This window comes from Sceloporus occidentalis, unplaced genomic scaffold (genome assembly GCF_023333645.1).
Source record: "Sceloporus occidentalis isolate IW3139 unplaced genomic scaffold, rSceOcc1.0.p SCAF_34, whole genome shotgun sequence".
Classification (NCBI taxonomy): domain Eukaryota; kingdom Metazoa; phylum Chordata; class Lepidosauria; order Squamata; family Phrynosomatidae; genus Sceloporus; species Sceloporus occidentalis.
In genome coordinates this window covers 765511-837599 of record NW_028317014.1, presented here as the reverse complement: position 1 = coordinate 837599, position 72089 = coordinate 765511, and the positions used below count along the sequence as shown (strand labels likewise).

The 72089-nt window shown below is 38.3% G+C and overlaps 1 protein-coding gene across 1 annotated transcript; it reads right to left on the bottom strand.

Annotated features, from left to right (window-relative positions):
• Window positions 1-14518: 14518 nt before the first annotated feature.
• LOC149298110 (chordin-like protein 1) lies at window positions 14519-36673 on the bottom strand. The gene is made up of 9 exons (XM_089487617.1): window positions 36598-36673; window positions 30192-30304; window positions 29167-29260; window positions 26149-26216; window positions 24711-24882; window positions 23927-24121; window positions 16551-16718; window positions 16335-16424; window positions 14519-14649 (listed from the first exon to the last, which is right to left on the bottom strand). The coding sequence occupies exons 1-9, from the start codon at window positions 36671-36673 to the stop codon at window positions 14519-14521; spliced, it is 1107 nt and encodes a 368-aa protein (XP_089343743.1).
• Window positions 36674-72089: the final 35416 nt, after the last annotated feature.

Sequence of the window (72089 nt, the reverse complement as noted above, 5' to 3'; positions counted from 1 at the left end):
AGGGCTCCCTGATGCCACAGCAACTAACGTGGCATCAAGCAGGTTGACCAACAGAGAAAAGAACATTGCAAAGGAGGAAACTCAAATACTCTAAGAAGAGGAAGTTCCTCTCCTACCACTTTGTTCTGTATGGTCTTTTCCCAGGAATGTCTTGAAGAAGCTTGGCGCTTAATATGTTACGTATGCTTTATAGTTTGCTAGGAACTGCCTATCCTGAGTAGGTAAAAGATCACTGTTCAAGACTCTCGCAGGTTGATCATCAACTTACTTAAAGAGTACTCCATCATTGATAGTCTCAAAGAGAAAGACTAACCTACACAGCACCTCTCATCTGATTTAATTTAGTATCACATTATTTTTGCACCTCTGGAACTGTTTCCCTTTTTTTTATTTTTTTACGACTTTCTTAACTGCTGCACAAATACAGAAAGTGTACACGTTCAGATATCGGTGTGCTACTGAAATGACCAACATGTACACACAACAAAGCAAGAGATCAGCGCTCACCCAGCAAATACTTTATAATATTTTAAAGACTAATATGTAAATGATTGTTGGAGTACTTACAAGTGTATGAAGTAAAAGACGTTGATTGGATTGTTCAAATGGTATGCCTTTGTATACATGGTAAAGCTGTCAATATTTGACAGCAAGCACTACTTAACCCCTTAAGGACCAGGCTGTTTTTTATTTTTTGTACCCTTTGTGACCAAGGCTGTTTTAAAACTTTTGCAGTGCTCGTGTTAAGCTGTAATTTACTCCTCTCCCATTTAGTGTACTCACACAAGTTATATTTTGTTTTTGATCATATCATCTAATTAACTATAATAATATATGATGAAAAATTGAAACCCCCAACTTTTTCTCAATTTCATTGGAAAAATCTTTCACTGATCTAAAAAGCTAATAAAAAAACTTGCTAAATAGATTCTACGATTTGTCCTGAGTTTAGAAACACCCCAATTTTGTTTAAATGTATTTATTATAGTGGTAAACTGAAACACTTTTGCTGACTCTGCTCTTCCTGGAGCATCTCTGCATTCTGGTGTCTTACCCTTATGAATATGCATCGCAGGCTCAGCTCAGCCTTATCTAGTAACAGTGACTTTGGTGTATTTCGTTAAATTCTTAAGTGCAAATATCCGTCACAGAAATTTGCACATTATACATACAGTACGTTCCAAATATTTTACCACATGTCACCTTTTAGTTCATATTAGGAAGTGAAGGACCTTGTTTTTTGTTCAAACCGTTCAAGTCTATAAATTTGGCATCTCAAATCAAAACAATATAAAATACAGGTATTATTATGTGAGTAATTTCAACTTCCTTTTGGAGACTAGAAATCATGTAATATAACTATGGTAATGTCCAGATCACTACATTAGTAAAATAGGGGCTTTTAATGTAACAATTATTCAACCCCTTCAAAATATCAACCCTTAGTCAGCTTCAACAAATCCACAAGATGATTCACACAAGGGAACCATATAATATCAGGCCTGGTCCAAAAGAAACATCCACCTAATTAACCTATGTTCAAATTATGCCATACTAGAAACTTAGAAAAAATGAATTGTGTTTTTAGCTGAAATATTATGATATTATTCAACTCCATACTGTGACATTATGTTGGGACTTATGGTCAACCCATTAAAATGCCCAGGTATGCAAAGTGAAGTGGTATACCCAGTTTCACACTTTACATACCTGGGTGCTTTAATGGTCTGACCTATATCTAGGTACAGTAATACATTAAAAATCCCCCACTGGTCACCTCTGCTTTAATGTTTCTGAATTGTTTTTCAGTCTCTACCACTATTAACTGTGAGGATTGCAATTCAAAACTCTTTGTGGAAAATGCAATGAGAGCCTACAGCTAGACTCTACGCAATCATATATTTCTTAGACAACCACCGTGACCATACAGAATCACTTATTAGACAATCAAATCCCTTAAGAAGTGTTGATTTGGGCCATCAGTTACACTAATCTGAGTATGACCCCTCTTGTTAAGCAATAAACATAAAAAATTACATAAGAAAGTAAAAAGGTGGATGCACTATAACCACATATTTGTATAAGCACACTACCCCTTGTGTCGCGTGTCTTCTTACAGAGTCCAGAATATAACTTTGCAAATCTAATCTCAGCATATTTTTCTAGGCAGAGTACCAGAGATTTAAAACATTGACTGGAAGAAAAATGTTGTGTGTCTGGATATCTCAAAACCAGTCCTATATGTGTGGTCCAATTTGATTAGTATCCTTTATGCGTTCAATGACATGTCAAAGTCACTGGACAAATCTTTCGACTTCATTAATATTCAGAACAGAGCATCTTTTAGGAGCATTACTGGTGGGGTGGCTTTCCAGAGATCTCCTTCAAGTTTTTATTGAAAGGATTCTTTCACTTCCTCCGCAATCTGGAACACAGACAAAATGAACACAAGGGAATTATTATGATTTTTTTTCTAAGAGAAGTCTTTGGAGTGAACATTAGGTAGCTTGTTTGACTCGATTCCCCAGGGTACCTACAAATACCACAGCAGGGATTGCAGAGGGATAATGAAACCTCTTACGTTGCAAGTTTGGAAAGGCAGTGAAAAATAAGTAGAATCTTTGAACTAGTAATCTAATGAAGTGTTGATGGATACTATCAACTAAGCAGTCTTTAATTGAATTAGTTCAGTTAAATAGGCTCACTTAGTAACACAGAAGAGAATATTTTATTGTTATTAATGCTTATTTACAAAGGTACTTGCTTATTTCATCTTACAAAGCTGGGATAAAGTAAGTAAAGGAAAATAGCATTGGACAAGTGCAAGTCTTACAAAGCAAGGTCAAAAACACACCCATATAAAGTGAGGATGTCCCATGTCCCTATATATTTAACTGATAAATTTGATCTTGTACTTATGACAGGTGATTAATATTTAAGGCATGGCTTAATTTCCTGCACATGTAGAACCATCATAAAATTCAGGACAAGCTAATATGGCATGGTAATGTGATTTACGGTGAAAAAGGAGGTGCCAGAAAGCAACCCAACTTGCTATAGCGGTCTGTCACTTAGGGATTATATAAGGAAACATTCATGAAATGTATTACAATTGGGCGCCAGCGTTCCCGTTTCTTTTCGTTTTCGGGGGGGAAAAATTTCCGTCGCCATCTTTGTATTTACTGAAATTTGTTCAACATTTGTGTTTTCGAAATCCCATTCCTCCATGTGGGTTGCGATGGAAACAAGAAATAAAACGGCGGTCACATCGACAAACTAATGAATGAAAAGAAGATTTTCGTACTGCACACGTTCGTTTTCTGTTTACGGTATATGGATGAATGGATGAAACAGCAAAATTCGGCACGGAAACGGATCGGTATGAAACCAAATGCAGAAGTCTGAAATGTATTAAACCTCTGCCGCCTCATATGTGTTTTGCAGTATTTCTACGTGAAACCACTCCGCAGAGCACCTTAGACCTTTCTCCTTCCATGATTCAGGACACTAGCCTGTCTACCTGGCCAGAGTTTAGAATGTGTCCCTATTGACTGTGCATGGACGCAAAACTTTGTAATCCTGGTGGTGCTGCCTTAAGAAAAGAAGAAAAAACTATTTTTTCTAAGATTTTCCCTAAAAGAAGGGCAACAGTAAAGCAAATATCACTGCCACTTTTAGTAAAATGAAAAATAAGACATTTTGAAACGTGTATTTACACCAGTTTGAAACTAAATATATTCTTTCACTTTGCAGACACCATGTTAAAAGCAACATGAACTTGGTATATTTAATATTCTATCACAGCTCCATTACCTAAAGCAGTAACATTTTCCAATTATACATGACCTGCATTTTCTGGCCTCAAGCATTCAAATAATATTCTGTCACATTTCTGACTTCTTTAACTTAACACTTCTGGTATATAACTAAAACAAAAAAATGTCCCACAGGGACAGGCATAAAAAAATAATATTTAATTAATGACACAATTCAATGCTGTGTACAGTTCAATGTATTGTGCAGGCCCAGGGGTACAAGTGAAGAACATGGCTGGAGGCAAAATAATGGTTGCGTCCTAAAGCTAATGATAGCAAAACTGCCAAAATAAGTCTGCACCACCTACACCCAAAGGGTTAAATGCTATTATGAGCTGTCATTGCTAATGGAGTGAGATACCATCAAATTGGATTTGAGGCAAAAGTGCATAACTGCATAAGAAGAATGTATTTTCATATAAATATGAAATTGTATATACAAACAACATCAGGTAACAAAAAAAACAAAAAATCCAGTTTGTAATTATTTGGACACAACCACAAATTTGTGAAGAGGTCAACTGTCTATTACTATTATTATATATATATTTTTTATCACACCATCGTATTCCACAGCAATATACAGTAGGAAAACATAATATAATATGTAGTATATCACACAATATTATGGAATTCATTGAATTTGAAATTAACTGACTTGAATTATGCTGATTCAGCTCTTTGGTTAGCAATATAGCCATGTAAAATTAGATAAGATTCACCAAACTTTGACATAGGGGCGGGCTAAGCAATATATGGCTATAAAGTGTGACGGAATTCCCAATATTGATACCTGGGATAGGTGCTTTTTAGATAGTATTTTCTAGGTGTGCTCTAATCTTTCTTTCTAAAATCAAAAAGACAAAATAAATAAATGAACCAGATGAGGGTTCCCAGGGTTGCCTATTAACCATGTGTGTATGGGGGATAGTGACAATTGTCAGTGGAGGGGGTTAATAAAATAACCTTGGCTTAAGTATCACAGGTCGCTGGAAAGTGAAAGGAGGCGACTGTCAGGCCTGCCTTGGTTAATAGTAGATCTTGGAAACCCCTGTTGGTTATTTGTTTTAACAAATATTTCACACTAACACAGGCTCTTGTACTAACACACAGACTCTAACACACACTTACACACTCATGCTATCACACACACTTAAACATACACATTCATGTTATTACACACTCCCTCTAACACATGCTGACACATACACACTCATGCTAACACTTAAACACTCATATACATACATACATACTCACTGGCTCCCTAACTCCCTTACCGTCTCACTCTATTACTCCCTTCCTCAACCCCTTATCCCCTTACCTTGCCTGGAGTCTTCTTTCTAGCACACATGGTATGCGAGCAGCTTTGTATTTACCGTGGGGGTGACATAATATTGTGTTATGTAACCCAGCTGCATTTCCTCCTCCACAAGTCAGACTGGACCATTTTGAAGAATTTTGGACACGCCTGGGGGGCAGTTGCAATGTGGGGGCTACTGGGCCCCATTTACACCAGTGAATAAATCCATTGTCAGCAGATCTCCCCATTTCATCTAGGGCTAAACTACATAGAATACAAGGAGTTATATGTGGGCTGAACAGGCTATTTACAGTATGAGAGACCTAAATTGCAATTTGGTGTTTGAGGTCATTTCTTCTTTGATATGTTTTAAATTTTGTTTCATGAACCACGCGACTTCTCATAAAAAGAATGAAACAATAAGCTCAGTTTAATAGCCTGAGCTTTCGTAAACTTAGTGTTTTCTTTAACTCTGATCTTGCAATAGGATCCTGGGTTTATGCTAGTAACGATCAAGGTCCCTTACACTAGAAGTTTGATAGGGCTGATTCAGAAAGAGCAAACACATTCTTTCCTAAAACTGAGCAAATATGCAGCAACCTGATATTTCTGTATTTTATTACGAAAGGCCCCTGTTTTTGATGAGGCATTAAAGACTGTTTTCAGTAGCAGCGCCCACAACACATAACAGATTTGCATTTTGGGATAACCCTTGTACACTGTACCATTTTGAAACATTATATATATATATATATATATATATATATATATATATATATATGCATCACAGCACTAAATTGTTGAATTAGATATTTCCTCTCATAGTAAAAATAAAATTGTTAGTAATGCCACCGCTAGTCATGACGGATAACGCGACCCTTCATTAGACCTTTATAGTGTTAAAGAGACAGTCATAGCTTTGTAATTCATTGGACAAACTGCCTTTCCTGCAAATTTCTCCATATGTGCCCAGGAATCGATGCCTCTATATAATATTAACATTTAGGACATTTCTATTAAAAGATAAATTCTTGTGCAAAGCTTTAAAAATGATGTTAGCAACCAATACAATTTTTCTCCTGACTGGACCGTTCCATTTTTGTAATGGTGATAGGACCGCTTTTAAAACTTTCCATCAGGATTTCTTGTTTTCAATTATAAACTTAAAATACCTTATACTGTATAATATGCATTCTTTAGTGGAGTGTCAGGGACTGCCCCTTTAATGACATCAGAAAATCATAACTAGTGCTTCTTTAAGCTTTTATCACAGATAAACAAACTGCTTGAATATTTGAAGGTTTTAAAAATGGACAAGATGACTGGGAAGCAGAATGTACTGTGTGTAAACCTGGAACTTTTGTTTCTGTGGCAAACAAAGATATTGCTGATTTAAGATCTTAAGTAAAAACTGAGAAGCACAAGGGAGCAATTTGAAGACTGTTCTTCACAAAAAATTCAAATTACTTCGTAAGAGTAGGTAGTAAATCTGACAAAAAGTTCCTATAGCTGAAGATATTTTTGCTTCCTGCACTATAAAGCATCACGATAGTTATAAATTAATGGATTGTACACCCGTTTTGTTGTATTGTTAATTTTGTATTGTTGTTTGTATTTTGGGAATACATTCCCTGACTCTAAAGAAGATCAAAATTTTCCAGTACTAGAACAAAAGCAAGAACCGATTGTTAATTCTGTACTTGCACCTCATTCTGTCGAAGCTAGTTCAAAGCAACTTGACAAAACTTATATTGCTTACTTCGGAGTTGCTACAGATGGAAGCAATCATGGGGCACAAAAAATATTTCCAATAATAATTCAACATTTCGACAGAAGAATGGTGGAATGCAGCCAAAGTTAATCAAAGTATGAAACATGTTGGATGACACAGCAGACATGATTTTGTCATATTTAAAAGAAACTGTTTAAATGGGTTTGATTAAGTGTATTCCAACTTCAACACCCTGAAAAGGAAACCAACTCTGTCTTAGTTCTGAATAATTTGATTTCCATCAAAAATAATTTAACTGAACGTTTGACTGAAATCTTTTTGCCTCTGAAGGCTAAGGAACTACTAACTCAAAAACACAATGCAGGACTTGATCCAGAGTGTAATAACTTCTCTGCAGAAATGAAAAGCCTGTACAGTAGTTGTTTACAATATTTGGATAAGTGGTGGAAGCCCCTGCTGAGCTTCTCTTCTTTTACGTGGACGACCCTCGATGCGGTACTGAATTGTTGAAAATTGCTTCTTTGCAATCTCTCTTCACAATGGAAATCTTGAGCGACTTTTCTCCCTTATGCAGAAGAATGGACAAAGGAGAAAAGCAAGTTAACTGATCTGCGAGTGGTCTTCTATTTGTGCAAAATAATCTCAGACATGTCAACATTTTCATAGTTATTTAAAAGTAATAAAACATTGCTAAAATTCAATTGCAAAATTGAATCTTCTAAGAAGTATAGGTGGGCGGAAGAAGAGAAATATTTAGAACTATATATATTTTTTTTTACATAGATGTGCATTTGTTAAATCAGCTATTAAAATGGTGAATTCGAAAGAAGCCTTTACTACGCCAATGCCACAAAAAAGCCGGGTTGCAAAATGCCTGACAACACGTTAACATGCCTCACAGCTTCTGGCACACTGTAATTTAGAGTGATGAGACCAAAATAGAGCTTTATGGTCACATCCATAAGCACTATGTTTGAAGAGAGGTCAACAAGGCATATAGTGAAAAGAATACTATCCCCACTGTAAAGAATGGTGGTGGCTCACTGATGATTTGGAGGTGTGTGAGCTCTTAAGGCACAGGGAATCCTGTGAACATTGATGCCAAGATGAATGCAGTACAGTATCAGAAAATACTTGCAGTCAATTTGCATTCTTCTACACGAAAGCTGCGCAAGGAATGCTCTTGGACTTTTCAGCATAACAATGATCCTAAGTACAAGGCCATGTACACCATCCAGTGGTTACAGCAGAAAAAGGTGAAGGTTCCGGAGCGGCCATCGCAGTCTCCTGATCTTATAGTCATTGAGCCACTCTGGGGAGATCTCAAGAGTGCGGTTCATGCAAGACGACCAAAGACTTTGCATGACCTGGAGGCATTTTGCCACAACGAATGGGCAGCTATACCACCTGCATGAATTTGGGGCCTCATAGACTACTATTACAAAAGATTGTGTGCTGTCATTGGTGCTAAAGGGGACAATGCACAATTTTTAAAGGTATGCAGACTTTTGAACAGGGGTCAATTCATTTTTTCATTTGTTGCCATGTCTTGTTTTATGATTGTGCCATTCTGGTATTACCTACCGTTAAATATGAATCCCATAAGAAACAAAAGAAATATGTTTTGCCTGCTCACTCATGTTTTCTTTAGAAATAGTACATATATTACCAATTCTCCAAGGGTATGCAAACTTTTGATCACAGCTGTATGTATGTATGTATGTAAATACATTCTGTGATCAACTAAAATGAAACAACAGTCTGGATTTTGCAAAGGCATTTATATTATTGAACTGAAATACTTGGAACTGCAAGAACGGACCTAAAACGTAATAAATGATTTCCGGCATAAAGTGATTTTAACAGCTTGACATTCCATAAAAAAGTAAATAATAAAACTTTAAAAGTGCTTAGTCATATGCTTTGAACTGAAGTTTTAATGTCAAACTTGCTTTATACTACCCCAAATGTAACTCAAAACAAAAACCTTGGTTTTAGACTCCACACAACCAAAAAAAACTGCCATCATAGCTATGTTTGAAGGTACTTCAAAGATAGGGTTCTTATGCAACATCTTGTTTCTAAATCTCATTTACACATCTAACACATCCAATGCAGCCTCCATCAGAAGGGCTGTGAAGTGGACACAAGTAAGCAATGACCACCGCGCTTTCCAGCCAAGAGCTCATTAGGAATCGTATCTAAACCTTCACACATGACATCCATGACTCACTTCAAATTAGCAACCCTCTTTTGTTGTGCTCTGCTGACGCTTTCAGCTAGAAACTTCCAAACTTACTCAAAGGGCCAGCTGTCAGATAAAGGGATCGGGTTTAAAAAGCTCTCATGGGCTGTAAAGCCTTAATGACTGAGCCTCTTCTTCCTCTGGCAGCATTTTTGGAAACTCAGCCAGTTTACAACTTTGCAAATAATTTCAACAGAAGGGTTATTGTTTATGTTACCACCTGTGATAATTAAACCAAAGATACTTTATTTACTATATAAATCATTAACATGTAAAGGTACAATTAAAAGGGTGGCCCTGGTATAGGCCTGGGCTAAGTACATCATTATTATGGCAAGATTTTTTTTACCCTGAACCACAGCAATTTTATTAACCTGCATTTGAATAAATGCCAAAACGTGATTTATTAAAAAAAAGTATTACTCAAAGATATTAAGTAACTTTGCAACAATAGTAACACATTTCAATAAACAGAATTCCCAAATTACATCATGTTACAATAAACTCTTACATAATGAATGTGGTGACCCTTGTCTTGTTCTTTGGTGCTGTGACCCGCCAAATACCCCAGGCTGCGACTATACACAAAAAAAGCATTTGGTGGGGATTACTTCTCATTACCTCATCCCAATGGTAATTGTGCATGGTACTATGAACCAACTCCTCCTACTTACATCAAGGATGCCCCCACCTTAGGCGGGCTAACTTGTTCCCCAAAATAACCTTTTCTAACACAAAAGTTTTCCAGGGCACAGTTATAGAATCTTCAATCAACCAATGGCATTATAACATAGTAAATGTAATTCCTCCCCAAACATCCATAAATCCTCTTTCTTTTCTGCTCCCAGATAAGATGTGTTATTTTTATTGTCTATTTGTACTTATTTTTCCATGTTTGTATAGGGATAATATATGTTTATTCACCTATGGTTGGGTAATGTTTTACCTTGCTGTGCGTGTTTTTTTCCTTACTGTGTTCACTTCTTTTTCGGGCCCGCTGTGCTTTCATTTACGCTTCTTAGGAGCTTGTTCTGGTTTTAGGCTGGCTGCTGCTGCTGCAGGTTTCTTCGTCAGTTGCGGTCACCATTTTGTTTTATTATTGTTTTACCCTTAATGGACATGTAAAGCCGGTTCACAAGTTTTATACATGTGCTTTACCTCATCTAGTGCTTTGCTGTTTGTGACTGAGATACTGCGTTTGACTACTTGTCAGAGCAGTTATTTTTATGAACAACAACTGTATTGTTGTAGTGGTTACTTTGTCGTATTTCTTCTCCTATCAGGTCATATTTATTTCATTGCCATTCATTCAATTACTTTAAAAACAATTTAAAAATCAACTTATAAATTATTAAATTATTATAGATAATTAAATTTAGTTTAATTATTAAATTATTATCAAATGTATTATTCTATTACTCTGCTTATATGGATTCCCTGAGATTTAATTTCAATTATATGGCTGCGTACCCCATCTCTCCTAAAAGAGAGAATGAGGCTAATTTTTTTCTGGCTTACAGTTCAAAGCCTTTATGGAGAATTCAGTGTCCAACTCAAAAGCTTTTCAGTTGGCCATGCTGGCCATGCCTGATACCATTGCTAAATCCATATCTATGGCTCCAACAAATTCTGGGAATTCCAAAACAAGGAACATGTTAATCAAGGAATTAAATCAGGCCAATCAGAAAAGGAGAAATTTTTCCTCGAAGGACGGACCTACTTTTTCGTCCGTTCAGTGTCATATACCCCAGAATTAAGGTAGAGGCTCCAGAAACTACTCGCAACCAGAGAGACAGACCCATTTTCTTCCCATCTAAAGTAAGTTATTGGAGGTCCACAGGAGGCAGGCGATACTTGAGATCGAGATCATCTTCAAGTAAGTTCTCAAACTTTTCTTTTTTCACAGGAAAAAGTGGGTAGCAGACATCAATGGTAGACAATTTCCACAGACTCTTAGATTTTATTGCCATTTTTCTTAGATAAATCTACATCTTCTGATTTATTTTTAGTCCTCAGAAGTTAAGACAATAGATTAAGAGATAAAATACATTTTGGGTGATTGTTTGGGTTCTATTTTCTTCCCCAGGATTTGTCAGCAACTTTTCTAGTAAAAAAGAAGAATTCAGGTTACCGGCCAGTGATAAATTTAAAAGAACTAAACAAATGGGTCTTACGATCATCTTACCATCAAAATGGTAGGAATACACAATCCAAGACATCTAATCGTTCCAGGTGACTGGATGCCAAAGATAGATCTCAAAGATGCCTATCTGACAGTATATAAATGTTTTTTACATCAGAAATTCCTCAATTGGAAAAAGTTGAAGTTTTTAGGGTTTACCATAAATTCCATAGACCCTTCATTGAGCCTACCAAACTCCAAACTCAAGCTCATCAGAAAGGAGATTCAGTCCATCCAATGGAAGACACATTTCTTTAAGGAATATTGCCAGAATAATTAGGGTGCTTTCAGCATTGATCCAAGCTATATTTCCTGGCCACTCTTCTTTACAGAGTACTTCAGAGAGCTCAATATTTAAGGGAAGATCTCCAATATATGGATCTGGTCCCTATATCTTTAGGAGCAAAGAAGAACTTCTTTGGTGGCTAATATTGTAATATTAGTTCTATGACCATACCTGGGAACTCTCCAGGTTTGACCCGGAGATCGCCAGGTGAAGCACAGATTCTCCGGGTCAACACCCAAATCCTCCGGGTCGGGGGGGGGGGCAAGGTCTTGACACACCCCGCTCCCAGCCCATTTCCCCTTTAAATGGGGGTGTTTCCACTGACATCAGCGGGACCGCCCACAAACACCAACAGGACCAAGCACGACGTCAACGGACCGCCTACAGACGTCAATGGGACCGTCCGATGACGCCAGTGGGCAGTCGTGGCCGCGTCCTGCAAGGTAGGTCTCTGATTAACTGGAGCTAAGAAGCTCCCAGGTATGTCTGTGACCTACACAATGAAGTTTTATTTAAAGTAAATGTTTTACCTAGAAGCCAGTGTTTGTAAAGTATAAAACAAATAAATACGTCATCCACCCTTTTCATAAGGCATACTTTACAAAATGAATTTGGCAGGAAAATAAACTTATTTTTATTCCATGGTTTTGGTTATATGGTACAATATATGGACAAAAGTATTAGGACCTCTGAGCATTACACCAACAGAGACTTTTACGACATTGCATTCCAAATACATAGACATTAATATGCAGTTGGTCCCCCTTTGCAGCTATAACAGCTTCCACTCTTCTGGGCAAGAGGTGAGTGTCAGAAAGGTAGTTCTGGCCCTGATGCTAATGTATTGAATCCCGTAGGTTGATTTTTACATTAAATACCCTCATATAATACAGCTCCTTCATAACTCTATGCTACATCCTAGGATATACCTGTTTTGCATGAAAAATAGGATGTCTAGTCTAGTCTTATTGCATACTTTAAATTCAGGCTACATTTTGACTACCTGGTGGTAACTAATTGGGAAAGTTAGTGAATTGAAAGCTCTTTTTGGCTTTGGGGTAATAATGACAGAAACAACTGGCTCTAGAGTGCTTGTATTGTAGTACAATTGGAAACTAGAGCTGTAACCATGGAGTTTTACATTATTTAAACATGGTGGAGTAGTCTGGTGCATGAAAACACTTTAGAATGTTTTATGTGCTTTAATGTTGTATATACATTTTCATACATAATAATCCTCATGTCAACAGTTATTTCATTTGTCATATGTATCCCGCTACAGTGACCAATGTTCATATTGGCCTACTTTATTACTTAGCAAGCATCGCATTTGTTCTTCATGCAGAAGTCATTCATGAAGTAGCAATTTAATTGTAAATAAAATCTAGTAATTGTTCAACAGCTTAATTTACCTACCACATTTGTGCTCTTATTCATCTTCCCTTTGCTGCCAAATTGGATATAACATTTGAAATAAAGGTGATTAACCATTTTAGCCAGGACACCAGATTAAACATGGACATAGGATTCCTGTCACATTACCAGAACTTTGTATGATATTTCCGTGATTGTATTCTAATTTTATTCAAGTTTTTGCATTCTCTTCATGTAACAGGCTTTATTTTATTTGTGTACAGAAATATGTTTAACAATTACATTACCACTTTCGTTCCTTCTACCCCTCCAAATTCTTCTCACAGTGGCTAAACTAATTTACAACCATCTCAAACTGCTGTGACCTGTACCTTATAAGTCTTTATTATTCTCTTTAACCTCTTATACTGCTTTTGACTTGATAAAGGGAGGTTGACACTCCCAAAAGCTTGTCTTAAAAACAATATATATACATATATTGTGTCTGCTGCAAGGTTATTACCATAGCAACCATCGAGAATGGAATGATTCATTCAGCAGGAAGGTTCCATCAGTTGCTATGGTGACCACTTTCCTAACATTACACTGGAACCACTATATATATATATATATATATATATATATATATATATATATATATATATATATATATATATACCTATATATATATCCCACAATATCCCAGAGTAAGGTATCACCGGCTTAGGCCCTCACTTTCCCAATAGCACTAGGCAGCAGCATGGCTGATTCTGAAATGTATCTTGAATACTGTTACCATCACGATAGCTCCGACAACAATATATTACAACCACACATTGTCAGTGAGACTTACAAAATAAACTACACTTTCATACACTTATCACACCTAACCTCCCCTGAACTTTAGCAGTAATTGTGTTACTACCTGCAGCCATTTCTTGGAATTATCAGTGAATCAAATGATTTATATTTAGGAAATTCGGTACACTTGATGCAATACACATATGGTAAAGGTTCTATATGGGAAGTACCACAGCACAATGAGATCTACAAGGTAAACTTATTTTCATATTTTGCCCTACAATATGAATGTAGTATGATCGGGGTAGTGAATAGTTACCTGCCTTGATTTAATATAAAAATGTGGAAATCTCAGGTTTTAACAAAAATATGTGCAAATTTGCATATCGCTTTATTTGCAATGCGTGTCAAAATGCAGCTACATACACAAGGCACTGATGCACACATATTCGTACGCGCACATTATGTATTTTGTACATCTTGGCCATTCTGTTCTTCACCTAAGTTATGCTTATTCCATTAATATTAACTTTCCAAATAAACATTTTTCTCATAAAGAAGTAACCTGTGTTTTTTCAGAGCTGATGCCAGCCCTCTAAGGCATAAGAGGAAGCATTTAACTGCTCACAGACTCCTACATACTTGGATCTGCCAATTACTTTCTGCAACACATCATGTTTAATAGTCCTTGCATTCTGGGTTTGGCGACAATGTTGACTTAAGCAGAATCACCCTGCAATCCGGCACGCAATCCAATGTCTTCAGTCGGCTTCCGGGTTTCTCTTCTTTTTAGGACTCTGGCTCTCAACAATGACCCTTTTCAGGCTTGTCTAGGTACAGAACCTTCACCAAGTCTTCCAATTCTGTCCGGCAAACTCGCGTTTCACACATATGGCTGATCTGTGCTTCTCCCTCACTGAAGATTTTCCACTGGCCTTAAAAAAAAAAAAGAAATTGGTGATTTTTATGTGTTTATTTTTGGTTTTGCTACACATTAATCCGATGACCATAGATAATGTTGCATTAGATAAAATGTAGTGGTCCCTTTAAAATGGCCAATATCTATAAAGTAAAATGCAGAGTAACATACATGTTATGCACAACATTGGCTCATCACAACCACATACCTGACTGATAAGACATCATTAAGAGAAATTTTTATATATATTATGGCAGCAGAGATAAAAAACATATTTTCTTGAGTTGCTGGTTTGCATAACATAGACAGTCACTCATGGGGGATATTCTACTTACTGATATCACTATGCATTTTCAAGGGTAAAACCCAGTGAGCTTCGCTGCAAGAAGAACTGGGTTGGCTCTATATTATTCAGAGATTATGGATTATACCTAAAGAAAGTTTTAAGATATCTCTCACATTTTCATTTCATTATACAGAGTCACCTCTGACTTTTTTGCAGGATATGTTGAAGTTCTCCTCTCCTGTAGAGTCCCTCTTTAGTGATCTTAAGGCAAAATGTCTAAACATATACGCAGAGATGCATTCACAAATAAACATCCCAACATACGCAATCATGTGTGAGTCCCACTGACTCCCATACACATGGATCCAAGCTCTTACCTGCACTAAGGTACTGGTTGTAACATATGACTACAAGGCTGGGGCTTCCCTGGGACCCAGGTCAACACCTCAGGCACCCCTTACCTCTCTGCTACTCTCCCCTAAGCCAAATGTCCTTATTTTCATCTTTAGCTTTACATAATTTTAGCTATTTCATGTTACATAAAACTGTGTCTTCAAACTATTTATAACATAGTACTATTGTGATAATATGGCACAACAGTTATATTTATATGCATTGCAAGTACACAGTCCTTTAAAATGTGTCTAGTACATGGTATTTACAAAAGGCTCTTGGTGACAATTCAGTCAAATTGCTCAGGCAAATCAAATGATTTGGCTGAAAATGAGCAGCTCATCTATTCACTAAGGTGAACGCTAATGCCAACTTGAGCATAGTTCATGTTGACTTGACTCATATCAACTGCTAACGCTTTGAAAGCACAGAACTTGTCTATTCACAGAAATTTCACTTGTACTCAAAACTATCAATTTAAATCCTCAAAAGAATGTGGGTTGACCCAGAACTGCATTAATTGAACAGAACTTCAAAATTTGTCAATTTGGCTTCTGACTCAACTGAGAAGCTTTACTGCTGACAACGGCAACTGAGTTAAACCGAAAGGAAAACTGACAGCACTCAACAGCACATGGACTTTTATGCATAGATGGGTTGCTGCTTGCATTGGTTTAATTCTTAGAGCTCTGCCAAGTTAGTCAGCTTGCCCCCATAAGTACACTGAGAACTCAAACTTACTGAACAGAGCAATATGTACATGCCGTACATTAAACAATAAAACCAGTGTTTCTACAGTCAAAATGCAGCATATTTTTTGAAAATGTGTGGTTACGTTTTCTGGCACTGTTTGCAATGTAATAGATCGTGTGACCATGCTTGTGGCTACATATACCAAGTCATATACCACGTCAACCATAAGTGCATACGTTACCATAACCCTTTCACTACCAAATTTGGGCTTCCGGATAGCTTTGCAATGGCACTGAATAGGTTTAAACGGCTTCTTTTTAATAACTCACTTGGTGTAGTTCTTGTTATCTGTTTGAATTCCTGCTGTTCTTCAAATTCTTTCCTAGACATTTTTTCTGTGTAAAACTGGCTCAGGACACCTATAAAGAACAAAAGCGCATTGTATTAAGATGAAAGGCAGAATGCGTTTGATTATGACCATGTCAAGCACAGATTAGTGCTAGAAGTCCATGCTCCAGCCCGATAACACCCAAATATCTTATTACCTTTCTGTATTGTCCACACATGAATTTCTGCTAAAGGAGGGTCCTCCGTGACCACTGCTATTTTCCTGACCGTCTCCCCTTCCTCTAGTAATACAGACTCGAACACAGGGAGCGTCTCGTCACCACACGGATAGTCTTTATCTCCAGAATGAGGGTCAGAAATCTCCTCTGTTTAAAAACATTTAGGAGAAATATGATGGGGGTTTTTTTTTTCTAGGAAACAAAATTATTCTGTTTTTAAGAGTTTGTAGTCAAGGCAAACATGTTTAACAGTTGCTGCTTGAACAAATTATTCAGATAAATACGTGGTCCACTTTCCAAGTCATGAGCTTCTTACATTTTTACATGTTTACGTATGGACCAAATGACCGTTAAACCCAACAAACTAAAACAAATATTATGCACACATGTATTATTAAAATATTATTATCTGTTTCAGTTAATGATTATACAAGCTTTTGACAGCAAGTTCATTTTAAATTAGGTGCTGTTGGAGAAGCAAAATATGGAATTATACACCGATCAGCCTTAACATTGATAATGTTGTTATCGTGGCACCTGTCAGTGGGTGAGATATATTAGGAAGCAAGTGAACGTTTCGTCCTCAAAGATTTTTTAGAAGCAGGAAAAATGGGCAAGCGTAAGGATCTGAGGGACTTTGACAAGGGCCAAGTTGTGATGGCTAGATGACTGGGTCAGTGCATGTCCAAAGCTGCAGCTCTTTGTCGGGATCCCCAGCCGAGACCCTGAGCCTGGCTATGTTACTGGACTTCGCTGTATTTAGTGAATCAGACCCTGCCTACACCTCCTGTGCTGGGTATATGCTGCATACTGGACTCCTCATCTGCACTCCTTAAACTCTTGTAGGGTGTTCCTGGTTTGCACTGGTTAGTATCTATCAAAAGTGGTCCAAGTAAGGAAAAGCGGTGACCTGGTGAACGGGTCATGGGCAGCCAAGGCACGTGTGGAGGGTGAAGGCTGGGTCAGAACACACAGTGCATCACATTTTGTTGCGTATGGGGTTGCATAGACCAGTCAGGCGAAAGTGCCTACAATTGGAACATGAGCATAAGAACTGGACCACAGAGCAATGGAAGAAGGTGGCCTGGTCTAATGAATCACATTTTCTTTTATATCACGTGCATGGCCAGGTCCATGTGTGTAGCTTACCTGGAGAACACATGGCATGCCGGCAGAGCCAGTGTGATACTTTGGACAATGTTCTGCTGGCAACCTTGGGGCCTGCCATCATGTGGATGTTACTTTTACACGTGCCATCTACCTAAGCATTGTTGCAGACCATGTACACAATTTCATGGACACAAGTTTTCCTTATGGCTTTGGCCTCTTTCAGCAGGATAATGAACCCTGCCACGATTCAAACGTGGTTCAGGAATGGTTTGAGCAACACAACGAGTTGAAGGTGTTGTCTTGGCCTCCAAATTCCCCAGATCTCAATCCAATCAAGCATCTGTGGGATATGCTGGACAAACAAGTCTGATCCATGTAGGCCTCACCTTGCAACTTACAGGACCTAAAGGATCTGTTGCTAACGTCATGATGCCAGATACCACATCACACCTTTAGAGGTCTAGTGGAGTCCATGCCTCGGCGGGTCAGGGCTGTTTTGGCAATAAAAGGGAGACCTACATAATATTAGGCAGGTGGTCATAATGTTATGGCTGATCTGTGTGTAACAGGAGGTGCAAATAATTTAACCCAAGTACTCTGCCCATTGGTCATTATCCATAGCTCCTGGTGTAATACTTTGGTTATGGTTATACCTTGGTTTATGGTTTTTCATTTTAGTATGTAATTTCTTGTGAAATATAATTCCTCTGGTACTATATTAATCCCATATTTATTTCGTTTTTTTAACCTCTCTGCCTCTTGTCTTCTCCGAGCTTTACATGCCGATATCCTTTATTGGTTGCAGATAATTCTTATCCTGTTAACCACACATTTGTTACAGCTAGGAATTAGGAATCTGTGGAAAATTCAACTAAAAACATATATATTCAGAAGTATCCTTCCTTCTCCTCACCCCAACATATCCCTGACCAAAGACTTGCCACAAAAGGTGATAAAGTGGAATAATTATGCAAATCCTAAGAGCAAGACGTTAAGATGGACTCTCCCACTATATACACACAAGGTGAGTTTCTATACATATATATTTCAAATACAATCAGAAACAACATACAGTAGCCACAGATGGGCATTATCACCTACAAGCTCCTTTTCTATCTCCTCCACTGACTATAACTTACTAGATTTAGAAGCACCATCCCTTTTTTTAATTTGAAGCACCAGACCCTGCCTAAAACATTAATATAACTGTGCAACATTCAAATTTCCAAGTTAATGCATAAAGCCAGGCTATTTCTAGTATAGCAACCAAAACCTTATTTAATGTTTTGGTATACTGGTAAAATAAAACGGTTGTATTTCAAGCATTTATATATACCTTTGTCACTGCCCTAGGCCTGACCAAGAGAAGGGCCCCCAGCAGCCCCCTCAGTGGCCACCTTCTTCACTACAGGGGGGCAGGATATGATGTCATATCCCGACACTCTGTGTTTTTAATGCATAGCTGCCATACTCTAAATGGGACAGTCTCCTCCTAGTGAGCAGCAGGACACCAGGGAGCCTGATCACCAAGAAGGCAATCTGCCCCACCCCCAGGTGCACAGCTACCCCCTGGTCAGCCTAGGGGATCGTGAAAAGATAAAATTTGACTATGAGATTAAACACGTGAATAAGTGATTAAAACAAGTAAACAAAGTTGTACAGAAAAAGAAAAATTCCCCGCTCTTGCGCTCTTACATTCTCCTTTTCAGGTTTTATCTTTGTGTCCTTTTTATTAAAGAATATGGATGGCCCTTGAGTTTCAGGCATCCTAAGCATCTGATTTAAGTTACCATTATTTATTTATAAATTATTTCATAAAGCAGGACAATGTAAAACAATACATTCTTGAGTCTAATGACTCAAGTACAAGTTTATGCACAATAATACAAAATTAGCGAAGGTCATGCTTGTGAGATCTTGCAATCTAGATATACAAGTTTCCAAATTCTAGCTAGCATTACATCAGATGGCTTGGTATGAGTATATAAACACACTGTTAATGGTATTCCTGGAATAATCTATCTCAGTATTTTCCATGACTCTCGTTACAGAATAGGGTAGTATTAGAATTATGTGGTTGCTATGTACATTCTATTGATCTGTATTTCCATTCCTGGAAAAAGCAGGCTTTAATTACAAAGGGGATAAGAACATCACCTACTCATGGGAGTGTATACTTATATATCTAACTTATACAGTGCTACGTGTTAAGGACAGGTTTTCAAAAAACATAAAGGTGAAAAATAGACCATAAACTGACACATAATAAAAATTCACACCATACATAAATGTTGGTAACTCCCTTTATACCTTCTAAATAAGCCAAGCTACCTTAGTTGTGTCTACTAGACTTGTGCATTCGCATTCGGGTGAACATGAAAACGAACACCCAGGGTGTGTTTTCGTTGTGCAGCCCGAATACCGAACATACGAACATGGCGCCGGCAAAACATATACAAAGATGAAGACACACAACACAAAGAATCTTCGTGTTCGTCTTCATTTACTAATCTCCCTGGTCCCTTCCCCATCTAGCCTACCTTATCTAAACAGCATTGCAGGGGTTAACGGGAGTGGAAATCCGTAGGTTCGCGTCAGTAGTTAAAGGGCCGTGCGAACAACTCTATTGGTCTCCCCGCTTCAAAAAGGTCTTTAACTCCTGACGGCAAACCTACGGATTTCCACTCCCACGAAACTGCGTAGATAACGGGGGCAGAAATATGTAGGTTTGCTGTCAGGAGTTAAAGACCTTTAACTCTTGAAGCGGGGAGACCATGGAGTTAAAGGTCCATCCGAGCGACTCTATTCGTCGTTCGTACGGACCTTTAACTCTTGGAGCCAAGTTGCGGCACCAGGATTTTAAAAGTCTATTGGTCGCCCCTGCAAGCTCACTCGCACGTCCCTTTAATTCCTGACGGCTCAACTTGGCCTGGGGTCCACATTCCAAGAGTTAATGGTCCGTACAAGTGACTCTATTGGTCGTTCGTAAGGACCTTTAACTCTTGGAGCCAAGTTGTGGCACCAGGATTTTAAAAGTCTTTACGAGCAACTCTATTGGTCGCTGGCAGGGGGCTTGTCTGCCATCAACCAATGGCAGAGGAGCTCCCTGCCGGCGACCAATAGAGTCGCTTGAACAGGTCTTTAACTCTTGAAGCAGGGAGACCAATGGTTTCTTATGGCCCTTAAATCCTGACGGCGAACCTACGGATTTCCGCTCCTGCGATGCTGCGTAGCTAACAGGAGCGGAAATCCGTAGGTTCGCCGTCAGGAGTTAAAGGGCCGTGCAATCGCCTGTAGGGGCCTACTCTGGCATCAACCAACCCTGCAGGTCGAATAGAGTCACTCACACGGCCCTTTAACTCCTGACGGTGCAACTTGGCCTAAAGAGAACGCTCCAAGAGTTAAAGGTCCGTACAAGCGACTCTATAGGTCGTTCGTACAGACGTTTAACTCTTGGAGCGGGGAGACCAGTGGTCTCTCCCGGAAAAGTTGCGGCACCAGGATTTTAAAAGTCTGTACCAGCGACTCTATTGGTTGCCAGCAGGGGGCTCATCTGCCAACAACCAATGAAGTACAGGTGCACTTCATTGGTTGATGGCAGAGGAGGCCCCTACCGACGACCAATAGTGTTGCTCGTACGGACATTTAAAATCCTGGCGCCAAAGCTGCTGCTTAATGCGTACCACGTTAACCCTGTATTAACCCCTTTTACCAAAAACGGCAAAAAACAAAGAAAAAAAGCGAACACGAAAAATGTACACAAATATTCGTGGAATACAAAGATTTTTTCTCCCACGAAGATGAACACGAAGACGAACACGAAGAGTTAGCAGGCACCATACTAAATGTGGTGTTTAGGAGGGAGAGGTCACTCAAAATATCACATGACTGACAATAATGGTAGCTTCCATGTCTGAAGATAAAAGGAGGTTATCGATTACCATTTTTTTGCCAGTGCTAACATACATAACTGTATACAGCTCTGTATTTTATGCTCAATGAGAACAATATTTGTTTCCCTTTTCTCCTTATAAAGCAAGATTACAAAGAAAGAACAAAATCACAACTAAAAACGTATGCCCCTGATCTTTATTATAAAATGGAGACATGGCATGCTGTGCTTGCTTTAGAATTCTCAGCAGTTTAATTTCGTTTTGGCCACATTTATCATAATAATGCAGTCTTTCCTGGCTTTGATAAAATGACATACAGTTGTTTATAAGCCCACCTTCTCTTCCCTGCTGTTCTTCTTTTAAGAGTGACTTAGAAGCACACTGTTGGGTCAGTCTTATACTTTGGTTTGTGCATTCAACTAAAACATGTAGGATCAGTGAGGTGCCCATAGACTGAAAGAGCCTCATTGTTTTTATCGAAGGCCTCATTGTATTTTCTTGGAATACCTCCATGTATATCAGGAAAATTAAGACCATTGATAGTGTTCTACAAGCTCACACATACCACTGCCTTGGAAAGAGCTAAAATGCACATAAAAGTAATTTACCAAGTTCACCTCACAAGGGGACAGCCATTCATGCAAAACTAAATTACATTTTAATGGTAGATACATCATAACAATACAAACCATCCTCTACCAGCCCATCTAACTATCTTCCCAAGCTCTGGTCTGGAAGCTATGGTCCTCCTTCCATGACAGACTCAAACATTCATGACACATGAGAAGAGTAGAAATGTCAAAAGCAAATACCGTACATATTTGTAAAGGGAGAAAACCACCAAATTTAAAAGAGATGCCAACAGGACTGGAGAAGAGCACATTTATAGAACATCCTTCTTTTTCAATATGGTTTGTAAATACTGGGCCATTCATGTTGCTTATGATACCTTTACAAAAAACATGGCCACTTTTAAAATGCACATGGCTTTGGTATTTAACTTGTGCAGTCTGAAATATCTGATTTAGTTATTAAAAGTCTTGTTTATGCCAAAAGTTGAATCTGTGATATGGACCAGTGGAGTTAATAGCATAGACATGATTGTTTTATCTATGAACTGGAGCTGGGCACGGTCTATCCTTAGTTGACCTGTGGGAAAGCCATCAAGAATTTGACATTCTCAGTAGCCAAGGAAAGCTGTTATTTATCCAAACATTCAACCAGAATCTACAACATTTCTCAATTTAACCTTGTTTCTGCCAGAAGGATCTGTAACACACTGCGTAATAAAGCGGTTATATTTAGATTGACTATCTATTGATTAATAAATCATTGAAGGCTTATCGAGAGCTTTCATATCTGCTCAACTGGCCATATATGTTGTGGTCAGTGGTTTGCTACTCAAGCTTTATTTGTACCCTGACTGATAAATGATTTTTCCACATTTTAAAAAAAGTATCTTTAAAGGTTATAACAGATACACAAGATCATGTGGGGCTATTTTGAAAGGGCTTTGGCAGACATAAGTGAAACTAAAAATGAACTCATGGCTTTGCACCTCTAAAATGGCGCAGTAGGTTGATGACTTAAGTGAAAGCTACCTCTACCTACCAGGGACAAAGGGGCAAATTGGTTGACATACACTACAGTATTATGCGTGAAGGGGGGTGTTGCTGGAACTTTCCATGTTTTTCAAAGAAAACCATTAAGAAAACTCAATCAGCAACATTCTTTACCCAACTGAATTACATTTTACATTTTCATATTCCACAAGTTTTTTGTAGCTAACCATCAAAATGTTTATCCCCTGGAATATGATGTATGTGACAACACTCCAAACAAGTTTACAGTATATTACGGATTCAAAAAAATCACATTCCATATTCGAATTGTTATTTATTTTGACATAAAGAGCAAATAGTATTTGTTATATCAGAGACAAAGCTAACTTTGAAGGTGCCTCCCCAACAAAAATCTTTTTTCTTCAGGGTGATTTCTTGATCAGAGATACTTCACCATGACAGCTGGTCCATATGTACGGTTTTAATGATATATTCACCAAGACATTAATTGATTGGAATTTTTTATAACATAAAGTCCACTGTCAAGGTCATGGCTGTAATTTACTTCACATATGAAGAGTAGGCATGGAAACGTTTAGCAGCAACTTACGGAATCAATTTCTTAATTAGCTTACTCATAGAATGCGGAACAGATAGACAAGAAAACAAATTGGCTTTATCAGAGATATATGGAACTGAAAAGCCTTGAAACTTACATTTTACCTACATTTAAAATCTAGTGAAGATTCAAGAAGTTAAGTTGCAAAATCCATACAAGCTGAGAACTTACCTGGGCAAATTTTACAACATTTCCCATCTATTTTCTGAGGATTTTTACACGTGTATTGCTCTGGGCAGCTGATTTTCTTGCATTCCTGCTTGGTGAAGTTGCAGGTACAGAGAACACATTCTACCACTCCGAACACTCTCAAGGTCGGGTGCCAAGACTCTCCGTGGGAGTAGGTTTTCCCGTTTGAGACACATACTGCATTGTAAACATTTTAAAGTCAACGTGATTTAAGCACAGAATGCACTTTTACTTATTTGAATCTAGATTGCAGAACAAAAAAACAACCAGATGTATACATAAAATAAAGACTAGGGGCAATCTTTATAATGTGGGACAATAAGAAAATACACAACACTGATAATCAAGGTCAGTCAGCAAACTTGTTATACACAAAGAAACTATAAATTGTAGTTTATGGACACATAAAAACACAAGGGACCGAGTTATAGCTCCCACCAGGGATATCCTACAGTTTTAAGTTTGTTTTTATGAAACACTCTACTGAACAAAAAGATTTGTAAAATTTGTATAATTCTGCAGAAACAATTGGTAATTCTTTCCTACCTTTTCAAAAAAGTGACTGTTTTCTATAATAACTTAGTACGTGGTAGCAGATTTATAAAGCTGAGCTACAATTCTGCACAATTTGAATAACTAACAGATTGAAATGCATTATGGTTATTATCAGAAGAAAATACTCGACTAATAACTAGTCTTGTCTCTGTTGCTGTTTGGTTTCCAGTTATAAATCATATATATAATTACAAGCTTGTGTGATATGTACCTCGTCCGTGTTTGTGGCTGTTGTTGATGACTATCTGCACGATGGTTCCCGAAGCTTGCTGTGGATCTGAGAGGACACCACGGTTACTTCTTGTGCTGGGATATCTGGGCAAGCTCTGTCTGCCGGAGCTCGAGCCTGATGTGTAGTCATGAGAGCGATGATAAGAATGTCTCTACATAAGAACATCGAGAGGGAAAATTCACATATTGTCGGTAGCCAGAAAGAATAATGCACAGTATGCGTTTCAGTATGCATATGAAACCATTACAACTTGTCAGCTACAACAGTTTCTCCATATTCCATATATTGTCTCTTTTTAACATTAACATACCGTATATGTGTAAAGCTACTAGGAAATTAGTATTAGTAAGAGAAAATATCTATATCATTTTACATTTTCTGTAAATCAAGACTGGTACAGGTTTGGTTTCTGTTATTTCTTCAATTGTTTATTATTTTCTCCTCTTGTATGAGTTTCATTTGCTTAACATGGAGTTTACAGAGTTTCACCTCCATAATGCCACTATGTCTTTCTAAGCGGAAGCCACAGTGGTTTCTGCTGAGAAAAATCCTAGTTAAATCGGAAAATTTACTAAGGAAATCATCCCACACTATATATTCAATATGCATTCAATTCTATCAAGCCGAAGCTCTGTAGTTTTTCATTTCTAGATAACGTGTTCTATTTTGGGGATTTTGTTCTGGAACAATCAGTCATGAAATTAAAAGAATGTTTCTGATGACTGCCTAGTATTTAGCACTTTCCACTGCAATAGCTCAGCTAAAATATGGTCTATTGTGCTTCATAATATCATATAAATTGTGCAACTGGTCATATTATTACCAGATATGGAAATATCCATGCTACGTGTACCCTTTGTTGAGTCTACCCTTACAATATCAAATGATGGGTATGGTCTAGAATTTTTTTTTGTTATTAAATATTTTATTCATTTTATAATTATATGTTTTTCTTTGCTTTGATCCTATTGTAACTAGTGATTTTTATATGTAATCATGGGGTATTTTTATGTAAGCCTTTATAGTGTGTGAATAAAATCCAGTTTAGTTATATGCAGTTATGAAGATTTTATTTAATTTTCTTATTATTATATGTAGGCTAAAAGATATTTTTTTTACTGATCACATTCCACTGGGAAGGAAAAGTAATGATCATTGTAGGTGAAAATTAATATCACTCCTTCCACTGGCACACAATAAGTGGAATTCTAATATGTATATATTTTTATTTTAATCAGTACCATTGTAGTACAATAAAATATTAACTGAAGAATTTGGGAACATGACAGAAAGTCCAGAGCATGCCAAACTCTTTCTAAGAGAGTCCAGAGGATGTCAAACTCTCCGGCTTATAATCAATGAATTTGACTCATTATCTGTGATGTGATTTGAAATAAAATGAGACCTATGCACTCACTGCTTCTCTATTTGCTGGTTGACGAAATGTTTCTGGTTCATGATGTTCCCAGGACACCATGCCATCTCCTAAAAGAGAAATACATTTTCTAAACAAAGGTCCAAAAGATATGAAACAAAAAGACATATACAGTATCTAGGAAAGCAATACAACATAAGTGGGTCTTCTTAGTCTCGTTTATCTCTATGTCTATCTGATTGAGTGCAGAGTGCAGCGTTGGGTAATATTAGTCCATTGTGCTAGACTTTCCTTTTCTTAGACCTGTTTTCTAAATTTACAGGGTTAAATATTGATTAGACAAAAACCCTATGATAAGATAAAGGGTTCCCTTTCTATTTCCTTTTGATGTGTCACTGTTGGAAAGATTGCAGTCTCCAGAAATGTATATAGCTGTGCCATCCTTTGGTCACATAAGACAAAACTGGTAAGTGGGAGACAAGTAAGAGGAGAGAGGGAGAAGAAGATAAAAAAATAGAAAAAAAGAAGATGAAAGTCAAAGAGAAAGGAGAGACAAGAGATAGAAGAAATGGGAAAAAAGGAAGAGAAAAGGAGAGGGGGAAGAGTAGAGAAGAATGAGAGAAGGGTGGTATTAGAGAAAAGAAGAGACAGAATAGAGAAAAACTGAGAGGTGATGAAAGAAGGGTAAGACAAACTTAGACACACACACTAACTCTAACACAGATATTCGCACACACAGATACAGACACTAACACATACACATGAACGCACATGCACTCACACCAACACACACAGACATACCCAGACATACAAACACTAACATAACTAACATATCCAGACACTCATACTAACACACACACACACACACACACACACATACAGATAGTCATTGTAACACACACACACACACATAAACTCACGCTAACATACCCAAATACACACACACCAGCAGACTCACACACACTAACACACCCACACACACTAAGGCACACATTAACACACACGCTAACATAACCAGACACTTACAGTAACACGCCAGACACTTATACTAGCATAGACAGACTACTAACTTACACTAACAAACACACCCACCCACATACATACAGACGCTTACACTAAAAACACAATCATTAACAAACCCAGACTCAAACTAATATACTCAGATACACATACTAACATACAGACACAAATGCACTAAAATAACCAAACACTCAAACTAATACACAGGCACACACACACTAACATAGCCCAGACATAGGCATACCCAGACACACTCACTAACATATCCAACACACACACTAACATACCCAGAAACACATACACTAAAATACCCAGACCCACGCACTAACATTCCCAGACACACACTAACATACCCAGACACTGACATAACCAGACACACACCCAGACACTCACAAACACCAACATAACCAGACATACCAACATAACCAGACACTTACACACTCACGCAACTCACGTACCCTTCTTGAAGCCCCAGCCCATCTACTCCGCTACTACTGCAGGGGCACATAATTCAATGTTACCTTACCCCTTTGAAACTTGTCTACGCCACCATCCCAGAGGTCTCCGGGACCAGAAGTACGTAAGGGACCTGGGGCTTCTTTATTCCAGGACTGTTCCAATGAAACTGGGACTGGTGACAGCCCGAATTGCAAAACGGATTGCAAGACAGGCCTTCTCGTCCAAAATGCTCTTTTGGCTGAATGGGCGTAAATTACCACCGACTTAGACCAACATTTTTTGGAAAGCCCTCCCAGAAGAATGGTGGCTGTTATGGGGGGGGGGGAGACCATTTTTCAATAGGATGTCCAACAAGCTCATGTAAATGTGATGGTCACGTGTCTGCATACATTTGGCCATTCAGTAGATGTGATATCTTTGCCCATGTACTCTGGCATTCAAATGTATATTTTATTTATTTAGCACCAAACCAGATCCTTGAATATGTACTTTTGACTGCCCATTCTCTTCATGAATCTATTACCCGTTCTCCAAAATAACACACATCTGATCTGACACAAATGAAACCTAAATATTAAAATAATTCTTAAAAAAATATAAAATAGTAAGTATATAAGTCTTCTCCTTCTTTTTCTTATGGTTAGTATTATTGTTATTATTATTATTATTCTATACTACATGATGTATCTAGTTTAATTGCTCAGTTGCTATGATTGCATGGAACTACAATATTACTCATTATATCAATGATTGGTCTCTGTGGGTGATTTTTACTGCTAAACTAAACTCTACCTTTGCTTAACATTGGATGTCTTTTCAAGTCCTGATTTATTTTTTTCCTAAAACACCAGCTATTCATTTGGCTGATGGCCCAGATTTCTCACAGCTTGGTCAGGTTATAATTGCTGGATTTTAATTTAGTGTGATTTCTGGAAATCACAGCTAGCTTGCTACTCTCCATATAAAGTAAAACTGTTTGCCACTTGACAGAGGTCAAACTAAATATAGAAACACAGCAGAGGAGACAAAAAGGTGCCTCTGCAGAAAGAAACAACGAGATTCCTTAACATTCTGAATGCCAATGCATCTCTTGGCACACTACGGATTAAACATCCAGAGATGGTCATGTAACAAATGGGATTTCTGTTTCAAATTTATAAAGAACAACCGTCATACACTCTGCATAATGTCATACACACTGAGTTATACCTAAAATGTGCCTGTAAAGTATTGTGTTTTATGGGAGTCTGCATCCAACTCATAATGAGAGCTACAAATCTGACTGTGTCTGTTAAACTGATGTAGGCGATCAGGCGTTAAAGGAAAAATCTAATTAAATAAACTTTTTTAATTAATATGAAAATTCATCACCATCTTACTTTCTAGGCATCATAATGAAATAATAGATCTTTTTTGGTCACAGTAGTTTCAGATAGCCAGTAATGTTCATATTCTTAAATATGTAGAATCCTGGTATACGTCTCACATGTTCAAGGGGCCCAGGGTACTTAAAGTGCTTCCTGGAAAATGTCTCAGATCAATACAGTCTTACGTGAAGATATGAGACGATTGGAATCTTACCTGGGCATCGTGGACAGCACAGCTGTGGGACATACACTGGATTGGCACAGTGAAGACTTGGGCATCTCACTCTGCTGCACAGAACATTCCCACCCTGCAAAGTGAACAGACATATTTACTAAATAGTGAATAGTAATCAGTTCCAAAGTTTTAGATTTTATTTTCATTTTTACATAATTACATTTGGGCCACTACCATGTGGACATAAATATAATAATTTTACAGTATAGTAATTCATAACTTAAAGTCAAAAATAAATATGCTATTAAGCGATATCTTCTTTCTAGGAAATGGGAAGAATCAGTAAGCTGTATTATATATTAGTATATATAACATAATAATATGAAGGGTTTTTGGGATTTCTGGTACATAATATGTCACCTCTGGAAGAAACAGCAGTCTGGTACTAAAGAGAGCTCTGGTTTGTGGTGCTCCTGATGGCATCACATTCAGTGCACAGAACACCGTGGCCTATGTTAAAGTCCTTCTCCCATCACTTTTTTGTTCTGCACTTTGGTACATATAGAAAAGTCTGTATAGAAAAGTATGCTCAAACCTTGCTTATGAAATAACTTTTTGGACAGACTGGATAGGCTAGAAGATTCTTATTGGCCATCAAGTTCTATGATTCTAAGATTGCCAACTCTTATTACAGCATTGTTAACCAATACATCTATTTCGGTTATAACACTGGTCCTTTGTGTTGGTGTGGAACATTTTATGCGTATGTACAGATTCTGTTTTTTCCTACTTTTGTTTTAAGAGATACTAATCCCCCACCACGTATATCTGTCCACTAAGGCCAATGGGTTTGGGCCTTTTGTGTGTAAATGAGTCATTCTAGAATTGTAGTGTTTGATGGAAACTGGTATTTCCTGCACAATTACACTGATTAAGCTAACTTTTTGATTGCCACATGGGTTTAGTTCACAGATGGAGTGAAATCTGTTATCTTCTATTTATGTCAATTTTTAACCTGGCTTCACCATTTAATCAGGAAAACAAAATATAAACCAGAAAATTACCTCTCGACACAGGCAGTTGACACAATATACAAGTCCGTATGGCTCCAGGTAAGGATGCCATCTCTCTCCAAGGTGGTATTTTCTGTCTTGGAATACACAGTATGTCTCTGGGTCTACAATAATAACAGATACTGCATTCATTCACCTATTCATTGCAATGGTTAAGAGGTGGTTTGAAGGAAATAGAATCCCTTAGTATGGCTGTTTTCACTATCCTTAACCAAATGCATACAAACTGAATAAAATGCATGTTTGGGATCTCTAGAAAAGTGGCTTTTGGCATTCAAGTTTTCTTTCTAATGTTGTTGGTCTCAAGCGTCTAAACAAACCTCATGGAACAGTGTTGTTGTCAGTGACATTGGAGGGTACACCAAAGCTGTCAGCACCTTTTACTGTGAAGCCTACCAAGGAGGCAAACACTTCAGCTGAAAGAAAACCTTTCACAATTTGGCACCTTCTACCTCGGTCCAAAGCCAAGGAAGGCAAAAGCAGCCGAGAGGCATAGCTGTACACTTATTATTACAGCTCTGAAAACCAGGAAATAATATTATGGCTTGCAAATAAAATTCTAAGACTACATAAAATACAAGCGGAAGAAGGTGTATAAACAGTAAACGGAATCATAACATCAATATTGTCTTTCGCTTTCAGAAAACTGTCAGGAAACATTACATTTGTGCTTTTTTTTTAAAGTTGTCATCTACCATAATATTCTTACTCTTGTAAAATAACAATATCATTGTTTACTTAAAAGTGTATTCAGCAAACTCTTACTTGGTTTACCTAGAATGTGAAAATTCTCTGTTTTAAACCTCATCTAAAATATATTTCGAAAAATCTCTTAGTCCATTGAATCCTGCTGCGGTGCATTGTGTTTTTCCCTTAAATTATGATCCTGAGCCACGTTCCTGGGGCTCAGTTTAAGGGAATTGAGTTAAAGTCACTGCTGCTCAGCGAAAAATTTATTCACCAAGCACTTGAGCTGCACTACTGATAAACTCGCTAAAATGTATAGGCAAACATTTCCATGACTGGTGTACCAAGTACTATTTATTTTTTATGTAATATTATTTTTCCACTTTATATTTCTACCGGCGAAAAGGAAGGTGCAGAAAGGCTTCTCTTTCTCTGTGAATCGGTCTGCACTTTTCTGGCCTATTCCTGAGTACTCCCACAAAAGGCTGGGGCCACAACGTGCCCCATGGTGACAGCATCTCCTCCCTTCCACCAATATGGGGGCCTGGGTGTGTGTAGAGAATTTGCCCTTTTGATGAAGTGCTCCTGGAGGCCTGGTTAACGGAGCTGATACCGGGACGAAGAAAGAGGAAAGAAGACACGATGAGGCAAGAGAGCAAGTGGAGCTGGGTAAAAAGGAGACAGGCACATGGAAATGGTTGGCAGACATTGAGAGGTAGAGTGAGAGAGTGAATTGAGAGTTTGATGAAGTGAGTAAGAGTCAGAGAATGGAAGTGTGAGAAAGCAAGTGTGGGAGAGCAAGTGTTAGAGAGAGTGAGCGTAAGAGTAAAAGTAAAAACGCAACAAAATACAAATGAAAATTCAGAGCAGTCTGCTTGGTTTTATTTGTTTGGTTCATCCTTGTTTTGGGAGATTTGTAGGCATTAACAAAATTGGCAAATTTTGTTAAAATTAACATAAGTACAGCTCTAAATGCACAGGTCTAATTTGGACTTAAAAATACCCCATGTATTTCAAACCGTTTGAAAATCAGTACTCCAAGCCATACTCCTTTTGCCTAGTTTGAAACCTGGCAGTGAATATGTAGTAATGTAGGTTTGGGAATACTGAATCCCCTTAGTTATTTTTGGAATACAACTTCTATCTTTCTCATCGGTTGGCTCAGTATGATGGAGGTTGGCCAATGTTGCTCAAACTGGTGCCTGGCAGTATGAAAACATTTATCTAAGGCACATCTGTGCAGAATGAATATTTCAAGTCTTGATTGACTAGTGTCTTAATAAAAATATTTGTTTCTACTAAGTATAAAAGTAGGGGTTAGATTTGGTCTCATATGTTCTTTTTTCACAGGGTGGAAGTATCTGTTTACTGAGTCACCTTCTTAATTCACAAATAACTGTTTAGGAAACAGGTAATTAAAAATGTAAGTGGAAAGGTGAACCAAAAATGTCAAGGGTTAACTAAGAAGATATTCACCATCTTCCATAATGCCACTCAAAAGCAGACGGCACCTCTTCTAGCAGCAACTACGGAGTGCATAATGTCAGTATATGATATTAGGTGTCAAGCCCTTTTGAAGCTAAATGTGCAATCATAAAATGAGTAATTGAAGCCTTGTGACCTAATGTCTACAATCACAGTTCTTGATTAGCTTTACCAAAGTAGCACATGGGAATCGCTGACTGGAAGTGCATAGACATATTCACAGCTAATAAGCATTTGTAAAATTTAACAACCTTGCAGTGCTCTGAAAGAGCTAGGGCTTGATTAAATGACCCATCTTAACCTTAATTGGTTTTAACGGTGGTTGAAAACACATGGTTTGAGATTCAACAACCACAAACAGCAATTGTGGATTCTTGGCCACGAAAAAAAACACTTTAAAGGAGTAAAAAACAACTGGTACTTTGAGACTCAATAAGGTATACAGAATATTAGCGCTTCTTTAATGGATACATTTTTATACATTTGGACCATAAAAAGTTCTCTGGAATACTCCAGTCACGTCTAAAGAAATTTAATGCACTGCAGAAAGTTGAAAGAAACACCTTGCAATTAACTCTTTCAATGCAAACAGGTAGCATATAAATGGAACCACTAAACTGCACTTAATTATATGCCACTGAGCATTGTAGGAGATTATATTGAATGCTCAACAAATGTGGATAGATTCAATCCAGTAGTTACTTAAACATTATGAGTATATGGCAGTATTAGAACCACTTGTGCCACTGTCACTACAAAGGTCAAATGTGACCTTATGCCACCAGGAGTAGACAGAAAAATTCTATGCTCTTCAGATTAAGAAACACACCTATGATTTACCATGGTGCATGACAACTATAGGGCAAACAAAATATACTTACATAAAATAACAGTATTGTATGCCACAAAGTCACCTCTTTCAGATTGATGTCATACAAATCCATATACAATTTACAATCTATGAGAAATTTAAATTTTTTATCGGCGGTCACAGAGAAATAGATAGGTGGCACTGTACCATTGCAATTTAGGTTGACAAAAGACAAGTGAAGAACCCCCACATTTCACTTTTCAATAATATATCAGTTAGCCAATAAATTGTATCAATTTAACTATATTTTTCTCCAATAATATATCAGTAACACAGAGTTTAAGTTGGAATTGTCATGTAAAATATTTTTTTTCTCCTTAAGCATAAAATACAGCATTCAGCAATCTAGGGTATCACTGACCAAAAAACCTGTTTTATCTCATTTTGTTCCAATAAAATTTCTTTATCTACAGACCTAAAGGCTGCCATTGTTTTTTGTCATGTGGGATTTTGGGTGGTTGTCCTGGCTCAAACTAAGTTTATCCTTTATGGCAATTCTAATGAAGCCTGTTACTTCATAGACTTTCATTAGTCAGAGTGTCCAAATTAGGGTTAGGACTGAGCCATTGTATTATTCACGACAGACATAATCTAGCTGCCTGTAAACATATAATACAACTGGTTTAAAAAAAAGAAAATACTTCAATATCTCTAAAAACATATTTTAATGTGATACTACCAATAAATATAACAGCGGGAGTTCCCCTTTAAGTAACAAAACTTTACCATATCCACATATCTGCATTTTGTTCCAATATTGCTAATACAGTTGCAGTAAAAAATGTCCCTCAGAAAATTCTGGTCATCTAATTCTAAGCCCTACTCTGACCATTGTATTTAATATATTTATGATAGTGGTTCTTTTACCTCCCAAGGGGAGGTGTACAAAGCTCGATGGACATATTGAAGCTAAAGAAGTATTTCAAAAAGTTCTGTATCCTCAGCCTCCGGCTGACTCATTGTCTTAAGTCTCTAGGAAGGAAACAAGATCAGATGTGAAGTGATTCATGAACCGGCCTGCTAGGAAGAGGAGGAAGCATAAACTTTCCGGAGCCTCTTATAATCCTACCGTTAATGACGTTGACCTTTGCAAGTGCCATATTTTGGTTCTTGGAGCTGTAAGTGAAACGTTCTTCTCCTAATAAATTAGGCAGGCGCTCAGTGAGCCAATTCTGCCCTTTAGAAAATCCTAGCACACTTTATGTTACAGTAACTAAAATTAGGGTATGTACTGCCGCTCAATATTGTAAGTAAAACATGAGAGATGCTAAGAATATTTCAGGTCAACACAGGTAAACTCACAACGATAGCTATCATGTTATAAAGGTTTAATATGAAATAAAATGAGCAACCAGCATAATAAACTAATGAGTTGCAACCGGGTTAATAATATTTAATATTTTATTAAGAAAATGAGACATTCGGTAGAAACGCATAAAGGAAATATTTTAGAAGCCATGCTGACTATCACTAAAGTTTTCCCCTGTCTCACACTCAACCACGCCATAAGAAAATGAATTTATTGACAAACGAACAATACCATTACATAAGTGGGTAAAGGTGATGGAAAAACCCTTTCACTTAAAATTAAGGGGGTAGTAGAAGCATTAGGTGATCATTGTTGACCGTATTTGCATGCGCCTACGCAGAATCCCTTGTGGTTGTGGCAGCACCATGAGATTTCTGAGGGAAAAACAAGCCTTCTGGCTTGTCTGGTGTCTGTAGATGTGTGTTTAATAATACTTCTACTACCCCCTTGACAAACGAACCAAATTCAAATCTAAAGTTACCATGGTGTGTAAATCTATTCTGCATGTCCTCCTCAGTCCTCTCCAAATCTATGTCTGGCATTATCCAGAAGAATAGGTATCATTTCGCCTGTTCCTTTCCACAGACTTTCTACAGGCCTGTGTGTACAAACACTCAGAGACAGACGTAGATGAGCAGATGTAGATGAGCAGACAGACTGCAAATGAAAAGTCATTTTTTAACTTTGCACCAGAGTAATTTTATTTTTTTATAGTTTTTATGTTTTACACATAGCTGCCAATCTATGTAAAAAGCCCTGTTCAAGCGTTACCCTCATGGGCATCCATAATGTCTGTGACAACACCTTTTTTGTCATATAATTTCTTAACTTTCCTTTTGCCCGTGTCAGAAAACAGGTTGTCCATATCACAGATATACAATGCATTGACATTATTTTCAAAAGTCTCTTGAAGGACCATTAAGTCAAATTCTCTTTATCATGAATCACACTTACATTTGCATAATGGTAAGCTGGACAAAAATATAACAAAGAAACAAAACAATGCTATGTTAAGGTTAGGCTTCCATACTAGATATTGGCCATCAAACAAATCCTTTGAATAAACGTGTTGAAAGTGCCGAATAAATAGCTTACATTTTTGGTCTGTTTCCACAAATTACTTAACCTTGCAATTATTTGTTTTTCCTGGACCACAGTTTTCTTATCGAAGTTAACTTTTCAATAAATCCAGAGAAAGATTCTGGGTATATTTGTATGATTAGTTCCAGGTTTTTATTTCCAGGGGAATTGGAAATGCTGAGTAGCAGATCAACTAATGAAATCACAAAAAGAGTACAGAAGAGTACTAGAACCCATTTCTAGCATGTGAAGTCAGGCAGAGAAAATAGCTCCAATATTAGAATGGAGGTGGGAGGTATGGTTACTTGGAGAAGATGTAAAGTATAATTGGCATATGATATATAGAAGGGTACTGATATTGGGTGGAGAAGAAAAACATAGACCTCACATTTTTAAAAGACTGTGAGACTCGGATCAGTGTTTAGGCTGGGGATTGTTCTAGGCATGACCAAGGGAAGCATCCCAGTCACCCAATTTTGTAGGAAAAGAAGATTTAACTGTGAAGGAAACATTGGCGAATAAGGTGATAACCAAAACAGTGTCAGTTGAGGTGAAGTTACAAATATTATCTAAACAATTTATCTATGGAATTTGAGTGGTCACCCCAGGCAGATTTCTCCTGAAACAACAACCAATCATATCCCATGATAGATAGGTAACTCTTTCAATAAATCTTGCCAATTAAACTTTACATTATGTCGGCCAAATTGGGCCTTCTTGGGCCTTCTTGTAGGACAAAGAGGATTGGACTTTCATAATGTTTGGTTAAGTTAATGAATTGAAATACACTGTGTTTAAACTCCATTGAATTAAATATCGGCAGTACACTGTTTATGGAAATACATATAAGTTTTGTTTTCAGACGTGGAGTTCTCTAAAACATTTCAAGAGGCTCAGCATGCAATATGTCAAATTATTTCCACATAAACCCTACAGAAATGCAAAAAAAGTAATGATTGACAAACTTTTTATATGTTCTAATCGGCATCCATCCATCAGGAGAAGAAACAGTAGGCAAGAGTAGGCAAAGCTTCTCCTCATTCTTGTGCGTTATGGTGATGTTAACTGAAAAGGCTTGTGGAAGATCTGTTTTAAGTAAGACAAAACACAGATTTATCAGTAAATTAGCATTTGCATCAACTCTTGTCTTCTACACTGCAGTCAGTCATGGGATTTTCAAATTAATTTAGCCGAAGTATGCATATTTTTATCTGTTACTTTGAGATTTATGGCCCATTCCATTTATCTTCAGAGCTTAAATATATACAATGCCACTCGGAAATATGAGCTTTAATCTGTACTGTAAATGCCATCTTGTTTTTTGAGCCTAATTGCCCGATTATTAAATACAATGTAGCCACTTCCACTTGCCATTTCATACTAATGTACATTGAAACGGTGAAGCTCAACAGCCCATATTACACATCGATGGCCAATGATGGGGAGAGAAATATGATGTGTGATAGGTGTGATGAGAATGCTGTGTGATAGGTGTGATTGTGTGAGGTCCCACTCAATTACAAGACCTTAAAGCAAACTGTGTTCTGTGATGTCTGAGATGATCTAAGCAGTGCGGACAAAGGGGATCAAGAAGTTTCTTCAACAAGAGAATACAACAAAACGTTATATTATTTCAGGAATGGAAACATAGTGGTACATAATAATATAATAATCCAGGAAAGTTGGGAAAAAAACTGTCCATGTACAACACCACATTTAAATATTGGGGTAAATATATACAGAGGGATTCAATAATGGTGTAAGTAGACAATGTATTATCTGTGCCGTCACAATTTAAGACAAATATATCACATTTGTACTCATATGTAAAAACCAATTCAAACACAGTTATACATATTAAGAACTGAGGCAAAACTCTAAAGGCATACCCTGTAGTGTCTGCACATTTGGGGAATAGGTTGCTCATTAACCTATACATCTCACATCTACAGGTGGAGATTCAGTCAATGCTAAACATAAAATTTTTTTAGTACTTCTGGAAGACAAAATTGAAAAAAAAAAGTTTTGTTTGGCCCGCAAAGTAGATTTCCACCTAAAGTGAACATCCGTCAACAGTTCCTGTGGCGAAATCCATTCACAACACAAGTAACTTGGGTAGTTGAGAGAGAAGATTAAAAAAAAACAAGGTAGTAAATTAGAGCCAGAGCCAAACTTCCTATGAGAAAATCTCTACCAAAAAGTCTTTGGAAATGACAGAATAACAGAAAAAGTAAATGATTTCAAAAACAACACAAATATAATTTTTGGATTTATGTAAATCTCCCCTGTTCTGTCCAAAGTTTCTAGAGAACTGGTTTGTAATACACTTTCTCAGATATAGCCAGAATGGTTTGGAGCATGTCCTTGTTGAGGGCATACTGTCTACCTTGACATTGATACCTATTTTACCAGTGCAAAGAGTAATATATTTTTATAGCATCCTTACAGATGATTCTGTTCCCCAGATACTCCTGCAGCAGGACATCAAATTGTACTCATCAACAGTTCTTGATGATAGAAATGATCTCATTATAGCATATGATAAAATATTGTATCTACATTATTTACAACATGACTACTTACTGTGTGGGGTGGGTTTTACCGCTCCTAAAAAGTGTTATCAGTGGTGGGTTCTTAATATCTTTTTCTGGTTATTAAATTATCTAGCAGCAAATAAATCATTGAATGGTTCCCTAAGCGTTATGTACAGAGCCAATGAGTGGTTAGGTAGCTTTCTGCAACATGCATCATTTTATCTTACCATATTTTTTTCCCATTTCAGTCTAACCCCTTACTGTAGTAAGCTAATGTTCAGTTAATAAAACCATATGTCTAATCTAAATTCATTATTTGGACATTACACACAGACAGATATGTGTGCATGTAAGGTTGTTTTGTCTAAATATGGTTCATTCCTCATTTTACAAAGTCAGTGAATCTTGTGTAATTTTGTCATAATCTGATCATTTTGCTATCCTGCTTGATACCAGTGATCCAGATGTGGCTCTCTGTGGTTGTCATTATTTGTCTCCTTGCCTGAGGGTTGTGATATTCAGCTTTAGAGGAGAAAATCCACTTGAAGTGGTTCAACAATATAGTCATCATAAATCCAAATTAGAGGGTCAAAGTAAATTGTGAAAGATCAGTATCACTGGAATATTGAAAACTATCTAGTCTACCTAAAAAAAATGCAAATTTTTAGACTATGCTTTTAAACTATGCTAAAAGGAATCATAATGTTCTCCAAATGAACTATTAAGCATTCATCTAAATAGCTTAAGTAATAGGATGGGACACATCAAAAGAATTACGATTTCAACCCAGGTGACCTCTCGTGGATCTTTTTGCATAAAACCTTTGCCAAGATTCATTGGACCTTTCATATGTATATTGATCAAAGTACAAATGTCTGACATGGGATTTAGGAAACTCCACTAAATGATACAAGAAATGTAAAAAAAATAATCTAAAAATATGATCTGTGACGTAAAAGAATGCGAAAGAATTCTGTTGAAAATGACTTTTTAGAAAAATGTTTTTCCTACACAAAGTGTACCTGGATGCACTGGGGTACTTTGAAATGACTACTAACAGCCATTCTCTGTAAGGTCTAGATTTGTACAGCACCGATGCGATTGGTTTTGAGTAACAAATTATACTTCTGATAGACTTGATGAACAGCCGATGGATGCCTACCATGCAGTATCATGCCGACCTTGACAGGAAGTTACTGCAAACTCTCAAAGATCCCCACTGAATTTAACTGAAAGGAAGTTGATATAAAAAAGTGATTCTGGTTTCAAAGTCTAAAGTACAATAAAATGATACTCATAGTACTTAATAAAATGTTCCTGCTGATAGGCCAATTCATTTTACGCAATGTTTATAAGGATTTTTTTTTTTAAAAAAACTTTACACCAAATTCTGTAGCCCCTGTACTGTTTTGTTTAGTAAAGGGCTACTATTTTCTGCATAAAACAGATTATCTAAGGGACTCCCAGCAAACATATTTGTGGCTAAAAATTACATAAAATATAAATACATATAAAAAAATACATATATATATATACAGTGAAGTTTTTTCCTTCACTGTATATATGTAATTTATATACGTATTTATATTTTATGTAATTTTTATATTTTATGATTTGATCCTCTGCTGATTTTGTATCAGTTTTCCCACTGATAAAGACATGATGAGTCTATAATTTATCTGAACAGTGAGAGACAGAAAAACGACCAAAAATGCAGAATAAAGCATTTCATAGTTATTAATAGATTTACATTTTACTCAGAGAAATAAGTATTTGATCCCCTATGATTCAGCAAGATGTCTGGCTCCCAGGTATCTTTTATACAGGTAATGAGCTGAGATTAGGAGCACTGGTGAGAAGGTGACAACAGTTGGTGCGATCATTCGCAAATAGAAGAAACACAAAATAACTGTCAATCTACCTCGGTCTGGGGCTCCATGCAAGATCTCACCTCATGGAGTTTCAATGATCATGAGAACGGTTAGGAATCAGCCTAGAACTACACAGGAGGATCTTGTCAATGATCTCAAGGCAGCTGGGACCCTAGTCACCAAGAAAACAATTGGTAACACACTATGCCATGAAGGACTGAAATCCTACCGCGCCCGCAAGGTCCCTCTGCTCTGAAGTTTGCCAATGATTCAGAGGAGAACTGGGTGAAAGTGTTGTTGTCAGATGAGACCAAAATCAAGCTATTTGGCAGCAACTCAACTCGCCGTATTTGGAGGAGGAGGAATGCCGCCTATGACCCCAAGAACACCATCCCTACCGTCAAACATGGAGGTGGAAACATTATGCTTTGGGGGTGTTTTTATGCTAAGGGGACAGGACAACTTCACCGCATCAAAGGGACGATGGATGGGGCCATGTACAATCAAATCTTGGGTGTGACTCTCCCTCCCTCAGCCTGGGCAGAGAGCAGACATACAAACTCAGCAGGGGGTAAAATATTTTTTTCCTTCACTGTAGGTCTTCAAAATTGCTTTTTTGTGAGACATGGTTCACATCAGCAGATGCTCCTTGAGAATAGAAAACTCAAATCTGGATTTCAGTATGGCATAGGTTCGATGTTAAAATAGTTGAATGGATAAGGCAATTTTTGGTGGCAGGAGCCAGAAGGTTGGTGTTAATGGTGTATAATCAGAGGTCTTGTTACTAAAGGGATACCCCAGGGATCAATATTGGGGCCTCTACTTTTTAATGTTTATTAGCAATATTACAAAATATCTTAATGGTAAAGTACGTCTTTTGGCAGAGGATACAAAAGTCTACAACAGGGTAGACGTTCCTGGTGGAACAAGCCAACTGACAAGTGATTTAAGTACATTAGAAGAATGGTAAATGTGAAAGAATGCACGTAGCAGATTATAGCGTTGGGGACACTGTTCAGTCATTGACAACAGAACACAGGGAAGAGGGAGAGATTATTTCTGAGGACTTAAAGGTAAGCAGACATTGCAATAAAGTGTCACAAAAAAACAATCAGGGTGCTTGGCAGGAAGAAGGAGGTGGTTCTGTCACTGTACAGATCATTGGCAGACTGTGTACAGTTCCGGAGACCCCCTTCTTCAGTAGGATATTGACTCTTTGGGGAGAGTTCAGCGGAGGGTTACCAAATGGCAAAGGTTCGCAGGATAAAACGTCTTCCATTCTCATGCTCACCACTTGTGCATTATGACAGTGCAGTCTCTCCTCCTACAGCAAAACCCCCTTGTTGGATGCACTGTTTAAATGCTGACACCATAGGAAACATCAGTGTAAAAGAGAACCTACAGGGTCTGTATAGACCCCATCTTCTCAAGGTGAATTCTGGAAAGAACATCCTTTAGCATGCAGTGAGAAGGAGCTGAAACAAGAAACTTCTCCCTCTATGAATAAATAACTTAAAAGATAGTAACTAATAAAACCTAAATAAAAAAATATACCCCCATGATGTCACTGGGACATCCCTAGGGGTACCTCCTAGTGACAAGAGAGATCTCTGGGGCCTACAAAGACCCCAGGAGAATGTCTAGTCATGCCGCACTTCTGCACTTCTAAAAACGAAAACATGGACAAAAAAACTAATAAAACATAAAAAAATCATTGATCTTCTGTACCATTCTTAGAATAACTTAAAAATTATTTTAAAAAATGCTGTGTGTAAGAGGTCTTTCAAAAAATGAATAAAACAGTGCATGTCAGATATTGCTGTACTTGGTGGATGTTGTTTAACATTTTATTTTTTATTTAGCAATGACACCTATCTTTTGAAAGCAATCCTAAACTAAATTAAGATTTTTTTAAAATATTTTAATCATCTTTTATATATTAGTTCTATAAAATATTGCTTTATATGTATGAATATTACAAATAAGTGAGAGGGAAATCACAGTTGACATAGCAAAGTGCAAAAAAAGGCTCTGATCTGTAAAGGTAAAGTAAAATATAAAAAAGCCTTGGCACTTAAGGGGTTAAATAGTGTTTTTACTGCAGTACACACTTTTCAGCATAAAATATTCAGCGTTTTATTCTAAACCATGTTCTTTCTGTTAGTCAGTAAACAGTGAAACCAGAATGCAGAATAGAAATGGAATTTTTAATTAAGAAATATAAAATTCAGGCAGTAGATCATATAACACAATTCTCCAAATAAAAATCACTTTGAAATTTCAGAAAACATCATGCCCTCATTTGGAATAAATTAATATTTTCAAATTCAATATCGGAATGTCTATTATTATTTTCTGTTTGATACAAAATTAAGTTTCAGCGAAAGCTTGCAAGCTGGGACCTCTTTACCTAATGTATCAGTTTGTCTTAGTCTGTCAATTCTACTTTTGTCAATAACCCTTGAATATATATTTATTGTAACAAGCACTTCGTAAATTGTTAGTGCTACATGAATAATAATAATCATCATCACCATGCAATACCCTCAGGTTTTTATATTTTATACATCCACATATGTAGACTAAAATCTCATGTATTACATTTCCCTGAAAAATTAATTCTAAATTAAACATACTTATTGTACATGTGTGCATATTATACACAAAATATTATAGGTATGTATATGTTTTATTAGCAGTAATATATGTGTTTAGATGTTTTAGAGCCCCCCAAAACTATCCTGTATATTTTCTTTCTTTATCTGCCACCCCATAAAAAAGTAATTTCTCTGTTTTCAAGTCACACTGAACCTTTAGTAGAAAGAGGTTCCATTCCATGGTTGCAAATGTAAATATCTGACAACTCACCTTGATGATCTGCAGCAGTGTTTGGTGTGTGTGTCAGTGCCAGCAGACTGTGTCATTAATAATCCAGTGTCTTGTTAGCAGTAAAGCTCTCTGTAGCTTTGTGCAGATCAGAGCTCTGGAGCACTCTGTGTGTCCCCAGGGAAGTGAGTTTGCAAGTGGTGAGTGCAAAGAGAGGCAGAGCTTGTATCTGACTGATTGATTGCCAAAGCAAGGGTACCTGCCTCCCTCCCTCTCCCCTCTCTGCTCCCTTCTAGTTGGAGCTCCTGGACACCTGCCACTTGTCTGGATTTGAAGCATAGATGTTAAGCCACCCAGGAACCAGAGTGATGGGATCTTGCTATGGAAAATTGTATCATTCTCCTAGTGGTGGGTCAAAGAAGGTCCAACATAAAAATTATGATTGATCTGCAAGATGTAACTCAGTATTGCAGCTAAGAAGCTCAAGTCAGCTTTGCTTTCTGTTACCCTTCTTGTGATTAGCATTCAGTGTCACTCTGAACTTTGAAATGTATGCTAGAAATCCACAATGCAACCTACAATGGTGTATCAAAGATCTCTCTGTTGGAAAATATCATTAGTGTATGGATGGCTGCAGTCATTCTTACAGGGCCTGGGTTTATAAATTTAAATCATGGGTCATGTGAGTCAACAATTAGGAAACATAGATGGTCAAGCTTACAGTATTTCTATTAATGTGTATTATATGTGTACGTTGTGTCTATACCATGTGTTAATGGTGTACATATTTATTCTGGGGGTTAAAAGTATATATGAGATATGAATAGGTGTATTTGGGCCTCCACCTTTACTTGTAAACGCAGTAGGTGGAATTCTTGTTATTGACCAGTTACTGGAAGTTTAATGAGTAGCTGGGGTTCTGCTTACTGTTGATCATGATGTCATAACCCAGAGCTCCCTGAGTACCTAGCAATGTGTTGGTCATGCATGGATCAGGAGTACATGTGGCAACACAGCTACTGATGTCAGTGCTCCCCAATACCTCAGTATCGTGAATAGGGGTTCCAGGAGTTTAAATGCGACAGGCATCATTGGGTGAGATTCCTGCTAAAGCACCAGAGATTTACCTGCGGATCATTCCATAAAGAAACGCCGTGAACCTGTACAAATAACAAATATAGGCAGAGGTCCCTAAAAATGGCAGCCGTGATAATCATCTACCACCATTATAACTCCGTCTGCAAGTCACATTATATTGTGCTATGGGGCTGATACAAGGGTTCCAATCTGTTTTCTTATGAGTCATATTTTATATCTGCTATACTATGTTAATTAGTACACGTAACAAGTTGCATCATTTTTGTAATAGTAAATGATGATATCAGATGATTTCAAGACATGTTGAGCATTATGGGAACCGTAGTTCACAACAGCTGGATCCCAAGTGTTGGCTAAGCATCATGGGAACATAGTCTAAAACAGCTGGAGTGTAAAAGTTAGCTATCGACGGGTAGAATATTGTGCTGAGGTACAAGCAGCTGTGGAGAGAAATATTCTATTTTTGTAAGTTTTGAGTTTAAAGCTAACATTTTTAAGTCTCCTTGGAAGTTGGGTGGAACAAATTCACAATTATATCCAAGGGCTAATGGTCTCAGTGGGCTTCTTTTAGCTGTTTTGTTTCCCATGTAAGCAATATGTGGATCAGTAACCTGAGAGAATGGGAGAGACTTTACCTCTAGAGGAGTAACACAGTAAGCTTGACGGAAAGATTAGTCAGGCCTGCCTTTGAAAGGAGATCATTTCTGTTCTGATGGTCTTGTAATAAAAAGGGAATCTTACATTACAGTTAGCTCCCAATAACAAAGGTATATAGGAGCTGTAATAAAGTAAAAGCACTCAAGCATGATACCCTCAACAACTAAGGTTTTAATGCCTGTCATAAGTCGAGGTATTTTTAACATCCTTTTAAAGTTAGACATGAGAGACTGGATTTGTAGCAGCGGGCGGATCAGAGGGTAGAATATACGGACCGTTCTTGTGAATTTCTGATGGGGGCATATCATTATCTCTTTGCCAGTCTATGAAATAACCTTTTATTTAAATAACCTTTTTTTATGAAATGCTTTTTTTATTGCCAGTATCAGATTAAAAATAGGTTTTCAAAAATATTATGCTTTTTTAAGTGTAGATTTTTTATAACGTAAATTTTTCCATGCATGTCTTCCATTTATATATATGTTCTCTCTTATCATATTCTCTTATCATATTTTCTTGTTATCTATCTCTTTATCATACTGCCTATGTTAAACAATGCATTGGCTCATTAAGCTGGACACTGGCTAATAAAACTCTATGAAGGAACACAGCAACATATTTACCTTTCACCACCTTCTCCTCAGTCGGTGTCTGCACCGCATTAAAAAGTAAGCTGTGCCTTTAAGACATATAGTACCTGAACATGACATTCTATGTCTTAAAGATATCTCCGGTAACCAGCTCATTGGGCAGCAGGGCACAGAGGGGGTGATTCCCCAAACAGGGTGATCTGCCCCCTAGTTTGGCAGCAAAATGACTGCTGCCCCAGGCCTAGTTAGAATCAGTGGAGGAATGGACTTCATTTGCATTGCCATAAAGAATTAACTTAGTGTGGCGTATGAGCAGCAGGATTTTGTCATTGCTTGTCTGCATTACTGTACACAGCACTACATTGTATGCTAAATGCTAAATCATGGGTGTTGAAATCCTAAGAAATCAACAACAGTTTTTAGATTTTTTTTCTGAGTTTAAGTAGTTGTGTCTTGGGCCAGATGAAGCATGGCCTGGTCAAAGTTATCCAGAGCTCTCCCCTCCTCTGAGCGCTTTCTGAGGGGTGGAGGTATTTATGAGTATAGGTGTGGCTAGCTGTGTGACATAGGGCTAGCCCAAGATGGGCAGGGAGTGGGTGTGGCTCCTTTCCCCAGAGAAGGTGGAAAATGACCCGGAGCTCTAAAGAAGCATTGCTTTACCCTGAGACTACGTGTCAACCTGGAGAGTAGTTTGGGTCAGGTAGCCATTCTAAATGGAGTGAAGTGAAAGAATTTCAGGAGAGGAAAGTGATTAGATACTGCTGGCCCCAGTAGATTATAGATGAGTCATCTTTGTCCCAGGAACATGATGTCAAAATTAATAATTCAATTCTATGACTGAAATATAAACATAAATGGGGAATAAAACAAACACCTTTATAAAATATGTATTTTTAACACTGGCAGATTTAAGAGTCTCAATCTATGTCTTGCAGAAAGTTACCCGTGATATTAAGAAAGAAATGAGCTTTTTGTTATTTTTAATGAGCCCTGGAACCAGAAATAAACTCCTGGGGGTAAATTCTAGGCGCTAAGTGCTGTGTACACGAGGAGTAATCGTTTTTGGCGAGTATCCCCAGAAAGGATTTGGAGGTTGGAGAGGAAAAGTCTTTCCTGTGTCTTGACGCCTTGGGCAGCCAAATTTAGGCCTGTTAATGGATTACAATGTTGAGCATTGTAGCTGTCATAAAATAAACCAGAATATTGAGTTAAGCGACATAATGTATTCTGTTTGCTGAGGAGAAAGTGTTGTGTGTTACATGCTTTATATGTTTGCAAACGTTATGTTTCTTCATACTATTTTATATGTTAACAATATGTTATTTTTGACAGGTGTATCACAAGGCGACAACAAAGTTATTATTTAGACCTCCATTTCCATTATTACCATGAGTGTCAGATCTTAAACATTTCAGTTCTATGGGATGAGATGGAAGAACATGTGCATAAAAGACATTCTGACAAATGCATGTTTGTTTGTTTTTTTCCAAATTCACCAACCAAAATGTGTTTTAGGGAAATGAAACCTTATGGGAACTAGCATTCCACCAACACATAGATCCTGCATTTCTGCAAAGGTAATTTCATCCTCACCATCGTAATATAAATCACCTTCATAATATCCATCCTCGTTATTTGTTTCCTGCACATCAATTCATTAAGTTAAATTTTTACTTCCATTGCATGGGATGAAAATGCAGCCCTTACAAAAACATTGAATGATGGCAGAGTCAAGCTCATTACCCACTCAGTAACATCAACCGTAGTTGGAATCATGTGTCGGCAAGTAATGAAGCTGTGGTTGTCATCTTTGAAGGATACCATCTTTTTTGTCTGTTTAAAGTGACATTCACAGTTGGAATAATGACAAGGTCAGATATCATTTGAGACATTTCTGTCTTGATTGTAGCAAGACAGGCATGCTATTGCATCTAAAAGAGTCGAGCAGCAGTTGCCCAGATACTTTTCAATGCAAAGTGGTTGATCCATCAAGCCTTTGGAATGGACACAGATATACATGCCACAAGGAATATTAATTCCCTTCTGTAAAGCAAGCCAAACAGTGGATTGTGACTTATTGAAAATTGAGGTTAATGGGTTAAAATCAAAGGTATCTTTAGAAATGCATATAAACGTAACCTAATATTATTAATGGGCTGTAGGTTATGTATCTGGATTGAATGTTAATTGTATTTTTGTAGCCAACAGTCATGATGCAGAGAAATTCAAAGAGTATCAGTATTGAGTGTACCAAATATCTAAAGAGTGAACTAAGTGAAGGGTGCTCCATACAGCCCCTCCCTCTCCTCATTCCTTGTCTGGTCCCTGTGTGAACATCAGATGGAAGGCTGTGAAATTATCAGACCTGGAATTGGGCCAAGAAAACCCAATTTATTGGGGCTGACAATTAACTAAAACCCAGAAAGCCTGATTAATTGTGGCACGGCCCAGCAGGGAGCAGTAACAAACAGGCCTCAGCTGTGTGCAGTGTCCACGGCCCTACATCCCAATTTACACAGCACATACAAAGATGTTTACTCTTTAGCACCAAGTGTGAAATGTGGACAACACTTCATTATGCTCCGACGGAGGGGGGGTGGATTGGGGGACATCTCAAAGTGACTAGACCTTATGCAATCATGTATGTCTTCTCTGTATTTCACTAGTTGCGTGCCATAAATAAAGTGTTACACTTTATGTAAGGTTATATGTGGAATTAAGTGATCACTCTACCCCTTAAGGATGCGCGGTGCTGATCATAAACAACTATGGAGCCTGATATATAATATAAATGTAATAATATTTAAAATATATCATAAAATAATGAATTACTTTGCAATGACTGGCTATTGTTGCTATTGCTATTGTAATGTAATGTTACTTAGATCAGAATGGATAAAGAAAGGCATCATGCACTGTCTAGTGAAACAAAACTATGGATGCAAACCCTGATTGAGTATAATACACTCAGGGAGGACACAATGCTAGAGTGGCCAAGGGTAAGAAAATGCTCAAACACGAAGACCTGAACTAAACATAGGCCAAATCTATTGTGTCTAAAAAGCCAAAGACAAGAAGTACATATTGGAATTCAAAAACCGGTGACTAGACAATGTGACATACGCTATAATTTATTTTGTTTCCGGATAGCTTCAGATCACACTGTAAATTACATCAAAAATAATTTCAGAGTCTCGGAGTAGAGTATTCAAATTGTCTGATGATAATTTCATAATAGAAATTGGGACCATAAATGTTGCTCAACCGAGAAAAAACCTAGGAGTATGTAATTTAGGTCTGAATAGAAAATATTCTGCCAAAGTCCATAAAAGTATTTGTTTCATTTGTACTAAGAATTGTGCAATAATCCAAATATGGTTTTGCTAACACAAAGCAGATTTAGGCATCCATCCACAATTGATCTATAAGGCTAGGTTTCCACTTGGGTTTTTGTCCTGCGTTATTTTCTTGATGAAAAACGCCAAGAAAACTGCCACTGCATTTACCTGCGTTTTGGCGTTTTTTCGGGAGTTTTTTCTGGCGTTTTAGCCTTTCTGTGGAAATTGCTTTTTTTGACCTTAGGCAGTTTTTCCAGCCTTTACACGTTAGAATTTTCACCCAGCTATAGGGATTAGGATAAATGGCAAGTATCTGCCCCCTGATGTCATTTACTTGGTAGAGTTCTACTTAAACGCCCCGGCGGACCCTTTTGTCACTTTTCTGTGGTTTGTAAGGCATGCTTTATTCTGAATGTCTGCTCCTCTAGGAAGATTGGCCCCAAATGATGGTGCAAATTGTTTGCTGTTGCTTTTGGCACGCAGGATCCAGTTGATGCGTCGCGTATGTTTGTTTGTAATGGCATGTTTGTTCCAAATGGTGTAAAATTCAATATGAACTTTGTTTTGTGTGAAACTGTTTGTTTCCAGCCTATTTCTCGTAGGACACACAGATACTGGGTCCATCCTCTGCATTGTAACTGTGGGAAAAAACGCCATAAAAAACGCCAAGGCAAAACCCACATGGCTTTTTCATGGCGTTTTTTCTCTCCCATAGACTTCTATAGGAGAAAAACGCCAAGATTTCCTTGCAAAAAACCCCAGAGTGTCAACATGCTGTGATTCTGAAAAACTGCCACAGAGCCCAAAAAAAGCAGAAAAACGCCAAAGAGGACCGAAAAAACGCCAAACAGAAAAACGCCAAGTGGATATGGCATTGTGCGATTTCCTATTGAAGAACAGCTAACATATGGCCGCAGCGTTTTTTCACCAAAAAAACGCTATGTGGCTGAATTGGCGTTTTTATGGGCGTTTTTAGCAAAAAAAACCCCAAGTGGAAACCTAGCTAACAGAGACAAGCCATTTATTCAACCTTAATTGGCTTATGATACATTTTGATGGGCCAACATATTCATAAATGATAAGTTTGATGACCTCAGATATTGCTCCTTTAAATCTCAATCATAGGTCCAAAAAAATATTTTCAGTTCTCACTATTTATTGTTTTAAAACTAGCACTCCCAGGGCATAATTGACTCAAAGGATGTGACTATATGGGCCTAACAATAGGTTGTTGCTTAAGAAAGGGATAGATCACATTTATATCTGTAGAGATTTCTCCCGAAGAGGCAAAAATGAACTGAATGGGTTAAATTGAAGGCTAACATCTTTAACCATCTTCAAGTTAGCTTTGTGCATAACCTGAAAGAGGTGCTAACAAAATATCTGTATGTTAAGGAGGGCCTTGTGGAGGAGAATAAGAGTTGTTTATCTTCTGAAATTCACTCCCTGTAGCAGACATTTAACAATTTTTAAGAAGCCCAAAAAATACAAAATACGCATGTAGAGATGCTTGTCAGTTCAGATCAGAAAGGTATTTCATGCATGTTGTGGGTGTTTGGTGTTGGACAAATTAGCATCAATAAAGCAATCACTATAATAAAGGAAACAAGAAAGAGTAACTATAAATTTATTTTTGGCTTTCTTTTAAGATAGAAGTTGTGAATCAGCAGGTCAAGTCACAGGTCTCCTACTGCTTGATGTCCTAGGACACCCAGGTCTCCTATACAGTCTGGAATCTGTAAACCGTTTGTTTCAATGAAACATGAAAAACTGTCTCCTCTGCTTATTTGAGATTTTATAACTGGGAAGATTTGTGCAAGGAGGACAAGGTTGTACAAGGTCATCTAATTGGATCTAAAAACCTGGCAGACCATCAGAAAGACAGTGAGAGAGCTGAGTTGTTAAAATCTAGCTGTGAATAACAGTGGGGGTCTTCCTCCGGTCCAAAAGCACTGAGGTCTATGCTTTGTCTAAATACTAGTGACTCCGTAGTGCTTTCTTATATGGAGCAACCAAGGGCACAATCCCAGTCTGGTGACATTTTATTCTGTGGGCACTGTAATTTTCAGCATATTCTTAAATATGGATAATTTTGTTTTTAAGGCAAAAATGCATGATTTTTTATGAGTGTATTTACTATAGTTACGGCTATAATCATATATTGCTTGTTCACAAGAGTTGAAAGGTACAAAAACCATTCACATAACACATGAAGCATGAAAAATGTTAAAAGAGCAGGAACTTAGTAGGCACATTAAGAGCTTTTTTTTTTTTTTTTAAAGGTTTTCACGTGTTTAATTACATTGTACAAATAATCGAGTTTATGTGTATATAGGAGGTACGAGGTGGGGAGCATCACATCTATTTACAGGACCACATTGTCTCTTAATTTTAACATGACATGAAGAAGATCATAAAGCATAAAATATAGAACACAACATGCTGGTTTCTGAAAGACAGATTATACCCCACATTTTGCCCAGAGAGAGAGAGAGAGAGAAAAGAAGAGTTTGTGGCACAGGCAAGACATTCCTCTTCGCCAGTCAATAATCATCCTTCCTCAAAGTCTTTCAACCTCCTTAGACATCAGGGACTCCATCTCTATTGAATCTGGCCAAGCACCAAACTTAGCTCACACGCAAGCGATGGACCCCCTATTTTTTAAAAAAGGGAACTGGAGACGCCTCTGGCATTGGACTTTTTCTTCATACCATTATGTTGATTTAGTATAAGAAAAAAAAATCATGGTGGTAAGGAGGGCTCGCTGTTTTCCACTTTCTGGCGATTTCTACTTTCATAGCCAGTGATATATGGATTTCATAGCCAGTGATATGGGAGAGGGGAATGTCCTCCTGGAAGAAATGTAGGAGGGCTATCTCGAGGAAAAAGGCTAACTCCAATCCCAGCACCAATCCTAGCAGCTCAAAAAAATTACAACAGCACTGGGCAGGACCAACATTTATGAATTATGTCACCTCTCTGGCCAGATGATATGTTTTTTTTAACCAGTTGCTCTACACGCATTGAACCTTTACATATATTTTATTTTTATATGTCTGTGCATAGCTTACGTGGGTTTGTGGAACAAGCCAATGACTAATTATAGTATTGTCCGTTAGTGTGCACTTGCGTGGTGTATTACTGAACATGGTACCAGTTTGAAGATTACACTCTACATAACTACATTATGTTACATGGGGAAGATGTCCTACATCAAAGCAGATCACATCCAAAAGAACACAATGGCCTTTATTAATTACATAGTTATAACAAGGCATTAATATTAATATAGTTTGACATGATCTCTATAAAGTCTTTTAGATGCCCATAAATGATACTGTCAAAAATCAGTAACTCTAATACCATCGATGTTACCTTACCCCAAATATATATTTAATATCAGTAACAAAAAATCCAGATTCCAAAAGAAGGGGGAAGACCCCTTCTATTATGGCTAGTAATCTAATATGCCAACATATGGGCTTGTTGATGAGGGATGGCAGAGAAAAAATAAAGAAGAGGAAAGTAGGATAGGGAATATTTGTTGCATTATTGCTGTATTCCCCAGGGGCATGGGATAAGGGGGTATTGAGCAGATCAAAGTTGGGCCATTACAATGTCTCCTGCCATTTGCCGTTATAGAATTTTGTAGATTTTTAGCTACATAGAGAGGATACACAATGTTTCATTTTCAATTCTTGCAGACAGTTACAGAGTGGACTGTGATGGAGTTTTGAGTTAACTGAAGAACATAACAATGCCTGGTCCTATTCTATATGGAGAGCAACATATGTTTGTTTAAAGTTATTATTTATTAATACATGTTAAAGCCGTTAAACCTTGGCTATTCCCACATGCCTTTTGCTAGGTTGCTGATCAATATTTACTTTTGCAATCACCATTTGTCAATTTGCTGGACCTATTGCATGGAGCTTGCTAATGAATCTCACATGGGGACTTCTCACTTGGGATTCAGGTTATACTAAAATATTGACTGACCTATTGAGGTAAGTCATTGTCCCAGGGCAGAGGGCATTGCCACACTAAATGACTATAAGACATAAGAAAGGAAAGTGGTTTCTCCTACTTATTGCTTAAGTTTTGGTTCTACTTCCCAAACAAGCCAAACCAGGCCAGGACTGGCCACCTGGCAAATACTTTGTGGGCCGCCGTCAGACAGTGACACACACTCACCTGATCTGCTGCAGCGTGAGTCTAGCTGCTGAATATGCCCAGATAAATGCTACATGAGCATAAAAACATGCAGCTGCTCATATCCAGTCGTCGGCCGCACTCACGTCATCAGGCCAGATGATATGGCCTTAAAGTTCCAAGGCCCCTGGAAATGTTTGGGACTACAAGATGAATGTTTATCCATAAGATTAATTGTATTTTAAATATAACATTAAAAATAGAAGGCCATTAACTACAGGAAATACCAGCATTAAAGAGCCCTTAACTCAACAAAAGATTTGTTTTTCTATATAAAGGTAGGATAAAAATCAATAAGGCTTGTTTACATATAAAACATCAAATAGACCGCTTAATTAAGAAATGCTAATTTTGTTAGTATATTCTTTGATCAATAATGGTGACATATTTGCAAAAATTGTTGACAAAGATTTTTAAGCAGCAAATTACATATGGTGATAATTAAACAGAGAAGTTTACAGATTTATTATGCAATCCTAAAATAATCATCAGGTTTTGGCTGTGGGTATTGTCTTCGTGAATACATCTCTACAGCCAAGAGTTCAACGTCATATTTTTTGAGAGAAAAAATATATCTTTCGTATAAATCAATATCAACTTTCCCAGCTTCAAAACTATGCTGAAACAATTAAAAAAAACCCACAGTCTCGGTATATGTCATCGATATATCGCACAGACTTTATTAACATATTGTGTTACATATTGTGTAACTGATTTTTCGGATTAAGAGTGGCTACTTTAAAACGTCAAATAAAAAAGTAATAATGTATTATGTGGTAAAAACTGATACAGATTTCTTTGGCCACTTATTTTCTTTTTTTAATAGAAAAGGACAGAACATTGCGTTTTGTTTGAACAGTACAAGTACTATCTCCTCACAATGTAGGAATTTATTATGTTAAAAAAATATCTAGACTGTATAACTTACATGGAAATCTGTATAGATCTGTGCCAGGAATAAGTGTAGTAATAGAAAAAAAGAAAAGGGTAGATAAGAAAAAAGAAAGAAGGGGGAAAAATAAAAAAAATAATTTTACATAGGCTGTTAAAACAACTTCTTAGAGCAGTTCCCTATTGCCCCAAAGAAAAAATGCAGTAATGGTAGATGTTAGCGCCAAGGATAGGTAGAGGTTTTATACAGTTTAGGTGCACAGTTGCAGTTACTTAAAATACAGATATATAATAAAAAAAAATTGATATCCATAGAATTCTTCAACTTAGTTATGTATATACATACTGTTATGGCGGATCAGTGTATACTGTATATAAGTGTATGTGCATTTTTAATGTGTATCTCGTTGTAATCGACACATTCCACTTACTAGTTCTGGTTCTTAGGGTAAACTTAAGAACAAGGGTGAAGGTTGGTCCCTTAGTGAGTATAGTAAAATTTACGCAAAATAGTATGGGAGAAAATAAATTAATGTATTGGTTAAGTATAGACATTTTTATAGATCTCTTATAGTTAGTTTCCTTTACTTACAGTGATTTGGTGTTTCTAGGTATTGCCTGTATAGATTGCGCACAGTACTAAGGCAGGTAGATCATTTGTAAACTGAGAGTGAATGTGCTGACTAGCTGGATGTTTATGCATGTGGGATGTTAGATGTTATGCAGTTATCCAGCTTTAGAGAAAACAAGACAGAGACAATTATATAAATAGTTAATAAAAGTATAATTGTGTTTCGGAGTCATGCGTAAATCATCATCAGTTTAAAACCTTTAAACAGGTGTTCCTATTTCTTTTGATCTTTTACTCCGTAGGATAGTGAAAGATAGTAGCAACTTAACATTTTTTTTCATAGATATGTTTTGGAAGAATGCAAGGTCATTCTCAAGCATAAGTAAAATAACATCATATTCACTCATTGACACATTAAATACAGCGTTTGTTTTTTGTTTCTTTTTTTTTTTAAGAGTCTTTTACATGCTTACATATTATTCTTATTCATATACCATGCAGTGTTATAGAAGTTACAAGGTATAAATGACACAACCTCTTTGTTATATAATTAATATGTTTGTTCAACTATTAAGCCAGTATTACAACCTCTAGCTGACGAGTCCCATTAAGGACGAAACAGCTGTCCGTGATCTGGCTATTGCACCTCTTCCCGAGTTTTGTCTAAAGGCTGTCTTGTACAGCGGGCAATTACTTTAAAGGGATCCATGTATAAAGTGGATATAGAGGCAAAAGGTGATAATTGTTAGCCTTATTTGCATGTGCCTACCCAGAATCCTTTGTGGTTGTGGCAGCACCATGAGATTTCTGAGGGAACAACAAGCCTTCTGGCTTGTCTGGTGTTTGTAGATGAGTGTTTAATAATGCTTCTACATACCCCTAAATCACCTTTACCCACCATAACTTATGTAATGGTATTTCTTGTTCAAAAAATGAAAGACTCCTATTTATAAAACACAATAGAATTTTACATTATATGGGTGCTACTGTACGAGCCTCTCTCTTAACCACTAGTACATATTTCTCATCATTCAGTTCATATCTAACTGCCTCATTATCCATGTCAATATGCTGCTTGCTTTAGTTTTGTTTTTTTACTAGCCTTTTTTAATTTGTTTTTCTTTTCTGTCTCCCTCCTTCCTCTCACTACTTATATTGTTTTTTTCAGGTTTCTGTTTACCTCATTCACACCTTACTACACTGAAGAGGAAATTATTCAATTTATGAAGTTTGAAAATTAGAAACATAGAATGTGCTTGTTATTTCTTCTGTAAACTAATAAACTTTATTGTTTTATGTGTAAGACAGCGGTGCATTTGACTCCTAGGGCTGATTCCTGGGTTTCTCTGTTACTGGAGAGTCTGGGTACCATGCACCCACTTTAGGGCACCCCGACAGCAGCCACCCTTGCACTTGGGGTGGACCACCCCTAGAACCAGACCTAGGCACACCATTGATTTAAAACGCTCCCAACAGACAGTATCTTTTGCCAAATGAGAATGTTTCCTGAGCCCTGTATATCCCAGCCCCATCATAAAATCCAAGAACATGATTGTGGTGCGCATACACTGACATCTTGTGATGTTGGTTTGGTGTGTAGAACGTGGCACTGGAAAGCTGGGGGTGAGGTTGAGCACATTATTCCTGTTTTATACCTGGGCCAGCCTAAAGCTCACGTGGTGAGGATAATAAGAATATTGATTATCTGTTTTTAAGGAAATCTGGTACAGTTCAAAGTATTTTATGAATGCATAGATAAATAAAGCTAAATGCCCAAATACATATTTATAGCCATGGGTACGCACTATTTGCTTTTACCTTGAGCGTGTTCCACAAGTTTTGTCACTCGTGTCCTTGTGTGGACTTTGCCTAAAGTGTATTTATCTTTTTAACCTGCAGATTGCCTTTTAGTGAATAAATCCATTAATCTTTTATTTGCATTTTATTGATCAATGTCAAGTTTATTTTTGGTGAAAGGGACTCATGTTCCATGAATAACATGTCTGAAAAAAAATTCCAGACGTGCACCAAAAAATGATATGTATTGGGCGACATCTAGTGGTAAACATTCAGATCACAGCAGTTACAGAAATGTAATTCACATGAGTGAGAAACTCTGGGATAATAAATATATGAAATAATATATAACACAGGATATTTTTATTAGCTATGTTTTCATAATTTTGCAGATTTAAAATTATATGCTTTTGGGTCAATTACTATTTCTGACACTAAATATACATGAATGAGTCTTATTGCCCCCTAACTGAGTTAATGGAACACGACACAATCACAATATACTATTCTCACTATTGCAATCTCTTAGAGCATTTACGAATTCTTTGATATTAGTAAACTGTGAATGGTAAAGTGACATTTCAATATTTTATTTTATATATCAATAATTGTTCAAGTGAAATTGGTTTTATTTTGGTAAAATGTTATTAAGAGAAATTAAAAAAAATATGTTGCTTGTACAAGAGTTAAACCTCCACACAGTTCTAGAAGCACATTTAACTGCAATAACAGCTTTACGCCTTTTGGGGTAAGTATGGAAACAAAGAAATCTAGAATTTGATGGCAGGGAAGAAGCATTTGGACAATACTCTGTCATTTCTCCTGATGTAAACAGTTAAACCTTTGTCAGTGCGTAAACCTTGGTAGATTCTCTCCAGGCTTTCATGTTGGCTGAGCACTGCTTGGGGATAACAATTTACAAACAGTGCCCCAGATTCTCAATGGGTTTGATATCAAGACTGGGCCACACTAAGGCAACTCAAATGTTGCTTTGGCCTTGTGCATTGGATTGTTGTCCTGATGAAATGTGAATGAAATGCATTGTTTTCCATGGGTTTAGGGACCGCCCATTGTCTTTAAGAGGTTAATATTTTTGTCCATCTGTTCTTCCTATGATTTTTAACAAGATGCCACGGCCCTCTTCAGGAAACTAGGCTGGCTTATTTTAAAGCATAAGCGATGTTTGGTCTGATCACAAAGCTCTATATGATCACAAAACCTTTTCCTAAATCATAACAAGGGGACTCTTTGGCTTTCTGAGAAACTCAATGAGCTCAATATATAGTGATATCAGTTATGCTGTAGCACCTTCTGACTCAGTATACATAATGATGGCAGGGATGTTGTACCACTGTCAATGTCTGGCACAGACATGTAGCAATGGCAGATGTGCTGTACCACTGTCAATGTCTGACTTAGTGTAAAGTAATGGTAGTTATGCTGTACTGCCGTCAATGTCTGATACAGTATACAGTGATGGCAGTTATGCTGTATCACCATCATTGTCTGGCTTTGTATATAGTGATTGTAGTTATACAGTACCACTGTCAATGTCTGGTATAGTATGTAATGATGGCACTTATGCTTTACCATGGTCAGTGCCTGAGACATTATATACCAATGGTAGTTTTGCAAAGCCACAGTCAGTGTCTGGCACAGTATACAGTGATGGCAGTTATGCTGTATCACCATCATTGTCTGGCTCTGTATATATAGCTATTATGATGGGGTCAGGTGTGGAAACCAGTACGCAGGGATAGGAGCGAGGAGTACAGCCTAATGTAGGCAAAGTCCAACAACAGGTGTCAAGACGAGAGCAGTTGGGTAGCAAACAAGGTCTGGCAACAGGTATCAGGCTGAGAGCAGCCAGGTAACTTGGCAAGGTTCGACAACAGGTATCAGGATCAAAGAGTAGTCCGGTAGCAAGCAAGGTTCGGCAACAGGTATCAGGATCAAGAGTAGTCAGGTAGCAAGCAAGGTTCGACAACAGGTATCAGGATCAAGAGTAATCAGGTAACAAGCAGGGTCCGGCAACAGGTATCAGGATCAAAGAGTAATCAGGTAACAAGCAGGGTCCGGCAACAGGTATCAGGATCAAAGAGTAATCAGGTAACAAGCAGGGTCCGGCAACAGGTATCAGGATCAAAGAGTAATCAGGTAACAAGCAGGGTCCGGCAACAGGTATCAGGATCAAAGAGTAATCAGGTAACAAGCAGGTATCAGGTTTGAGAATATCCAGCAAGGAGAAGGTAACTTAGTGTGCTCAACTATTAGAACAACCGAGCACTGAATGAGTGTCAGTGCTCGGCTTTTGAATGTGCCGCTTCTCCAGACCCCGCCCCCTGTCCAATAGACATCCCGGCGTCTCCACAGGGATATGAGAGAGGACGGAGGGCGTGGCGTGCAGCACCACGCACGTCCTTCTCTCTGTGGCGGTTCGTCGTTATGAACCGCCGCGCTCCGGCACCGTGAGGCATCGGTGCCGTAGCGTTCCGATGCATCCGGGGGATCGTGGATGTAGGAGGACCGAGGAGGTAAGTGTCGAGACATACTGCGTACGGGGCCGTTACAATAGTGAAGGCAGTTATGCTGTACCACTGTCAATGTCTTGTATATAGTTTTGACAGTTTTGACTATGTTTGATGTTTTTCAGATTGATTTATTTAGAATATTATTTGTGTTTAATATATATATATATATATATATATATATAATGATTATATTTATGTAAAGTGTGAAAACTACAAATTAAAATTTATTTACACTGTTTAAAAGTTATCTTTTTTTAATTACTACAAATATTGAAAAATAGATATAGGGACCTCTAGGGAGTGGCTTAACCAATAAGAGGCATGGTCATGATAGGGTGTGGCTAAGGGATGGACATCACCACATAGGGCCCATGTTGTTGTCCAGGGCCCTGGATGGTCTCAGTCCACCTCTGCTCCCCAGTCTTCATTCCCTCCTGATACACATGACCAATGACCCTTCATTTGTGGGTTTTTTTATCCTGACATTTGATAGGAAATGTAATGGTTCACAGATGGAGGACAATGGAAAGATAATTTTGCCCCCATTTGGGGTGATTTCTTCCACAGCTCAAGGGTATTTTGCTTAAAAAATGTTTTGTAAAATATATAGTTCCTTATAATTGATTTTGAGTTTAACTGTATTATGAGAATCGACAAAATGTCTAAATGCTTTTGCAATATATATACATATATATATATTCAAAACTCCAGCTAATATTTTTTAAAAATTTGCAATAAAACAGAGTACCCTCAGCGTCTTTTTTTATAGTTCGTGCTGTTTAGTATAAGGACATACAGTCAGGATTAACTTTCTAATGTTAAATATCTATACCAAAACATATTCATGTGGCAGTTTTTATTTTTATTATTTTCTGCCTTGGGAAATGGACTTTGTGGACCCACTTCCCAAGGGCAAGCAATAAACATTTTATTGTTATCAATGATTTCCGAAATTTGATGTGAGCATGGCCTTCATAAAACAAGCCCATCTGGTCCCCCACACAAATATATGTTCCTGGCAGGGTGACAGTGGTGAGTTCCCAGCTGTGCCCATCTGGTCAGTGTTTCAGAGTATCTGCATTTGAAAACTGTCTGGAACATTGTGTTTCCAGTTTAACTCTACTTTGGAAATCTAACAGAAGTAACAAGTAATATTCCTCCAGTGTGTTTTGCATGAGGAGGTCATCTTTTGGGGTCCTGCATGCAATACTTTTGCAACATACGACTGAGTGATCAGGCCAGTGGCTGCACACCAGTGGAAGGGATCTTCTGCATAAACAGTAACAAAGATAAGTGCTGCTGCTTATACACAGGCCTGGAGTGGCTGGTGCCTGATGGCATGTTTCCCCTACCACCATTGCCCATCATACTGTGCAGCGGATCCGGTCCTTTAGTGTATGGCCACCACTCGGATACACCCTGCCACACACAAGTGTAAGAGCATAGCGTGCCAGGGCCAAATTTATGACTCTGTGTATACATATCAAAACATATACATAAGCAAAACATTTAGCATTGTACCCATAAGTCACCTCCATGCAATACCCCAATTCTCCTTCTGTTGTAAAAGATCTGAAGCAGGTGTGGGTTCCTGTCAGTGTCTGGGTCCCGTCCAGCTCTATTTTTTACTCAGTGGAAAAGACAGCTCAGAGTTTTGTGGTTTGTTCAAGTAACAGAAGATATGAGAGGAACACAAAACCATAAGAGTTTAATTAGATTTCCTGAGTTATTGCAGTGTATTAATGTTTAGATGTAAATTCCTTTTATCATTTATGTCCTAAAACAAAGCATTAGTCCCCACTTGTTATGTTCCTGTGTTAACCTGATTTACCTTGATATTTGAAGCACGGTGCTGGTGAACAACAGGGTCAGGCAAGGCTAGAGATCTTCACCGAATGCATCAGACAAAATCCAGACAATCAGAGGGATTGCCACACCAGACAGAGACAAAAATAAATGCTCTCTATACATGGGCGTAGGAACCCCTAAAAATCTGGGGGGACAGCATTTTCCCCCATCAGATCCCCACTTTCTCACACTATCTACCCCCTATCCCCCCTCTCACACTTTCTTACTATCTACCCCTCTCCCTACCCTCCCTTCTCACACTATCTACCTTCTCCCTACACCCCCTTCTCACTAGCTACCCTCTCCCTACCCTCCCTTCTCACTAGCTACCCTCTTCCTATCGCCCCCTTCTCACTAGCTACCCACTCCCTACCACCCCCTTCACACTAGCTACCCTGTCCCGACCCGCCCTTCTCACTAGCTACCATCTCCCTACCCCCCCCCTTCTCACTGTCTACCCCAGGGGTGTCCAAGTTTTTTCTGCAGTGGGCCACTTCATCAGAATTGTATACGTGCGCGGGCCGCACTCATTTTTCACTGCGAGAAAATATGGCCTTTAATAAAATATGCAGATTAAAATAAAGTAAATGACAAAAAACCTCTACTTTTCCTCTCACTGATTTCTGGGCCTAGAAAGTTTTGTGACTACAAATTCAGGACTCAGGATAATTAAAAATGAAATAGTTCTATTTATTCTAGGGATACACCAAAATGAAAATTCTGGACCAAAACATTCACGGTTCACTTAGCCAAAACCGAAAATGACCCCCCACCTTTAAAAATAATAATAAAAACTCACATTTTTAATAAAAGTAGGTAACACACCACAATTGGACAAAAAAAATTAGCAATATGACTTGGCATGATTGGAGTGTGATTGCTAACAGCAATCACACTCCTATCATACCCAGGCAGCCAGTACATGCTGGTACAGGGTGGCTGTAAGTGATGTGCAGACCCCATACTGCTGGCAGCATCAATACACAAGGGGGGAAGCTAGCTAGGTTTCAGCATGTACTGGCTGACTTGGCATGATAGGAGTGTGATTGCTAACAGCAATCACAGTCCCAACATGCCTAGGTTCCAGCACTTACACATCCAACCAGTTAATGCTGTAACCTAGGCATGATGGGACTGTGATTGCTGTTAGCAATCACACTCCTATCATGCCAAGTCAGCCAGTACATGCTGGTACAGGGTGGCTGTAAGTGATGTGCAGACCCCATACTGCTGGCAGCATCAATACACAAGGGGGCAGCTAGCTAGGTTTCAGCATGTACTGGCTGACTTGGCATGATAGGAGTGTGATTGCTAACAGCAATCACAGTCCCATCATGCCTAGGTTCCAGCACTTACACATCCAACCAGTAAATGCTGTAACCTAGGCATGATGGGACTGTGATTGCTGTTAGCAATCACACTCCTATCATGCCAAGTCATGCTGGTACAGGGTGGCTGTAAGTGATGTGCAGACCCCATACTGCTGGCAGCATCAATACACAAGGGGGGCAGCTAGCTAGGTTTCAGCATGTACTGGCTGACTTGGCATGATAGGAGTGTTATTGCTAACAGCAATCACAGTCCCATCATGCCTAGGTTCCAGCACTTACACATCAAACCAGTAAATGCTGTAACCTAGGCATGATGGGACTGTGATTGCTGTTAGCAATCACACTCCTATCATGCCAAGTCAGCCAGTACATGCTGGTACACAGTGGCTGTAAGTGATGTGCAGACCCCATACTGCTGGAAGCATCAATACACAAGGGGGGCAGCTAGCTATGTTTCAGCATGTACTGGCTGACTTGGCATGATAGGAGTGTGATTGCTAACATCAATCACAGTCCCATCATGCCTAGGTTCCAGCACTTACACATCCATGCTATCACACACACACTCATTCATTCATATACTCATTCATTCACAGATTCATTCCCTCAATCACGCATACTCATTCAAACACCCTCCCCACCCTCTTACCTGCACTGCAGCTCCTCGATGCCGCTCACAGGCTTCAGAAGAGGGAGCGGCCTCCCTCTGCGTTCTCTGGTACTGCACAGAGGAAGCAGGATGTGATGTAATGTCACGTGAACTCTGCTGGGTTCAGGTTCCTCTGTGCAGTACAGAAGACCCTCCCACAGGTAAGTAGCAGGGCTCGAGGTCTCGCGGGCCGCATTTGCGGCGTTTCTGTTGGGGGGGTTCCTACGGCCCTGGGGGGGATTTCTTAATTATCGGTCCCCCCCGCATGAGTTACTGGGAGCGATCTGTCCCCCCCGGTTCCTACGCCCATGTCTCTATACATGGATGATCATTTTCTGCGCAGTTCACCAGTTGGTGAGTGAGGCCTCCAGCAGAGGTGTATATTCAAAGGTCAATTGCAGGAAGTCGAAGACAATGTTGTTCGGCCAATGGAAATTCTGACCCATTTCCAATTTCCTATGAAGACATACTTCATAAAGGTAATCTGGGTCTGGTTTCTGTGAGACAGTGTGGCACAGAAATTCTGTCAGCAAAGTAAAGGAGAAGTAAGTATTGTAGAGTATCAGAGATCTACAAAGAGTGCTGGTGCTGCAAAACAAGATCCTATCTTAAAGTATGTGGCTAAAGTTTGGCCACGGCTGGCTACTGAGGTACAGGGATCCTCACAAGGAAGGCAAAGGAGTGTCTGATGTTCCTGCTAGTTTGAGGGTCTCCTTTGTGGGATATATGAGGCATCAAGTGAGCATTTTGTCCTGAAAGTTGATGTGTTAGAAGTAGGAAAAATGGGGAAGCATAAGGATCTGAGCGACTTTGACAAAGACCAAATTGTGATGGCTAGACGACTGGGTCAGAGCATCTCCAAAGCTGCAGCTCTTGTGGGAGGTTCCCGGTCAAAAGTGGCCCAAGAATTTAAACACAGTGAACCGGCCACAGGGTCATGGGTGGCGAAGGCTCCTTTATGCATGTAGAGGGCGAAGGCTGGCCGATGTGATCAAATCCAACAGATGCGCTAGTGTCGCTTAAATTGCTAAAAAGGTTAATGCTGGTTCAGGTGTCAGAACACAGTGCATCACAATCTGTTGTGTATGGGGCTGCATAGCTGCAGACCAGTCAGGGTGCCCATGCTGACCCCTGTACGCTGCCGAAAGTAAAAACAATGGGGACGTAAGAATAAGAAATGGAGCAATGGAAGAAGGTGGCCTGGTCTGATGAATCACATTTTCTTTTAAATTGTGTGGATGGCCGTGTGCGTCCCTTACCTGGAGTACACATGGCACCAGGGTGCATCAATGGAGGCCCCACCTTGCTGCTAACCTCTTGGTGCCAGATAACACAGCACACCTTCAGAGGTCTAGTGGAGTCCATGCTTCAACGGGTCAGGACTGTTTTGGCGGCAAAAGGGGGACCTACACAATATTAGGCAGGTGGTCATAATGTCATGGCTGATCGATGTATGTACCTATGTGCGCAGGATATACAGAGATTATGTGAACAACTCCCAATGCTCTACAGCTCCAGGCAAATGCTGGCAAATTTGCTAGTGAGCAACTAGAATAGGTGTTAAACTGGTGCTGTGGACTCCATGTGTGATCAACAAGCTTATGAGAGCCAAGGACACTGGAGCGCATTTCAGGGCTCCCTGCTGACACATCACAGACTATACTTATTCTGGCAGTGCCCATTTGCACAAACTTTATTGGGAGACATAAAGTTTGACCTCAAGGACTATGTCAAGTGAAAGTACTTTACAGAGGGTGCCATTAAAGGCACTTGGTTCCTAACATGTTGTGTAAGGATGATTTTTGATTTGCCAGGAATTGCACAGTTTTGAGGAAGGAATAGTTTTGAGTCCAAGACTGCTTAAGGCTTGGAAAGATTAGTCCTGCTTCCATCCTGTCCCACTCACCTTTTCAACCTCCTAATTTACCCCAATTTATCCAAAGCCCACACCTCACATCAGACCATCACCTATTTCTTCAGGATGGTTTTTGATGTGTCAAACAATATTTTATGCACATGTGTTTCTATTAACTAAGAAGTTGAGTGAGCTTAAAGCAACTCACAAAACTCAACTGCATGCCCTCACAAGCTAACACTGGTACAACAGCTTGCAGATTCCCTAAAGTGTTGGTTGTTTGTGAGGGCATACTACTTTAAATTTTGCAACTGAAAGGTGACAGCATATGAGGTTATATGACCTTGCACGACCTCACCTCAAACTTGCAAAATCCCTTACCCTGCTATGTATAGATCTAAAAAACCCTATACAGATAAACGGGTAATAATCTTATTAATCTTAAGGGGCAGCATGTTTATTTACTTCTGTGATCCTAGGGTTTGTGGCCCCTGTTAACTAGCACACACACACAAACCTGAACTCACTCGAATACACTTAGACGTATAGTCTTTCTCCCCTTCTCTTCCCCTCAGCCTCATGCTAAGGGTCAACCCTGGTCCTCCAACACAATATGCTGACACAAAAACTCTCGCTAACACATAGGCTGACACCCACTCACACATACAACCTAACAACAAACATACACTCACACACTCTAACACTATACGCTGATTTGCATACTCTAACATCATACACTTACACATACTAACACCATACACTAACACCATATGCTGTCAGGCATGCTAACACCATACAGTAACACACACAACACTATAGGCTCACACATGCTATCCCCACCTGCTAATACACATACTCAAGCACCATATACTTACACATACACACACTATTCAATACCACAGACATATCCAATACTATACGTATACAAATACACACAAAGCTACTCTTCATCCCCTTTCCCATTATCCGTGCAGCTCACACTGCTGCCCCCCAAATATCATAAAAAATTATAAAATCTAAATAATATAACAAATAATAAAAATAACAAAATCAATAAAATATAAAACATGATAGTATCACAGATAATATGATAAAGTAATTAACATTAATAGAAAAATAAATAAGATAATAAATTAATATTATATTACACTGTTTTAAGCCCAGCATAGTCAGTGTATCACATTAAAGCCTGCTTGTGTCCACCTTCTCTCTGCACATGCGAAGCAATTAATTTTCCCGTTCTTTGGATCCATTAGTCTTCCTGCACACATCAGAAATCAAAGGGCTTGCTCATTTTGGGCACAGATACACACATACGCTCACACAAACAGACTCTAACACACTTATCCTAAAACACCCATACATACTCATGCTAACACACATTCCTTCTAAGACACACACACTTACACATGCATATTCCTGCTAACACATACACACTCATGCTAACACACAGTACCTCTAACACAAACATTCATGCTAACACATACACACTAACTATAACATACATACATACTCTCTCCCTCCTTTACTGACTCTACCTTGCCTTCTTTCCAAGCAATGTCGCTTTTACATTGAAACGACACCTTTTTCTATGTTGGCCCAATAATAGGGTACCATCTTTCCTTCTGGGGATATATACAGTATATACATATATGCTAACACCATATAACATGTTATGTGCTGTTGTATGGCAGTTGTACCTTATGGACATATGCTAAACATTGCGTGTTAACAATGAAAACCCACAAAAAACCGTCAAACCTACATTTTGTCAAACAAATGCATATTTTTATTGTTGATTATTCCTATTTTTGCATGTGTGTAGTTCAAGCTGTACAGTTGGGGTAATGCTGATATATCTGCAGGTTAATGCCTGTGGAGGCTGGGTGTGCTGCTCACTGAGGAGCAGTGCTGCTCGCTATCTTTTCTCCCTGGACTGGAAGGATCACTTCCGCCCGGCTGCAGGAACAAGAAGCCAGAGCATCTCACAGTAATCACAAGCAGCTCCTTCTCTGTGTCATGGAGAGCAGATGAACCATTACAGCTCCGCACTCCCGACACGGCAACATCTCGCACACGCTGGCACCGGGGAGAACGGGAAGACGTCCATAAGGTAAGGGAGGATGCTGACATTGGGCGATGCCGTGCTTTTCATGCTCGGTGTGTGTGTCGATGGCTGTAGGTGAAAGGATGGAGATGCATGATTATGTTTATCTGGGCTCCATACATCGCATCGGTAATCACGCCGCTGGAAACTTGTTTCCGGAGATCCCTGTGTCTGTATCCATGCAGATGGAGCTGGATATGCAGTTATCGCCGTGCTGCCGTATAATCGCCTATTACCGGCTGTGAATGCGGATACAGACACGGGGTTAATGAAATGTCTGCACAAGCACTGACAATTGGCAGATCTTCCCTTTTTTCCTGTTTGCCTCCATGTGGATGAATAGAAGGAGCAGAATTCCCTGTAGTGGACCAGGTCTGCCCGGTGACAGCATGCACTGCTGCTGCATTGTTAGCTTTCACTCATTGGTTGCCAGACTCGTCTTCGTAGGGGTTAATATTACACTAAGGCATGGCTTGGAGCTGGCCATGGAGCAGGCAGCAGTGTAACTGCTTGTTTGAATGGAGTTCTATAGATTCTTAGATCTGATCCTTTGTCCCCCATACCCTGCTCTCCAGCTACATGCTGCTGTTGTGGATACTTAAATACATTCATGTTATAGAGATATATCTATAATAAATAATGATCCACGGTTATATCAATGTGCTTCGCTTTACACGCTTACATAGACAATATTGTGTGTTTCACGCTATAAACCCAATACAGCAGGACTTGTTGGAGGAGAAGAAATGAAAGAACTAGAAATCGTGATCTAAAACTAGAGGATCAGAGGCTTAGGTGTAATGTGGAACAGCCTTCCAGCAGAAGTGGTTAATATAGTAAGGGAATTGAAACATGTACGGGATAGGAATATATCTTGAGTCTAAGATGACATCAAGGGCTGATTAAGGTCTGAGTCCCTTAAGCAGGTGAAAATCAGGCAGACTGGATGGGCCAAATGGTTCATATCTGCTGTCAACTTCAAAAAGAGACTGCGGTTGGTTTTATGAAAGGACTGTCTACCTCTGTCAGGAGTGTTGTGCCTTCTAAGCTGGTGAACTTTGAGTCACTACAGGAGGACCCCTCTCCCTATCTGAGTTAAATACATCTTTAATCTGCTCAAGAACCTTATGACTAATATGCTTACTCAACAATTGAGATAGTAAAGTCATCTCCTATAGCATTAAGGGGATATGGGACCTCAAGAAGATTGAGGACTTGGTTTCCACCGTGGTCCTACCACTTTTGGAGCACCTAATCCACGATTTTTGTTTCTCCACGACTGAAGCACAAGCTTCAGAGCCACAAGAAATAAATAAGTGAATTGGCAGGATTATGGGTGGCTTCATGTATTATTCATAAGGGTTGTTTGATCTATGTTTAAAACATTAATGCCAATCCCAGATAAAAATATATGATAATGAATACATAGGACAAAACAGTCCCTTCTAGAAATAAGGAGAGGTTTATTAAATGTGATGTTCTCTTAGACCGTAAAATTATTGTACAGTGTAGTACGTTAAGCAACTAAACTGTTTCCTTTTAATTTTTTTTTCATAAAAAATACACTTTAAAGGAGTTTTTAAGTTTCTATGGCAACAACCTAATGGCGTCTTCTTTTGTCACATGCCAATTTAGCGTATGCCAGTATGTAGAACATGTGCTCATTAAAGATCTGTGTAAACTTCATGTGACATTGTGGTCTGGCTTAATACAGGCAGGTATAGATATGAACAAAGTAACTACTGGTTGATGAAATCCTGAGTGTTTACTTTGTTTTCAGAAAACAAAACTCTGTTTTTTAAAACAAATCAAAACAATAACCTAAAAAATGTTCTATCCCTCTAACTTGTGAAACGGTACATGCTGTGTACCCAAAGCAGCTAAACTCTTAAGTACTTTTCATAAAGAACGGCTAAAGTCATGTTTTAAATCACTGATCGTTCATTTAAAAAGGTCATTTCTAAGTGCCGGTGCTTTTAACTGATTGTTCTGTGTGATATTGCAGGGTATGGGCTTTAATATAACGCTGAAGTCAGTGGTTTTGCTCGATAAGGATCTTAATCTTTACAATGTACCCCTGTCAAGAGCGCCAGTCCTGCCCAAAACTACCATACTCATGTTTTAAATGGGGTGGGAGTGAATCAAAAGCAACAAGTGTGTTAAGTGTTATAGATCATCATGAATCAGTTATACTAAATTATAATCTGTATAACATGTCTGAGCATTTGGTAGTCCACACATCATTACATGCCGATCCATGATTTTAAACACGATAAGAAAATAGGTTTGTTAAATTTCACATTCACAAATGGATACACTGGTTTCTCGGCATGTCAGTTTGGAGCATCTCTCCTGCACCAACTTGCTTGGTAAAACCTTTGTATAATTATAATTCACATGGTCACCTAGTGATAACACAAACTCAGCTATGCCACTTGGGCATTGAACGAGGTGAAGGATTTGCATTGGGCTGGGACAGAGGTTTCTGTAAGGATCCTCTTGCCTGCTGTCGTCTAGAATGCTCTCACAATGTAAAGATGAAAACCCGGAACATATCCAGGCAGGCGTTTCCCAATGAGGACTTTATGTTGTAGAGGGCAATACGTTGTTACGACATTAGATTGAGTATTTACCTTCTGTGCTGTTATGCAGACGTGCGTTTCAGGTCTTAGTAGAAGGTGAGCACTTGAGTCCATCATAGCAAAGAAGACTTATACCTTAATGTGTTATAGCTGTGCAGAAATATTGTACAGTCATGTAGTGGAAGATTAGTGGGTTCTTGCTGCTCAAGGATACAAGTACATTATCTGATGTGATCGTTTGAAGCAAGTTGAGGCAGTAGTAAATATTTTCATACTGCTCAGTAGGAAAGTGGCTTCAGAATCAAGATAGTCGGCCTTTGGTTTTGACTTCTCATATTGCTTTGAGAAGCCGATTTAGAAAAATCTGTTGTGACAATTCAAGCCATCCTTATTCACATGAGAAGATCATTTCAAAGGCTGAAGAACTTCAGAGACCTGCTAGGTTTCCTTTCACCGTTGCCTGTGATGATCAGCTCCAAGATTTTGATTGCCTTGGGCTCATCATTATTCACAAACTTGCTTTTTTCAAGATAATTTGGATGATCAAATTACAAAATGATGGTCTGATTGCATGGGCCATCAGTATTCCCAGGCTTTTTATACAGCGTACGCAGAATACGAAATGTGCTTCCTGTAGCAATCCCCAATAAATAAATCAATGTCTGGCTGATTGGATTTTAGTACTGACAGGACTTTGTTTGGGATGAATGGAAAATGGGCAGGCGTTTATGACATCGGTGGTGGGGTGGAAGAATTGACAAATCACCAACTAATCCCCAGCTGTGCAGCTACCAGATGCACAAAGCATCTTCCTGCACAATAAATATCTCACCAATTTAATTATTATCACACTTAAGGTACATGGCCCCGTAAAACACTGTTTATGGGAATACGTATAGATGTTATCCCTAAATCTAAAAACAGACATTATGTATGAACATTAATCCTAGTGCATAGTAGTCAAATGGTGCACTCACCATAGCAACTGATGAGATGTTCCCAGTTGTTGAACCACTATAACCATTTATGCAGAATCATTCTTAATACATATCCCCTGCAGACCTCTCGTATGGCTGAATCTGAACTTATTAGTGCTATAAAGATGTCAGAATGGGTTTTATACTTGGAAAGAATTTCCATAAATGCACAATTTACACTGAAATACTCCAATATTGTTCATTAGACTTAATTCTACAAGCTTTCTTTTTCTACGTGAATAAACAGGACTTGCATAGGGCAACAGAGCATTGTCCAAAATAACTTGGTATGTCTCCTTTAGCATACCAAAACATTTTGAATTATGATATGCTTCCAACTGTGGGAAGGGCCTTTTCTATTCCTGCAAGACTGTGCCCCAGTGCACAAAGCAAGGTCCATATATAACTTGACTGGTCCGCACAGAGCCCTGACCTCAACCCCTTCGAACACTTTTGGGATGAACTGGAATGGAGATTGTGAGACTGTTGGTGTAATGGTCAGGTTTGTACATATAGTGTATGTTCTAATGGCATGGCTCTTTAATTATATTTATTTAAGTATTAATTTATTATGGTGGGATATATACAATATGTGCCTATTGATGTTGTTAAAATTTGTTGATTGAAACATTAAGGATTAAGCATTTAGTTGATCATTGGCTTCCTTAAAACTCAAGGTAGACTTACAAAGGCAAAAAGTTGGAATGTGGACGCGTGTATAAGCTATAGCTCACACTCCATTCCGGAAGAGTTAGGTTTAGCCGGGTTCAACCTTAGGGTTTTTCCTAGGAAGGTGTTGAGGTGAAAAAAAACATGCCAGGTCTCTCAGTAAGACTCGTTGAAATGTGCTGAGAGTAATGTTGAGTTTAATCCCTAGTAAAATCAGTGTGCACTGAATTTGTGGTGTTCCCTCGGCTAGTTCTGAATCTTCCTAGTATTCTTACACTTTAACGTCTAATCTTAACTCTCAACTTTAGCATAATTTAAAACTTAGTCAATTTGGCCTAATCTTTAAAGACCTATATGTATGTATCCTTGACCCAAAAATGTATTGTAAGGTAGAAAACAATTGTGGCTATTGAGAAACGGTGCACAGATATACAATGATTTTGGCCTAAATAAATAATAAAATGAAATGATACATAAGCAATTTTGCGTTTCATGGCTACTAAGCAATTTTCGAGAGCACGAGTATTCACGAATCACGCATTATGAATAAAGTCCTTTGAAGGACTAAGTTGAGGTGAAATTATGATAATCAGATAAGTCTGTAGAACATTGTTTGAAAACATCACAAATTTGTATGTAATTCTGACTGAAATGTCCCTGCTGGAAACAGCTGAACTTTACTTTTGCTATTATTTAACAAAATACAAAGTGCCAACAAAACATTACATAACAAAAAAAAGGGGTGATGGAGCAGGGGGCCGGGAGGACAAAAAAAGATGCTTGAAGGCAATCTGTTCCTGACTCCTTTCCATTGTCATGTTAATTTGGGACCAGGGTCCCAGTTGCCATCTGCTGCCCCCAGAGTGCAGGCCGCAGGCATGCAGACAGTGTCGGCTTTATTAGTGACAGGCCTTCCGGAACATTAGATGCATGACTAATGTAATATGGGATATTTACGTGTGGATAATTGTCAGGTCTAATGAAGCAAAAACATGCAATGTATACAGACAGACATTAACCCTTTCCATGCGCCCAGCAGTATTGGTAGCTTTTTCCGCCAATCGTGACACATTCCCTGGTTTATTGAATAAAGCTATCACCTTTGACTAAACAGGAGACTATATTTTGAGAAATTATTAGTATACCGTATGGGTTTTTCTCATGGGTGTCTTGGTTATAGCCAGTTTAGCCAGTTAATGTTTAATTGAAAAAGCCTTCGGCTCCTGTTTTTACATGTGTTTCCATCCTTTTCTCTGTCTTTATCACTGGTTGCTTGATGTAGTTTCAACCCAGTGGCAACTCTATAGGGTTGCCAATATATAGGGAGGGCACATAAGATACTAAAGTCAAAACTGGGGTGCACTAATAAATTCCACCACTAAAACATGCCAAAATAAATAAATATATATAAATAAGATGCCAAAACACCAGAGTATTGCAGTATGCAATGTTACTTTTTATTTCATTAACATAATACTTAAAAGACAAGCTTTCAAAAGTTTTCCTCTCTTTCTCAGGTATTG

Excerpts from the sequence above, each read along its gene's own strand:
- LOC149298110 (XM_089487617.1), bottom strand. The coding sequence starts at position 36,673 with ATGAGGAGAAGCTTTGCCTACTCTTGCCTACTGTTTCTTCTCCTGATG. Across the intron at positions 24,122-24,710 it reads CAGCCACAAACACGGACGAG|TATGTGTCTCAAACGGGAAA; the intron begins GTACATATCACA and ends TTTACAATGCAG. Across the intron at positions 14,650-16,334 it reads GATAACAAGAACTACACCAA|GCCAGTGGAAAATCTTCAGT; the intron begins GTGAGTTATTAA and ends TTTTTTTTTAAG.